The following is a 71,327-nucleotide window of genomic DNA, read 5'->3' as shown; positions in this document are numbered from 1 at the left end:
AACAATGTCTATGTTGTAATCACGCTGCAAAGTGTAGTTAGTATATGCATGGTGTTGCTTTGGAGGTGCCAAGCATCAGATAATCCCAGGAGATACCAGTATCGTCAGTGTATCAATTGTATCTACACACCAAACAAAAGCAGGCACAGCCGCTAGCATAATGTTAGGTATTTTGGTACAAAATTAAATAAAAATCTTGCCTTCTGTCCTCAGATTTCTTGTCAAACATTCATTGCTTCACATGCTGAAGCAGTTAGTAATACAAAGCATATTTCTATCCTACTTTATTTTCTTCTTTGAACAGAACTCTACATAAAAAAGTGAAGAATCATGATTGAATCTTAATACAAAAAAAAAAGGGCTTAAGTTACATTCTCCTGGGATCATCTGTAGCAAAGCGTAATAAGTTTCTCAATATCTGACCTAATTATATCTGTCCTTCTAAGTTTTGTTTCCCATAAGAGCTAAATGTCTATGGTTAAAAATAACATTTGAAACTCCTCCAAGTTCCAACAGAACTTTTTGAGCCTCTCTCAAATTTAATACCTATTTTCAATTTGTTTTAATTTTTCGCCCAACTTCAAAAGTTACAATTTTGAGGCTGGCATTCTGCACTGTTATCCAGATCCTAGAAATATTTGGGTTAGATAAACTCAAGAGCTGGAGGAAAAAAATTATACTGTGTGTGTTTATTTCATATTGGAAAAATATCACCGCTATTGAAACAAGTAACACAGAGGCATGGGGAAGGAGGGATGCCTCTGTGGTGGAAAAGGAATTGGGTCTGTTAGAAATGCATCTTCTGGGTCATGTCAAGGTCTCTGACAGACAACACTGTGCAGTTCTGCAATTGCTGTTTGTATCGTTTTTCCCCACCTGAGCACCCAGCTGTGCCAGCAATCACTGCCCCAGAGCAACGGTGATGGAAGGTGATAAGGCTCAAACCCTGAGACCCATCAGTCCTGTTTAGAGCTCCTCATCCCCGTGGAAAAGTTGGCAAATTCTGCTAATGGTGGTGGAATGGTGGAATCCTTCACACTCATCTTTTCCTGATGGCCCTGTTATTAGAGGTCTGGCACAGACCTGAGGCTGGGAATGCCTTGCATCTGGATCCACTTCACATGACAGATAGAGATCCCAGTGGCCATTTAAAACCTTTGTGCCTCAGTTTCCCACCTATAACCCACAGATAACAGCGCTTACCTTCCTGATCAGACACTGCGAGGCTGAAGTCCTAACGTTTGCCAAGGGCTACGAAATCAGGTACAAGGTGTTTAAGAAATATAAGAGATTATTATAACCGGTCACACTCCATTCCCAGGGAGGTTTATAATAAATAATGTTTATACAGTGCCCTCCTTTGTGAAGAGGGCAAGAAGAAAGGGAGTCTGCAAGCAGAGATCCAAGCTGGATTTTTGGATGAGAAATTCAGCTCACCCCTTCTCTGTTGAGAGGCTTTTCAGGCTTTGTGGCAGGAAGACTCTGGAGATCAGGTTGACTATTTCAATATCAAGCCTTGTCCACCCGCAGGAGTTCTGCATCCATCACTGTGGACAGGCCGTAAAGCCTCATCCCGGAGCTTTATAAATGGTGCTGCCTGGTCACAAGTGCAGAACCGGCATGAGCTCCGTTTTCACGGTTCAGTTCACGGGAGGGGGGCGCAAGCTGAACAACAAACGTGATTTATAATTGCCCAGCCGTTCTGCTTCAAGGGTCTGAGAGACTTAAATGTCATGGTATACAAATGGGAATTGTTGGGAGAAATAGAGCAATGCAAGGCTCAAAGTGATTTCAAAGGCATCTGAGTCTAGTGCTTTCTCTGCTTCAGAGCAGAGCTTCAAGGCTGGAGCATATTGCCCATATTCCCTCAGAAAGAGGCAGCGAAGGGCCGTGAGGATGAAGCGGCAGCTCCTCAGTGGGTCCTGCAGTGAAGAGGTCTGGTTTTGTCAGATGGGCAGCAGCGCAGGTTGGTGGTTATGAGATTCCCGAAGGATGTGTGCATTCAGATCCCTGCAGGCTGAGATGGCGAGCTCTCCAGTTTCACTGGAGCCTTAATTGTCAGGGTACTCTGCTGGTGCAAAAACTGATTGCAAGGTCTGAATCCTAACTTAGGTGAAGCATCTGATTTTTCCCTAAGAACTCACATGAGGGACACGTTTGTACCTTTCCTGTAGACTGCCTTAGAACCACAGGCTGCTGTGAGTCTCCAGCTTCAAACGTAGCCCTCTGCTATGGGGAATTCAAGCAGAGCCAGCCAAAGGCTCCTCAGAAGAGCCAGTGGGACTGAACATCGCCATCCTGAGGACAAGGGGCCAGGGCTGGGTTGCTCCTGCCACAGGAAAGGGGAAGGAAGGGCAGCATTGTGACGGAAAACCAGGCTTGTTACTGCTGCCTCTGCTGCAGAGATAGGAAGGGTGAAGACAGAAGTGCTGTTGCAGGATGGGGCCCCCCCTTTACCCCTAACAGTAAGTGCTGCCCTGGCTATCTGCGCTCCTCTGCCGGCTGTTGCAGCTGCGAGCCTGGTTTCCCAGGGCTGATGCATCGTGTTGCTGTGACAGCCTGCGGTCCTGCACCCCTGCGGCCCATGCCCAGCCCTCGCCCTGCATGGCGTACATTCCCCTGCTGCATCTGCAGCATGGCTTTTCTCTGTGGCAAAGCATCATCCTATCCCTGCAGAAGGCTTGGCTAATTTCTAATAGATTATCATTGTAGGTCCCTTCCAACTGAACTATTCTATTCTATTCTATTCTATTCTATTCTATTCTATTCTATTCTATTCTATTCTATTCTATTCTATTCTATTCTATATCACTGAGCCATCTTACTTTTCCCAGTGGTGGGATCCCATACAGCATTTTGCAAGATGTCTGGAGTTAAGGCCTCTCCTCCAGAAAGATAAACCCTCCCGGGGTGGCTGGGGTTGGCAGTAAGGAGAGCATCCTGTATTCGTCCCCAGAACAACCGAATCACTGGCAAAGGAGGAAAGAAGACAAGACAGCAGAGATGGGCTTTATTTACATGGGATTCCAGCTGCTTTAGTTGAGGACTGGAATATATACAGGAGTGGTATCCTGGCTCGCTTGTAATGCAAAGGGAGAATTTTACATCTGAATTAAATGCACTGTGCTACTGTTCTCCATTTTCTAGCTATTCTCCCCTAGATAAGGTGTTGAACTGAGTTTTTTTCTTTTACCCATTTTTTTTTTTAAGAGTAAGGTAGAAATTACAGACTCTAGACACTTCTGAAAGTTTAAATAGCCCCAATTTTGGGAAATGGTTCACTAAGATGTTTTCTAATACAAAGATGGTTTGCAAGCACTGAGCACGTGACACTCTGATGATATATCACAGCTCTACCACAACCACTTTGGAAAGCAGTAGATGGGAAAACTGCTGTTACAGAAAAGCCAGTGTAGATCTATCTTAAAATAAAAGGTCTACAATTTTACCAACAATAGACATCCTATTTTGATAAGAAACTGAAGAGAAGACTTGTTTTTCCAGAAAATATTGACATTTCCAAAAACAAGATATTCATAGGTGATGAGACTGATTTACAGAAATAGGTGCACACAAACATCCACTTGCTCTAGACTGTGAGCAGGAATGTCAGAGACTAATTTCTAAATTGGGCACTTGCACCTGCACATGTAATATTCCAAACATAGTAGGTGCTTTTGATTGTTTCCCTATGTCTGATTTTGAAAATTCTGTTCCTTGCTAGATTGAACTCCTTACTTCCCAAGTATCTTCTTAAAAATTAGTTTGGATGAGATATTCATCCTGGAGTTCTCTGCAGGATCAGTTCCGATGTTATGTTTTCAGATGTTGTTTGTTTTCATTGTTCCGTAACATTTTTCTATCCTCCTTTTCATTTCTATCTGATCTTCCAGTAAACCTTTATAATCCTGAGATGCTGTTTTCATAGTTTCTCCAATAATCTCTTTGAAGAGACTGGATGAGCTAGACCATCCCTGAACTGATGTAAAACATTTCCCTAATGTGGACATTACCTGTGCCAAGAAATTCCTGACTTAGTTTGAGTGTTTCCATACTGCATTCATGTATGTCAGCAGCAGTCATGGGAGCCATCTGTCCTTGCTGGAGACTGCTCGTTCCCAGAGAGGCTATTTTGCACCTCTAGGTCACTCCATCTGCCTCTGCCTGTTCCAAGAAAGGGCTCCCCATCCCTCGCCGGGAAATATCCACCCCCCAGCTACCACCTGCCAAAAGCCCATCATGACAGATTCTTTTCAACATCCTGCGTAACAATTCAGATAGCCAGTGTTGGTTTATTTTTATGACTAAATACTGTCCAGATGCCTCTTTTTAAAGAACGGCCTTTTTTTTTCCCTTCTCTTCTGGTGTCTAGAGCAAGTTCAGATCACCCAAGCAAGGCCAAAGCAACGACACTTTACGCAGAGAGACACAAAAATAGGATCCTCTCCCATGGCAATTTTGCATTTCCAGCAGAGCTGCTGCTCCTCTGCTCCCCCCTCGTAGGGAAATTTCAACCAACCGAGCTCAGCACCCTTAAACGTGAAGGCTGTGCGCAGACCGACGGGCTGGCGCAATGCACAGCCAAGGTGCAAAGGCAGAGGCAGAGGCCTTGCAGCCCCGTTGCGCGGCTCGCTGGGAGGTCAGAGCCTGCCGCAGTACCCCTTTGCAGTCTGCTGACCCCTGCACAGAAGAACAGGGGTCCTCTTGTTCCTGGCTGCTGCAGGCTTGCTGAAGGGGATGAGGGTTTGTTCTTCCATCTCTACTTGTGAGAGCATTCAAATACCACAGTTAAATCCAGGCTTAGCCTCTCTTTTCTTTACATAAAAGCTCCCACTCAAAGGAGACGTTCTCAAATCTTTTCTCCTCTATATTGTTCATAGCGGTTCTAATTTTTCCCACGTTGCTCAAAGCTCTATCCTCAGGTGACTGTTCTCTGAGCTTTCGCAGCTCAGCTTTACCTTTCAAATAAGAAGATTTCTCCATTAAAAAACAATTCTGCTGCTTTTTGCAGCTATCATTTTGTCGCATATGGATTTATTCAATAAATGCTTTTAATAGCAACATTTCTAGGCTTTGTTTGTCAAGAGCTGCCAGGCTTTCACAAGCCAGGGTTGGCACAGACGCTGAATTGCCTCTCTGTACCCAGGGGAGAGCTCCCCGCTGGTCATGACAGAGGTCCTGCACACACAACTAAATGAAAGGAAATTAAAAATATTAGGATCTACATAATTCACAGCCAGTAAATGGTGGAGAATAGCAGGCTTCCAGCAACTTCTGGACCTCAGCAATGCTTCCAATAAAAGCAGGGATATGTGATTTTGATCTGCAATTCCGAGATCTACCCAAAGACCAAAAAGCCCAGCTTTAACACAAGGAGCGGGCCAGGGAACGGTAAAACAGCCATCAGCAAGAGCAAATTCAGCCAGCCCAAGGGCACTGGGAAGTAACAGCTGACAAGCCAGAAGAGAGAGGTCAAGATCAGTATGCCAAAAATCTTTCATTCCTGGGTCAGCCTGAAATTAAGCAGCATTGCTGTTGTCTGTCTGCTGCCAGCTGTGGAGCAATGGGTGTCTAGCATTTGCATCTCGGTGTGTGTGGCATCCACCCATGCAGGAGGTGGTCGTTGAAAAAAAGAGTGAGTGTTTCCTTTTGTTCTGTTTCCCCAGTCCCTTGCTTTTTCTGAGATCTTCAGATGTCTATTGCTAAATCCTTGGCCCAAATTCTCCTCCTTGAAAGTGGAGCAGCACTAAGTTTGTCAAAAGCAAAATTGAAAGAGAAAAGAGAATACATTGCCTAATATTCTTTTTTAGGTTTTCCAAGAACTATAAACTCCTTTTGGTGGCTCTTTTGCTTTCTTTCAATGAAATATTTAATACATTCACACATTAGGAGGATTTATTTTTGCTCATTTTCCTCCAGTCTTTCCATAGTCACTCACAATCCCACAAGGATTTATTAATTAAATTCCCTCAGTACAGCATTATCTCTCTCTGACTATCTCTATTTTCTGTACTGCAGCTTGTGTACATTGTTGAGAGGAATCAGAGAAAGCAAAGAACCAAATAAAAAGATCCCTCCAGGAATACAGTGTTCGATTATACAAAGAAAACCCGCAGTTTAGATTGCTCATCCTTATTTCCCAGAGGAGGCCTCAAATATCTTTGTTCTTTGGCTTTTTAAAAATAATTTCCTTTTCTGGCACAATCATTTTACCTGTGAACTACGGGCCAGGCTTTTGGTCACATTTACCTGCTTTTCCATTATCAGCTGTTATGTATTGTTCTTCTCCGCGCCCTGCCTCCGACAAACAGCTTCGGGGTGTTTTGCAGCGCTCTCTCCCCATGGCTTTGTGCCCATGCTCCAGGACCTTCCACCAGCTTCCTGGGGGAGGCCTGGCTTCACGCAAACAACACAGCGGGTTCTTCTCACAAATTATGAAGTGTCATAAACACATTACTGTTGATAACAGTGATGATGAGATCCCTGGAGAGGCCAGGAAAGGAATGAGCATGGGGCCCATGGCCCGCTCTCATCTCCTAAAGTGCTGTACCTGTCTTATGGACAAAGAACAACTTCTGCTCCTGGAGCTGTCAGTCAAAGCCAGCTTCCTCAGTGATAAAGTTACTATAAATAACAGAACAACTCTTAAAAACATAAATGGGAAGTGCAGTGGTATATATAACTCACCAAGCATTTCAAGCTGTGAACTCCCTGCCTCCTTGAAGTCTACAAATTTGTGTGACTCATAGGCATCACACCTATGTTACATGTGCACGCATATACATGGTTTGATATGTTCAGTATTCTGCTCTTGTCTAAAAATAAAGCTGTAAAATGGAAGGGGAAAATCCATCTACCCCCTTACACTTTATGCTGGGAACCTGATATTACCTCCAGTTTGCCATCTTCCCAGCTGGCTAGTTACTGTACCGTTTATGTTGGACCTCCTCCAAGATTAAGGGCATCATCTGTACAGTTTTAACAGTCTAATCTTGCTAAATCTCTTTGTTTTGAAATTTGATTGTGCCTGATCTTCATTATTTTAATTGTTTAATGTATTATAATTAAGGCTCAATTAGATCTAGCAGATCCCAATTCAGCCCAACACATCCACATCCGCCTGCGAGCTGCAGGAAGCACAAGGAAAACCAGGCTGATTCCATGATGGTTTTTCAGTCCAGAGACCAGGTACTATTTTTGCCACTGACTTATGTTTTGTCTGCAGGCAAGTCATCTATCTTTCTGGTTCTCCAAGGGATTCCAGCTTGCTGTGTTTATAACCTAATTGGGTCGCAGCACAGGTTGACATCTTCACATGCAAGAGTTACGGAAATAACAGTAACAACCCACAGCCCATCCCGTACACAGCTGCCTTCTAACAGGGAGTGACTGCTGTTTAGTTGGAACACGGGAAGAAAGACCACGAACATGGAGGCTTGTAAATACACATGTCATTGCAGCATAAAACATGGAAACCTCCCTTTCCTCCCCACCCACCTCATATCAAGTTCTGGCAAGATTTTAGTACTTCCCAGAGGACAGGCCGTCTGCCCATGCAGAGAGATACCTTCCACTTGCTGTGCACGACACACTCCCATTGGAGCAGTGATAGTCATCTCCTGAAAATGCTGTTGCTGCAGCGTGCATGGGCCTGGCCTCCAGATCCCCTGCATCATCTCTCCAACGGTGCATCTTCATCAAGGCCAGGTTGGACGGGGCTCTGAGCAACCTGATCTGGTTGGAGATGTCCCTGCTTCTTGCAGGGGGTTGGACTAAATGGCCTTTAAGCGTCCCTTCCAACCCAAACCATTCTGTGATTCTATGATTCATTCTGCCTGCATCCAGGTTGCAGGGAAGGATCTCAGAGCCAGTTGCTTCTTCTGAAGATGGAGCTGGGAGAAGAGCAAGCAGGTATCATGTTTTCCTTTCAAACAGCAAATGAAGTTGCCAACCTTCTCTTCCCCATCACCTTAACCCAGCCCTTCAGTGGGGAGAGCATTCACCCAGGACACAGGGGACCCAGATTCAATTCCCTCCTCCATCTCAGAGGAGACAAACCCATTTCTTCATAGCACACTCTTGCTATCAGGTCCACAAGGGGATCTTTAGCTCCTGCTAAAAATTCGTCATATTTGTCAAAAAATTAATGACAGAACATTGATCCTGAGAGCAATCACAGCCTGACGGTCTGCTGGCCAGAGCTCGCAGCCAAGGGCGAGGAGATTTGGTTCTGCTCCGTGCCCTAAGGACTACTTCTGCGTCTTATCTGTTGATTATTACTGTGGAAAATAAATAAACTCTGATTACCTTTCTGAGGAGTATCAGGGTTCCCTAGCACCTTCCTTGCAGCAGTAAGCAGTATGGCAAAAGGCTGAAACCACCCTCTAAATAACAAATCAGACCTTGACTTACTTCGTCATAAAAAACAAGATGGGAAGAAACAAACATGCAGAACCCTGCCATTTTCATCTCCACAAGGAAACCACATGTTAATGCCCCCCAACCTGATAAAAGGCATTCCCTTCGGTATTGCAGGCAGCCAACTGCACGGGGTCGTTAACTTGACAGTAACGAACATATGCTCTGAGGAAGACGCGACAGGTGGGACACGAAAAGAGGACGTGCACTTGGTCTACCAAAGGTGCCCCCCACTAGGTTACAGAACAAGCCCTCACAAGCTTTGCACTATCAATGCACAATCATTCAGCCTTCTCTGAAAGTGTTTCATTCGGATTAATTAAGACCGCTCTCCCCAAAAAAATAAAAAACCAAACAAGAAAAACAGTGTCTTACTTAGGAAGCTCAGTATAAAAGAAGCAGAGAAGACTTCTAGCAAACATGAAGATAGAATTCATATTTTAAAGCCCTAGGAACAACAACAACAACAACAAAAAAGTGCCTCCTTTATTTTAAAATCTCTTTGAACATTTTCAGATCTGTGAAAATATTCAGTTAGAAAAACTGTAATCAAAATAATATACTGTGTATTTTTGTAATCTAGTTTGGGGGTTCTTTTCCACTCCCAAAACATAACACAGGCTTGTTTTTAGGTAGAGAAACATTTTTACTTTTGCACTTTATTTTTCTCTGAAGAAAATGTGCTTTTAAATTCCATGCAGGATGGATTCATAAATTTGAAGCCGTTTGCAGGCTGTTAGAGCTGAAAAAAATAATTTGAGAGTTTGCAGTGTTCGGGCCAGGTATTCTCACACCCAGCCCTTTCCACTGAGACAGTCTGGACGGAAGGCTGGGTACAATTCAGCTGATGACTTGCTCTTTGTCAGCAGAGCTGCCGAGCATTTCTGACTCAGGTGGGCAGAACACTTCACACCCCAGTAGCCATGACCACAGACTGGGAGGAACCCAGCAGGAGCTATTGTTGCCAAGGGAGAATTTGTCAGAGCAAGAAGTTCGCTGGGGAGTGCTGGGGAAGGGAGGAGCAGGCCAAAATCACCAGCAAGGCTGGTGAGTGGGAGGAAGATCATGGCGGGGGGGCGGATTTTTGGTTGGTGGCAAAGCACCAAGGTGTAGAAAAAGGGCGCTTCAGTGCCGTGTATATCCAAATGAGTGTATTGATGAGCCCTCTGAACATCCTGCGAGCTGCTATGCCTTATTTTACTAGGAGAGGTGATATGCTGGAGACACAAACTGGTCTGTGGATGTCGGAGTGGTGCCAGGGACTGTGTGAGCCGGGGGCAGGACGTGCCTACCAAACTCCCAAATCGTCCTGGGAGTGGCACACTGCACAGGTGCCAGGAGAGGCTTGGTTTACAGCGGAGGTACAGGTATGTCAGCTTAGCTTGTTATCCAAGAACCTGCAGGAAAGGTCTTCCCCAAGTTTGCATCCAGCTGTTTGAGAGGTAGGTTTGGTATTGCAGATCAAGTGGCTGTGCACCAAGAGCTTAAAAGTGTCATCAGAAGGAGAACTCTTAACCCTGTTTGCCTCATCATGAGCTATCTGTAGGAGATGGAGAAAACAAATAGTTTGGAGAGCTGCTTTTTCAGTGCTGTAGCATATATGGCACTGCCTCGTGGATTTAACCATGCTCTGTGGAGTTCAGGACATTTCAAGAACTTCCTGCCTGAACATCGACTGTAGCTCTAGCTGGACACTTCCGAGTCTCCACCTTGTCTTCTAATATGCTTATTAACAACCCCCCAGCCCCACGTGCTTTCTGATAATTGCATGATACAGTATGGATCTTTCCACCCTTTAAGACAATCTATGGATTTCATCTGTAGTACTGATTTTTACAGCTTCTTTTTCTTCAGCCAAATTCTGAAACTAGATACGCCTCAGACTTCTTTTATTATCCTCCTTCCTTTTTGTTTCTACAGCAAGTGGAATGTTTTCTACATTATTTTTGGAGAGTTTAGGGTTTTTTTCCCTAAATCTTGTCCCTCCACCTGTCATTGCACATTGGCAAAAATGTCCAGATTCTCTGTAGGACAGCACCCAATCTCTGCTTTTGAGTTCTGATGTTTCATTGTGCAAAGCATCTTCCCTGAAAATTGGCACTGGTAAGCATCTTAATCCAGGGCCTATCAAGTCTTCTTGTGCACTGTTGTTTCCATACAACTTTTTGCATTTGCAGGCGAGAGCTGTAACCAGCTATGGTGACAGTTTTTCTGTTAAAGAAGAAGAAAATTACATTGTAAAATCTGGAGCTGATCAACAAATCTGTTGGTGAAGCTCAGAAGAACTCACAGATTCTGAAGTTAGTCTGTTGCTATTACTGCTGCTCACATGCTGCTTGTCGTATCATAGAGATCATTTGGTTACAGCCTAGTTGCACTCTTAATTAGCCTAGCCAGAAGCCTGTCAAGTTTGAAAAAATAAATGTTTAACTGAGAAGTGAGACATTAACTATTTGAGAGACAATCACATCCATAATTTTGTTAGTCTCCTTCAGCAGTTTAAGTTTCTTCTCATCGAAACTCATTTTCAAGTTAAGTAATAAGAAATAGAGAAAACAGAATTTGGGGGGGAAAAAAAAGAATACCTGCCCTGTGAGGCCTTAGGCCTGGAGTTTCTGCTTCAGAAATCCTTCCTCAAGACTTAGGTTTCAAAGTCTGCCCTAGATAAATGATGAGAAAGATTGGCTTGGTAACTCTGGCCCTGGCTTGCAAGCGACAGGGTGGGATCTCAGCCCCTTCTTCAGCCTCACGTTCTTCATGTGGCCACACACAAATCATGCGGCGGTTTGCCTGAGAGCTTTGTCCCTACACAGCCTTGTCCCGCAGGACTGGGTGTAGATGTCGAGTTGTTCCTGACCTTTAAACGACTGTAAAACTGTAACTCGGCCACACTGCAAGCACTGCCACTAAGTGTGTACTTCCTGGGGCTTATCTATTATGCAAAACCAGACAGGTTTCACAAGCTGGGAAGTTGTGCAGAAGAGCAGCTTTTATCACAGCCCAGTACTATTTATGTGTCTATTCTTTGTTTTGACATCAGCTCAATTGTGTCCTGTTTAGATAATTGACCAGAGAAGAGCTACAAAAACTTTCCATGCTAGATAAGGTATCCATCTTGAGGAAGAACCTGACAGAAAAGACAAAAAGGAGACAAGGCATTTTTCTTTGTTTCTCCAGCTAAGCTAATTTGTAAAATATACAACTCTTACACCTTTTTTTTTGAGCAGTACAGACCCTGTGGGACAGCTGTAAGCCTCTATACCTTATCAGAATATTCAAAAAACATTGTGATGTTGGGTTGGATATACTATTTGAAATGTGTGTATAGATTTAAAAAAAAATAATAATTTGCTTAATTCTAGTTAGCTTTTTTTTTAAACTAGATTCACTAGTCCCACCACACAACAGCTCGGTCTTTAAAATGTCAGGTAGCTGGTGGGGGGGAACAATAACAATCCAGAAATGTTTGATGAGCATAAAAGCAGCAGATTCTCCAGTCAGGATGGAAAGGGGTCAGTACCAATTAGTTTTGTTACAGCTATTGACATGAGCACATCCTAACAGCCTGGGTGAACTTTTTGGATGAAGAAACAGCCATTAACTGGGTCCCACCAGGGTATATCTGAGACCTCATTACTAAATCAGACAGAATTCTTAGGCCGGTTAAGTTACAGAAATTGATGCTGAGCCAGAAGAGCAAGGGGAATACAAAGATAGTAACAGACTCTGGAGATTCTGGGAGCAAAAAAGGTGTTCAGGGTGGGAAGGAGGAAGATGAGGCAGGGCAAGAATCGAGTTGCTCTGCAAAAAAAAAGTAAAACAAAGAAGGCGAGGTTTATTGATTGTTTTCATGAACTTAAGTTCCTCGCCCTCTAAAATCTCCTCTACCGTAAAAACCTCAGGTTCCTTTCCTAAACCCACTCTCCATACAGGGCACATGCTATGCTCAATCAAAAATCTTTGAGCATGCTCTGGCAGGCTGACGGCTCTCAACCGCTATATAAAGGCTGGCTTCCACCTGCCTTTGCCACAGTGCAGGCATTTAATTACGCGCTTTGTCCTCTGTACAGCTGGAGTTTTTCACAGACCTTATTTATCTTGAGATTTCAGCTCATCTTTCAAATTTGGTTGAAATTGAGTCCCAAAGTTTTTAAGGGGAATTGCTGAATGTACAGAGAGATAAACAACACAATCTCATAAACCTAATTTCAAAGGCAACCAGGCTAAAAAAATGCCAGTTTTTAATTTCTGATCCTGTTCATGCCAAATGTTGCCTAACATTTCAGCAGCAATCTGTGGCCCTGAGAGCTTCTTTCAATATCCTATCAAGAATATAAAATAAATTGTGATAAATGTAGTCAGTATAAAATAAAATGAGTTGAAATTGGTTGCTGGGATGCAAAAGTGAATTTGACAGGCAGTTGAGAGGAAACTTGCAAGAAAATGCTTATTTTATGTATTTCTTTGGGGCTTAGCAGCCTGGAGCTGTCAAAATGGTTTTGCACATGCTCAGCAGCAAAAACAAGGGAATTGAGCAATTTTACCAGTGGAAAATATAAGTTCCTACTGCATTAAGAAAATCTTCAAGGTTAGAAATGCTATTAATGCCTGTAACTTGAATGAAGTTACTTAAATACCTATTTACGGGCCTAATTTTCCCTTGTAAAACTACATCTTGTATTTCTTTAGTAGCCTGTTGTGATAATTCTAACAAGGGCTTGTGAAAATCTAATAGAATAGGTTAGTAAGTTCCCCTTCATCCACACTCCTATTGAACTATTCAGATACCAGTAAGAGACTGATGAGATTTTTCTACTCTAGAAATTGCCGTTGCTTAGACCATCTCATAAAATTACCTTTGAGGTTCTGCATCATTCCATTTTTAAGTAGAACTTAAAACAATCATCTAACACACAATTCACTCTATTAATAATTACTTGTATTACCTTTTAAAAACACAGGTTCAATATATTACCCATTGATCCTCTTAATGGCAAGCGGTTATAGGTGAGAGTTTGCATGTATCCTACAGCAGCTACGCTATTTCAGTTTTGAGGTCCTCCGGAAAGTCTCAGGGTGTACCCTATCAAACTGGTAACTTGCACCTTGGCATTTTTTCTGATGCCTTCAACTCCAACACCTCTGGTATATTTCTAAAGAATGTCAAGAAAGTAAATAATTTATTATTTAAAAAATAAGAGACAAACTCAGGATAAATGCATACAAGAAGCTCTGAAATGAAGTGGCAGAACCCATTTGAAACAAGACATTATGGAGCCTTTTTCCTGACAATCAACATTAAAACAACATCAGCTAGTAAGCACAAATAAATAAAAAATAAGTCAAAAAACACATCAAAGTAGGTATAATAGAATTATGTTAGTCTCAAGTTTGCTTCAAGACATCCTGTCTCTTCTGGTAACACTTTTTAAGTATTGCTCACTCAAGAGCAGTTATACATAACAGAAATGAATACAAGCTAAAAAGAGTTCCAAGTTCCCAAATCCCAATGGCTATTTTTTTTGCAAAAAGTGAAGAACTGTTTTCATCTATAAACCAACAGAATCACTCAGAATTTAATAATTCAGGGTGTAATTCAGCCCTGCGTGGAGGACCGGGATAAGACGGATGCACAGTTAGTTTATTAACACAGTATTAAATTCACTCGAACTCCTACTCCCAAGGCCAGAGGACCCACATTCCGTCAGTGCTCCCAGCAGAGGCGGAGGCTGACCACCTTCACGCATCCCAGGGCAAAGCATGCCCATTTCGGCACTATGCATCTTGCTTCCTGTAGGGAGAAATGGAGAAGAAAACATATGTGATAAGCTCTTTCAATATAGCTTTGGAAGACACAGAAATACCTCAGCATTGGGCAATTGGTTAGGAATGAGAATATAATAAAATAATAATAATATATAAACCATATATATTCTACTTGCAGGCCTCTCTCTAGCCAAGTGTTTTCAAACACTTGCGTTAAATCTCCTTTTTGTTGCTGACGGTTGGGGATATTTCCTTTTATTTCATCCTGGTTCTGATAACTGCAGCAGCATCCCTGAAATGCTCCTTAGCTGCATCTCAAAATAGTCTGATTAATCAACCTTATTCAAGAGCAGTGAACTTTGCTCTTCCACGCAGCTTATGAGTTTGCATCTAATATTGTAAAATCAACTCAGGTACAGCACAGAAACAAACTGAATTTTCCATGGGAAAGCAGATACGCCCAAAGCAATGCCAAGTTGCTTGTTTTCAAAATGAGCTCTCAGCAATTCAAGAATTTGCACACTTTTACATTCAGTATGTAGGTACTCAGATGTCACGGACGCACTCAAACCCTACCGTGAAAGGAACCAAATGAGATCCGTATACGGACCTACATTTTATACATAACACCCCTGCCACCCAGACCTTTCAAACCCTCCTTCCAGCTGCCTGCTTACTGAAAGTTATTGCAGCCCTTCAAGTGCAGCCAGATCCTGACGTCCTCCCCCATCTCATATTCTGATTAAATGTCAGAAATAAAAATTCTTTAGATTAAATTCAGCTTTTTAGTGACACCTGTGCAAACTTACAGTCTTTCATACCTTTCAGGAGCTTTTCCTAAACAAGGAAAAAGAGCATTTTGCTTCCTTTCTCAGAAAAGTCAGTGGGAAATAAAGAGCAGTGCTGATTTATCTTCATCATTTGGTGACAAGTTCTGTGAAGGAAGTTGCCATTTTACATCACTTTTTCAGAATCAGGGAATGTGATAACTCACAATTTATCACTCCTATGCCATTTATTTGTTGGGTATCTTGACATCCTTCTTTCATACTTGTCACTTTGGTGACAAGATGCTTGCAAACATTTTAAATTTTTTTTTTTTTGTGAAAATGACCTTTGCATTTTACTGATGGCTGAATATGAGGAATCATCCTTGGGGACACTTCCAATCATGCACTAACTCTCAAATATATCTGTAAACCAGTCCACATCCAAAATTAATTCACTATTTTAATCCAAGACACAGGATTACTTAAGCAGGACTCATTGGTTCAGCTAAATGTGTCATTTTTAAAATAAAACTAGACTATGGATGGACAGGTGAAGAGGTTAGAGAAGGTTCTCAGGAGATCTTCGGTGAGGCAGAGGGAAAAGCCATGTGAGATCCAGCAGCTCTAACTACTTCCCAGTCAGTGATGGAAAACAGCAGCCTTATCCACAATTTATATGTTTTATCACTGGCACCTGGCACAGAGTCAGAATCTGACTCATTTTAGGTGGGGAGGAACAAAAAGAAAAGTCTGAAATGCATCCATCCTTCACTGAAGTTTCTCAGTGGGGTCAACCTACAAGTCTCCTGAGGACAAAGGCTGTCAGTTGATCCAAAAGCACAATCAGACTGCAAAGGAGAGAAATTAAAGATCTTGTGCTGAGCTTGAAGTTTGGCTTGTAAATCACAGGCTGTGGCTAAGGAGAGAAATAAAGACAGCTAGGACATATTCCTCAAAATATTGATAAATGTTTTATTCCAGAAAGGTGGTAATACTCCAACGATCTTGCTTTTGCTAAGTGGGAGGCAAGCAGCTCAAAGCCCTACAAAGGCTGCCGAAGAATACTCCTATACACAGTATAATTGTGTGGCCCGAGAATTGGCACAGAAAGGTATGCATGTAACAAAGTCAAAACAGGCAGGATTTGGAGCAAGCAGCTTTCAGAAAAGTAGCTCCTGACAGCAGCAGAGCACACAACAGACCTGACAGCTCTTCTTTCCTCCCAACACAGGCCATAGATTTGCAGAATCATCTCCTGGTCTCTGGAGAAATGCCCTTTGCTAGGCTGTCTTTCCTCATTTTCCTGTTCCCAGGGAAAAAAAAAAAATAAATCAGTCAATCAGAACATCTCCATTTTCTAGCAGCAGCCTGGTTAGCACCGAAAGCAACCACCGCTACGCCTTCCAGTCCTGACAGCTTTTGTCGACTTTTAAGAGCTATTCCTACAGGCTTCCTGGACTGCCTTCCCTGGCCCGTGTGAGGGTAACCAACCCGCCCAAAAACCCTACCGTCCTCTTCTTGTGCGTGGATAACCATGCCTTGCTACCCATCCACTTTTAATTAAAGATGGTTAAGGACAGGGAAGAATAACTAAGCACTTACGGCAGAAAGGATGAGAGGGAAGAAGAAAGAACTAAATGCTGTGTTAGAGGGAGAATAAAAGAGATCTGGGGTCATTTTCTCCCCCTCCCATCCCTCAATTTCTTCTTCTCATATAAAAAAGTGAAGTATCACTGTAAATAAACATAAAAGTATGTACTTTTATATGCAAATGTGTCTAACTCTACAAATGAATTTTTGCTCCTAGCTGCCGACAAGAACGCCTGGCAGCCTGAGATAGTGAAAGTGCAAGTCATCGAACAAAAAGCTGTGCGGAGAGCACCAGGAAAAATGCATTTGAAGAAAAGGGAAACTGCTTAGAGCTATCTTTTTAAGAGACCAAGTTGCCTGGTCAAAACTGCAATAAGCAAGACAAAATAAAACATTCCACACTTGGGGAAAAGTGCAGGAAATACAAGAATAGAAGACAGCAGGAGAGTATCTGCTCAGGAGATGGCATATGCAAAGGTGAGTAATGTCTAATTCCTTGGATCGGTTTCAAATGGCAGCGTTCATGAAATCCAGAGGAGTGGAAATGGTGTTTGGCAAAAATAGCCCACTTAAAGGGGAACGAGTGCAGCATCTATTGACATATGGGGCTGTGAGCAAACAAAAACTATGGTTAGTGGCAATTTGAGTTGTTGCAGGAGACGTTCCATTCACTCCCAAACCAGAAATAGTGGCAAGGAGTGAATGGAAAGGCTGATGTTTTCCTTCCACAAAACTATTAACACTGCCTACAGTATTGCAGCCTACCTTACAAGAGCTTCTATATTGCCTGGAGATAGCAAAGAGCAATACATACCTGTGCGGCATCTAACATACGCTCTGGTCTGGATTCTTTATGCATTTTTAGGGATTATTATTTTTCCTGTATCAGTTAATTTTTCAACATGTTACCACAAAATATTCAAGTACCTCTGAAAATGTATAGTCTATATTTGGGTGGCTGCCATTTCGATGAGATTTTCTACAAAATAAAGGTTTAAAGCTTATGTTAAAAATGAACTCTGTAACATAACTTGAAGCAAGTTGCAGCAAATGCTGTGCCATCATACCATCTGTGTTCAAGTACAGCTCTCAAGCTCTCCTCCTATTGCTTCCCAAAGTGGAAAATAATGGTAAAAAATAAAAACAGATAAGATGAAGAAGCATTGTGTATTGGAATACATTATGAACCTGAGGCTTATGATGCTTGTTTCAAAAATGAACTCCTCCATATCTGTATACTCCAACAAAGCATCATTGGGGAAGTAAAAAGGAAGGTTATGCTCTTCTTCACATTTAAATTAAGCAACAGTGATATTCTCACCTGACACAGCTAGTAAATTTTGGTGAGCTTTGTTCTGCCCGATATTGCCCACTTTGCTTTTTTTTTAGCTCTCTTCACAAGTGTTCCAGCAATATTCCACAGGAATGTGAGTGAAATTCACTAAATCTTGGAGTAAATGGAAGGCACTAGAACTCATGAGAAATTAAAAAAAAATACCCACTGTTAAATCAATGTCTAAGATAACAGAAGTTGCTGGACAAAACTTATATGGAGAAAAAAAAGTATGTTATGGCAAACCCCAAAATACATTTTAGGCCATGAGAAAGGGCAGGAAGAGACCCATAAACCAACACTATGGGTAAAATGCCACCACAGAAAACGTAACCGTTCTTTCTATGATACAATTAAAGGGTAAGTGAAAAAAAAGCCCTATTCTTAAAAAGCCAACTTTGTCATACAGAGCTTAAAATAGTGCCTTTCTGATATTTACTCACAACACAGGATCGTTGTTTTGAAGATTTAGAAATAAACTCCCCATTCTGGTCACTTTATCACATTCTCAGGTCTACAGTCACTTCGTCAATGCAGGATGGAGGGAAGACAAGGAACATGCAGAGAAGCCACCCCAGAAGCGCCTGGAAAAGACAGAAGGGCACGCAGGCAAGACCAGGAGGCACGATAGCGCATCTGCAGGAGAACCTGTTGACCCTGTTTTCTCTGGTACCCTCCCAAACTGGTCCCAGCCAGTCAGTTGTCAAGAACACAAATACATTCGTAACTTCCTCTTGCTTTCTGAGAAGCAAGCACCTCACTCTTCCTATGCTATTCCCACAAACTGCCCTACCAACAGATTTTTATGACTCTGTCTGCATAAACACATGTCCATCCTGCGCTGTGGCTATTTCTGCGTGAGTTGTTTTCAGTCGTTCAAGCCTCCTTTGTGATCCAAGCAGGAGTCGCTCAGAAAGCTGCTGTCACTTGATTTCCAGTTACGGCTCCACAGCTGGGATATGGTAACCAGCCACGTGACCAGAGTCTGAGGTTTTATATGAGACCTGGCATTGAAAAGGGATAGGGCGGAGCGCTCACGGGGGTCTCCCTTTGGCACCACAGCGGGGAGGAAGCCTGGGGGGGGGGGGGGGCGCGGGGGGGGGGGGAATCTCCCTCTCCTGCTGGAGATGCTCCTGTTCCGTAGTGTTGCCAGATACAACACAAGTCTGGAAGAGAAAATCTCCCTACCTCCTCTACCATGCCCGACCCTTTTCAAAAAATGCATCGAGGTGCTTTCTCCGTCTTATTTCTAATTTTGTGAGATAGTGCTGATCACAGAGCCCAGGAAAAAGCACATGAGAGGTCAGGACACCACATACTTGAGACAGGGAATTGAGCTGGGGCATGCTGTTCAAAAAGGGGACAAGTGACTGCAGGCTTTGAACACCTTTGGGAAACACTCTTTTTTTCCAAAAAGCGTTTCCAACAACTGCAATGCTTATTATTTTAATACTCTTCCTACTCCTGTCACCACGTTCTCATCAATGTTTGCATGGTGCTGGCCAAAAGTCCCGTTCGCCTTTCCAAGGGAGAGGCTTGCAAGAGGACTGTTCTGCATCCGCAGAGCCCGGCTCCATTTCCACCCCACCGGTCCCAGGCAGGGTCTCTCAGGGCCCTGCCCAGCCTCCATGTGCCGTCCTCTTCTGGATCTTTCCAACCCACCACCTCCTTCCCACTCCTGGCCCAGGATTTGGATCCCGGCGGGCGGTTCAATGCCCTGCTCGGCACATGCAGGCCCCTACGCACCGGGTCAGCCCCCGTCCCTTCGGTAGCCCGGAGCTCGCCCACCCACCCGGCCCCGTTACGGGCGCCCCACGCTGCGGGCCCTGCAAGAGAAACGGTGCCGGAGGCTCTGCTGGGCCCCGCGGGGGCTTGGCAAGGGGGGGTTCGTTGGAAAAACTCGGCCCTTGTGGAAAAAAACAAAGCCGAGAGAGCTCGCTTGGGGTGTGTGGTACACGGCGGGGGGAACGCGGGGGGCGAGGGGAACACCCGTGCACGACCCACGGCCACATCAGGCCGTACCGTGCCCCCGCTCTTGGTTTGCATAGGGCAGCGGGACCGCTCCGCCACCGCCGATCTCCTCAGCCGAGCGGTGGCGAAGGGGTGGAGGTGGGGGGCAGGTCCCCGCCGGGCCAGGCAGTTGGCGGAGTGTCCGAGGCCAGGGCTGAGGGCGGGACGCGGCCTCGCCCCGGCCCAGCCCTGCGGCAGCCCCGCAGCGCGGACGCGCCTCCCCCCACCCCGCTCGGCTCCGCAGTCGGGGGCGGGGGGGGGGGGGGGGCGCGGGGGCGGCGGGAGAAGCGCGCGCCCGCCGGTTCTGGGCGTGTCCGTGTCCCGCCGGCGCCCGCGGCGGTTGGCGAGGCCTCCACCCTGTGGCGCGCCGGGGGAGGCGCGGGCCCGTGCTCGCGCCCTCGCCGTTGCCATGGCGCCGCTTGACGTCACGGGCGGTGCGCTGCCCGTGCGTTTGCGGCGCGGTGATTGGCGGAGACGCCGTGTGTGGCGCTGGGAGAGAGGCTGCAGCGCAGCGAGCCGCGAGACAGGCACAGTCCGCGCCGGCCGCCCGCCCGCCCCGAGACACCCGTCGCTGCCGCGCTCCCGCCGCGCACAGGTAACGGGGCCCGCCGCGCACAGGTAACGGGGCCCGCCGCGCCGCCCCGCCGCTCTGGCACCTGGCACCCTGCCCCCCGCCCCCGGCGTGCGGGGGGGGGGGGGGGCCGAGCGAGGCGGCCGGCGGGCAGCACCCGAGCCCTCCCTGCCCGCCTCCCCCGCCCCCCACGCTCCGTTGCGGCTTCGGCGGTAAGGCGGCTTCGCGGGGAGGGAGCGGGGCGGCAGGGGCTGCGCAGGTGAGGCCGCGGCTGCCCCTCCCCGCCGGCGAGGAGAGGAGGGGAGGGGGGGAGGGGAAGAGCCGCCGGGGCGGCGGAGGGGGCGGCAGGTGAGCGCCCCGCCCGTGGCGCGGTGGCGGGGGCGATCCCGCGCCCGTGTAGAGGCGGCGGAGGTGGGAGGGGGGCGGGCCGCCTCCGCCGGGCGGAGGCGGGAGAGGGGGGCCGGGGCGCGGGCGGCCGCCGCTGGGTGTGGTCTCCCGCCGGGAGCGCTGCCCGGGCGCGGAAGAGCCGCAGCGGCCGCCCCTCGGTCGGGCTCGGTTCCCTCCTCTCCGCCCAGCCCCCCTCCTCCCTCGCCTCCGCCCATCCTCTTTCCCCCCTCCCCTGCCCGAGGGGTCCGGGCGGTAGGGGCGGCTCCCCCGGGACTGGAGAGGGGGGGGTTCCTCTGCCGCCCTCCGCTCTTCCCCGTTCCCCTGGGGCTGGGCCCGCGGGCTTCCCCTCGTCCGGCTGGGGCGGGGACGCGGCATCCTCCTCCGCAGCCGCCGGCGCTGGGCGGAGGTGAGCGGGATGAACGCGCGCTGGAGTGGGCTGGGCTCCGGCGCCGATCCGCCATGACAAAGGCGGCCGGCGAGGCGCTGGGTGTCCCCGCGGCGAGCGGCTGCGGCGGCCGCAGCAGCGCGGGGAGGGGCGGCCCGCGCCGTGCCTCCCGGCCCCGGGGGGGCCGCGCAGCGCCGCCCGCTCCTCCCCCGGGCCGCTCCATTTTCTGCTGTCACCTCGCCTGCGGGGCAATCCGGGGCAGCGCCCAGCCCTCGGCCGCCGGGAGCGACGGGTGGCGTGGCCTCCTGGAAAGGATGTTGCCCTAGCAGCCCGCGGGCAGACTGGTGGCCTGGTAGAAGGGCGTTGTGACCGGCGTTTTAACCACGCTCTTCCTGATCACGTCGGGTGGTAGATAACTGTAACCAAGACCTTGCCTTAAAATGGCTCCTTAACCCCGCTGTTCGCGGCGCGGTCAAGTTTTCAGCGCACGTTAGCAAACGCTACGGAACAGCCGCTGAGTTTGTGCCCCGCTGCTGGGGGTAGGAGCTACTAAAACTTTCCCTTTCTGGTGACTGGAATGTTAAAACGTGTTCAGTTTATTCCTAAATGGAAGATAGTGCTGCTATTGTTTGTGGAAACTTTATGTAAAATGACAGAAATGTTAACGTTTGAAGGTTAAGATGCTACGTATGGAACATACAGAAACAAACCATACAGTCCACAATTGATTCTTGCTTTAATAGTGTAGTCAAACTTTAAAGGGTGATGTATCCCAAAGCACCTTGCCAGGGCCTCAAAATGATCAAGTCAGGATGCATAAAAGGATGGGGGAATGAGGGAGGAGTAATCTTGCCTGACACGCCAAAGGGGGGGAAAAAAGAAAAAACCCTGATATCTCTGTTCAGTAGAGCTTGACTTTTTTTTTTTCTTTAAAGTGCTGATAAGATGCAGGTTATGAAGCCTCTCGGCAAGGTTGCGCTATCTGAGATACAAATATTGATGTTGAAGTAATATTTTTAAGTAAAAGAAAATTCTTTTGTCTCTGAAAGCATAGTCTCTCAGGCTGAGAAGCAGTACCTGGCTCAGAATGTCTACTGTATCCCATTCTGGGAAAAGAAATTAACATTTTTGAAGGGTGTACACCTTGAAATTTAGATATTTGGTGCATTATAACTTTATAATATCCAGTGTGGGATTTCATTTGCAGATCCTTATGCAAAGTCTTTCTGCATGTGAGATTCTCTTAAGGTGCAGAGAGTTGCTTGGTACTGTTTATCTAGCCTCTATTTGGTCTGTTCGTGTGAAAAACTTACTATTGAATTTCTTCGTTGTCAATTTTGTTATATTGATAATGAGATGCAGCTGATGCAGCTTGAATGTAGTCTTACAAGAAAACATTGGCAAAGAACTAGGATCGTTTATATGCATAAGATAAGAATTACTTGCTTTCAGTTCACCTTTGGGTGCTTTTGTTTGAATTTATTAAAATAATGATGTACTTAAAGTTAACAATTTTTCAGGAGGAAGCAGTGGCTTTAAGTCTTCAATCCATGTATCTGTGTGTTTGAGCATTGAGTGCTTGTATGTCTTGGGTTCTGGATTTCAGTTGTACCTCTTAACAGCTCCAAACTACTTAGAGAATGGTTTGCTCTGCATATGAAGGTAAAACACCTTTGTCCTTGATCAGTGTCTGAATAATGCCTCACTATTTTTCCTCTTTAGAAATATCAGCATGGATAAAAATGAGCTGGTGCAGAAGGCCAAACTGGCTGAGCAGGCTGAAAGATATGATGACATGGCAAGTTGCATGAAGTCTGTGACTGAGCAAGGAGCTGAGTTGTCCAACGAAGAGAGGAATCTTCTCTCTGTTGCCTATAAAAATGTTGTAGGAGCCCGTAGGTCATCTTGGAGAGTCGTCTCAAGTATTGAACAAAAGACGGAAGGCGCTGAGAAAAAACAGCAGATGGCTCGAGAATACAGAGAGAAAATTGAGACTGAGCTAAGAGACATCTGCAATGATGTGCTGGTGAGAAATAATGAAACTGTTGATCCATTTTTACTTAGAGTTGCAAGCTAAATGGTGCTGGGCCCTCTGGGACTACTTCTAGTCTGTCAGTAAAGCTGTGGTCTCCTATGCTGTTTAAAAAATGTCTGACTTTTCTTTCCCCCTAATGTATTGATTATTTATATACAAATCGTCTTAGCTATGAATGCTAATTAATTTGGTGACATATTGAAATATTATTATGTGTAAAATAATAGTTACGGAAAATGAACATTTCTTTGAGACTAAACTAGATACAGGTTTAGTTTAGGGTTTTCTCCTCTGCCCTTCCCCTCAATGCAGTATTTGTATCCTAGATCACTTTGATTTCTGCAACTTTAATATGCTGCTCTGGTTGTAAGAGGTAGTTCTTACTCTACGGAAATTGTGCCCCTCCCTGGGTAAGATGATGTAATGTTAGTTATGACTCAGCCATGCAGAAAATTGTCTGCAGGAAGAGGCAGTAGAAATGTTGTGATACCCTCTTAAACTTAAAAAGGGTACTCAAGTTGTTAGGCATTTTCTGTGGCTTGTAGTTATGTTAAAACATGCACGTTCCCAGCAAACAATGCTATATTTTCATTAGGAGACTGGTTTATGAAATCCAAACCTTTTCCAAATGCTTATTCCAGATTGTCAGATTTTTTTCAACTGCATATGCCTGTGGTGCTTCAGCGAGCACATGAGTAATGGGTGTCCAGTCCTGCAACCAATTGTGAGGTAGATGTTACTGTCAGCAGTAGAATTGTCCGCTGGAGTGTGGACCCTGCTGGTATGTCCTCCTGTATGTGACAAGGGATCACATACCTGGAGGTGACAGAATGACATGTGATATGAGGGAGGTGTTAAATAGCTAAGTATGTGCTTGAAGATCTGATGTCAGACAAAAATTAAGATCAATGAGTAGCATAAATTTTGTTTGCTGTGTAAGATAACTAAGTGACATCGGCTTCTGGAAGACTGGTTCTCCAAGGGTGTGTAAAAGTCGGCATGGATAACGCTTGAGTCGTGGCTTCCAGTTTACGCTGGCTTCCATGGTTATGGTAACACACCCAGCTCCGTATGTTTTGTTATCTTGTGTAAGGATAACTCTTGAACTTCCACTATGAAAATGGAAATGCCAAACTTACACTTTGGAGAGAACTGATTTACTTGTTCTTGTGTTGTTAAGTGGTGGCTGATCTATTTAAGCCAGGGAAATAAGGATCTAAATCTGGCATTGTAATTCCTTGTTATTTCTTTTTAAAATTAATTATTTTATTAATAGGAAAGTCCTTGGGGGGTGGATGCTTTCAGTTCAGAGTGATCTGAAATTCTTTTGTAAACTATGTTTGGGTTTAAGAAGTCATTTTAATTAAGTCATTTTAATTAAGTCATTTGGCTTAGAAAACCCCCTTTTAGAAGAACTTAGTATTTGCAATTAGATTTTTTTTTATGATAATGGAAACCAGATTAAGATGAAACTAGCTTTTATTTTGCATGCTGAATACAAAAACTAAACCCCTCAGTTTTCAAGTTTACTGCAGCAGTTAAAGTATCTGTTGGAGGCACATGGGTGGGGAATTTTGCTGAATCTTCTGAATCTCAAAATGAACTTGAATTTCTCATTGTGTTTAATGAGTGATATACATTATTCAAAGAAATTATTATTCTTTGACATCTTACTACTTTTAGGAAGCTAATGTCTTACTAATCTTCAGTGTTGCCGGTCCAGTTTTTCTTATTAGATTCAGGAAAAATTACTGTCCAGAAAAAAAAACAGTGCCTTGGGCAGTGATTAGCGTTAATAAAAGTAATTTTTTTAGACTGAGATTTAAAAAGAAAAAAAAATAGAAACTGTATTTTAATTCAAGGGATAGGATTTTAAAATGTTTCAAACAGCATCCACTACCTTTGACATTGCTGATTGCATTGAAGAATTAGATTTATATTTATTTATTGTTTATATTTAGATTTTATATTCTTGTTCTCTTTGTTGGAATAAGCCTGTTTACATGCATTCTTAGTCACCTAGAAACATAACTGATCATATTGCTTTATTTCACAGAGAAAAAAGAATTGTGGTAACATACTTAGTTGGGGTTTTATGAGCAGGAGTCTGTACAATGCTATATACAAATGTAGAACTACGTTTTTTTTTCAGAAGCTCCTCTAATTTTTTTTTATCCTCTGTACAGCATGATCTAGTCTATAACTGTTCACAGAAGTAAAAAACAAGGTTTACCAAATGTTCAAATTTGTGTGAAGTATGCCATTAATAAGACCTGAAGTGTTAACACCACACTTCCAAAGCTTATAGTCACGAGCCTTATCAATTACAGTACAAAAGAAGCTTGGAAACTTTTGTATCTTTTATTAAGACTGTGAATCTGTTTGAGCCTGCTAGGCTCTTAAGTAATATTCAGTACCCTAGGGTGTTACATCACAGCTGAGTGTGGAAGTGACTTGTGTCCTGACTTCAGTGTCGAAGAGAGGAAACCAATTAAGAGAATGTGTTTGTGACTAGCAGAATGTAGCCAAAGCTGGCTCTTCTGACGCTTCTCCCTCTTGTTTGTTGGAATCAAATTACTAGTGGATTGGAAGAAATAGCTCCTCTAATCTAGTAGACACAGAGTATACTAAACTGTGCCTGGGTTCTGTTCCCAGCTCTTCCACTGACTTACAAGTGACTAAAGCAGTTAATGCTGGGCTTCTTTTTTTCTTCATAACTGTTAGACTCGGTGATAAAAATTTTAGCAGTTATGTGGGTCAGGTACAACCATTTATTTTTCTCCTTTACACTGACCTTGCAGCAGGAAAAGCCAACATCTACATCCTTGCCACTTCTTAAGTCTTCCCTCACTTGAACCTGCCATGGAGTACCTCTACAGCTCCACAGACAGCTGAACTCATCCTCTTCTTTGCTGCAGCCTCAGAGTGCTGTGGTACAAAGAAGAGACACCTAAAATCTCTTGATGCAGCACCGATTCTGTCAGATATACACTGGAGTATATTCAGATGTGGTATAACCGACTCTTAATTTGGAGTTGGTCTGGTAGAGCTGATAAACTGCAAATAATTGTGACACATTGTGCATAGTACAAGTTCCTTGCACTGTAACAATAAAGACTGGATTTCCACATTCTTCAAGAATAATATAGCGTGTGGGGGAAAGGAAGTACATTGCCATACTCAAGCATCTTAAATGTACTTGAGTATTATAGAAAATTTCCAGCCTCAGAAATTTCTTATTGATATGGGAAACTGAGCTTTTCATTAAGTACTTTTCCTCGTGTTAGCTAAGTGTGTGCTTTAACATCCTGTTTCACTTTCTATAGTAGAAGAGAGGGTCTGTCTAAAATACCAGTATAATGATTTTTCATTTGTCATTTCCATAATAAAAATTGTTATTAGTCTAACAGGTGTGGATTTTCTTCAAAATGCTTTTTGTAGTTAAAGGGATGCAGAGCTGTAACTGAAGTGGTCCAAATTAAATCTGTAGTAACATTAATTTTTCGGCTAATGGGGATTCTGAAGTACAGAGAAGAATGTATGGAGAGACCTTTGAAAAACTAACATCTGATACTGCATATTAGAAGTTATCAGGAGCTCTAAACTGGTAGTAGCTTTCAGGCAGTCTCTGGCATGAGCTAAATGTAAACTAATAATTTAAAACACAACTGGTTATCTTCACTTCAGTACCAATGTAATTCTAGACAGTTACACTCTCTTCCCTAGGCTGGCACATTCATCAGTAGCCCCCTGCATGCCCTCCAAAGTGTACTGTATGTGACTGTTCTATGTTCTTCTCCCATGCCCGGTATTTTGAGTGAGGTCTCTTCCTCCTCCAAGTTTCCCCCCAGTCATACCTTATAAATCTCTTTGCTTGCAGTGCAGAAGTGCTCTGTTTCACTGTTTCTTTTCCCTTTTGGTTGTTCCCCCTAGGGTCTTGAGAGCTTCTTGAAATCTGGGCTGTCTTGCAGCGTTGCTGTTGCACATAGATGCTATGCAGCACTTTTTTCTCCCCTCCCTCTCTGCTGGAGAAGCTGAAGGTTAATGGTGCTGTTCAGGATCATCTCAATAAGATTTGCTGTTTTCGCCAGGTTGTTATTTCTTCCCAACTTCATGCTCAGACATGTAAAATGGTACTCGTTGTGTGCTTATACTGTTTAGATTTCTTTGCACTTGTTATGGATGGTTCGCTTTTTAGAAGTGGTAGTTGCTGTGAGAAGAGAAGGTGCAGTTAAAGTCGGTGGCTAGGTTTGTGATTCTTTCATATGTGTAGTTCTGTGGGGGTAGTAGGGGCAGGTTTAATAACTTGTCATGGGGCTGCAGTTCACTGGGGTGAAGGGAGCATAATTCCATTCAGAATGCATCTAAATGGCTTTTTAAAGAGCATACCACAGAATTAATGCCTATTGCAGTCATACTCCAATTACTGTGGGACTGTTTTCTAGTTGTCTGCAAACATCTAATGGGTTACTGTGTTAGCATCTATAAAACCTGTTTGTGCACTAATTCTTAATGACAGGATCAAGAAACTTCATCCTTTCTCCTATAGGAAGCCATATGCATGCTTTTTGGCATGCATATGTGTGAGGTTGTGGGGGTTTTTTTTGTTTTGTTTTTTAAAAAAAAAACAAGCCATTGTATGCTCACTGTGTCCTCTTGATGGTCAAAGAGCACAGCTAACCTGTGGAGTGGTGCTGACAAGCAGATGCTTATGAGCTTGAGTAACTGACTATACCATACAACCTTCTGTGCTGTGAAGATATCTGATACTAACAAAAAATTCAATGTTCTGACTGAAAATTGCTACCTTTGTTTGTGTGACTCCTTCGGGCTTTCCTAATTTTTTATTTTTGACTGCATTTTGTTTCTGCCTTTGAAATCTGTGTCCTTTATTTGATGTTTTCAGAAAAGAAGGGGAGACTGTTGTAGAAGCTTCTGTTTGCAGAATGTCAGTCACAGAAGGGAAGTGGTAATTTGTTGAAACTTAGGAGTTGGGTGCCCAAAATCTTTGTTTTGAAAAACTTCATCATTATTTTAAGCTGTTTTGATTTAATAATTTAGATTGGAAAGGAGATCGTTTAGTTCAACTGTGCTCAGAACAGATCCAGTTAGATGATGCTGCTCAAGGCCTTGTCAGTCAAATTCTGAATATCTTCAAGGATGGAGATTCCACAACCCCTCTGGACAGCCCATCGTAATATTTAGTTGTATTTATGGTTAAAAGAAAAGAAAAAAATCCTTGTGTGTAATTAGAACTTCTCATGTTCCAGCTTGTCTGCTGCCTTTCATCATTTCACTGTAGACCTCCAGGAAGAGTCTGGCTCCATCTTCTTTAGGCAGCTGTACACAGCAGTAAGATCTGCTGGTCTTCTCTTCTCCAGGCTGGAGAAACTCAGCTCTCTCAGCTTTGCCTTGTAAATCATGTACTCCAGCCCCATAATTATGCTGCTGGCCTAGACTGGACTTGCTTCAGTGTGTCCGTGTCTCTTGTACTGTTGAGCCCGAACCTGGATGTGGAACTCAAGATGTCATCTCAAGTTGGTAAAATTTGTGTTGAAATATGTTAATAGGTAATGTGCTAGTGTTCTGTGTGAAAATATGCGAGTACCTCTGGTTCACAAATGTTTCTCTGAATGAACTTTTATATATTGCAGAGCAAAATTTAGCCAGGGTTTACTAACTTCACAGGATGGTTATAGTTTAAGCTTTTGATTAACTCTCCAAGACTAGCTTTTCCAGTGAGGGTTTGGCTGGTATAATTGCTCACATCAACTGAAGGTAGGAGGCTGAGGCAATTTGCATCAACCTCATGATTTCACCTTGTTAATCCTTTAATAACTTCCCTGGTTGTAGCTATACCCCTTCAGGGTGGGTTTTTTTTTTTTGCTGTTGGGTTTTTTGTTTGGGTTTGTTATTTTTTTTTTTTTTTCCCTGCTATGAAAGCACTGCTGAGACTAGAGCAATTTCCTTTATTTTTTTTAAAGCAAATGGTCTTTTTTTTTTTTTTTTAAGCAAATTAAACTGTTGAAAAACTGTTGAATCTTGGAGAATTAAAACATCGTTCATGGATCAGTTAAAACGTGAAATCACTTGTGTTGGTTTCTATTTATTCTACATTGTTCATATAATTGTAAATACATGAAACTTCAGCTCGTGTCTGAAAGGATTTTAGATTTGACCATATATAAGTAATTGACTGATGGTTAGGCTGCATGAACATAGATGAGCTAGTACTTACTAATCTTCACAAGAAGGGCATCTGTAATGTTGATACATGTCTTTAATGCATTCATCTGTTGTAAAATCAGCTAAGGTGCTCTGCATAAATGCAAAAAAAATATTTAAGCACGCAGTCTACCTCTGATACTTACGTTAGCTATGAACACGTGTGGATATACATGTATGCATGTATCTATATCCTCTTGCATTGATTGGAAGTAGAACAGGTGTTTACTATAACCAGTAGTTTGCTGTGTTAATTTAACTTGGCATTAATATTTAGTAGTTAGCTTTGATTGGAAAAAAACAAGTTAATAGTGCTTCTACTGTTCAAAAGCATCCAATTAACAACTTGCTTTATTTGACAGAAACCTTCAGTGTTCAAGTACTTTATGCACTTACTGCTGATAGGCAGTTATAAGCAGCAAAATAAAGTAAGTTGATCAGTTTAGTCACAGTATGTGACAGATACTGTCCTCCTTCTTCCATGTGTTGAAGCAAGAACTTCATTGCATGTACTTGTAATTTTGTGCAGCTGCTAAGTGTTTTTGTTTCACTGGTTGGTTACTTAGAGGGCTAAGAGTAGAAACACTGCATTGTTAAGATACCAGCTTTTACCGTGCCTGTGAAAGCCGTAACTGGTAGAAATAAAGAATTTAGAATATGAGCAAAGTTAGTACATTATTTTTGTACATCTGTATAAACAGATGCCACACTATCTCTGGTTTTATCTGGAAACTTCTATGTTGAAGACAGACTTGATAGAAGTATGTGTTTCTGAAACAGGTTCTCAAATGCTTTACTTGTTCTTTGCTGTAGGCAGACACAGCAGCTCCTGGCTGTGAACCTGGAATTGGTTGTCCATTCAGGCAGTAGTTGACTACCATTCTGAAATACTTTGAGAAAGCTTGTGCTGTTAAAGTTGATTGAAGAGCATTAAGTTAATGATTATTTCTTAAACTTGTTTTTTACTGAATGTGAACTCTTGTGTAGTTGCTTATTTTTCTTCAAATCTGACAGAAGATTGTCAATGCCTCTTCTAATGAGAAGTAGTAAGTCATGCTGCTGCTGAGATGAACGGTAAATTCTTATTTTTTTTAGATCAGATTTAATGCAGCTCAAATGAGGTAGGGAGCAGTTGTGGATTGGTTGGTTTTAAATTTTTTTCTGGATGTTGTTATGCTTTGTGATTATGCAGGTAGCAAAATATTTAACCACAGGAAACTGATCAGATTATCCTAGTGCAGTGTAGGCTTACATAGCTAAAATGGCATTTTTGCTAATAAAGTGTTTTTATTAACATTGTATGCTATAATGAACTCCTAATAGATACATAGCCTACTTCAGGAGGTTTCAAATCTGCTCAGAATGCAAACTGATAAAGATAAATGGTTCCTACTTCTATTTTTTACCTAGGATAAAAGTGTTACATCATGTTTATGGGAGTTTTTGGTAGTATTTCTTCAGAAATACTACTAAAACTGTAGAGTCTTAAGACAGATAGAATGTGTTCTGGTTCAGAGTACAGCCACAATAGCTGTTGCTTAGACCTACCTGTGTAGCAGAAATTCTCATGCAGCTCAATTGATTTCAATTATCTCAAGTTTCTCAGATGATGTTATGCTTCTTCAAAGAATAATGATTGTGTTTGGCACCATTCTATTTTGTTAAAAGGCCCCAATATTCAAGAAATCATAAGATAATGCAAAAAAAAAAGGTAAAAATTGTGTATTGACTTTGTTCCTCGGCAGAGACTGTTTTGTGTATTGAGGTCTGTAGCAATGCCTCAACAAATTAAATACTTTAATCCTAATATTTTTTCTATTAAATGTCTTATTGGCTGCTGCCTTTCCTATGAGTTTTTTCAGAGTTGGTTACTAAACTGGAGAGGTATTTTTGCCTATGCATCAGAATTTGATTCCTTCACTGTCATGTATTGTTAAGCATACTTCGGTAAAAACCCGTAATGATTGGCATGAATGACTTTAAAAGTCTTTTGAGGGGTGACCTCAAAATTGCAGTCGACAACTTCCTCACGGTAGGGGGAGGGGCAGTAGAGGAGGGGGTGCTGATCTCCTCTCTCTGGTGAACCAGTGCTGAGACACAAGGAAATGGAATGAAGCTGTGTCAGAGGAAGTTCAGACTGGACATTAGGAAAAGGTTCTTCACTGGGTGGTTGGTCGGTCACTGGGGCAGGCTCCCCAGGGAAGTGGTCAAAGCCTGTCAGAGTTCGAGGAGCATCTGGACAACAGTTTTAGTCATATGGTTTAGTTTTAGGTAGTCCTGCAAGGAGCAGGAAGTTGGACTCAATGGTCCTTATGGGTCCCTTCCAGCTCAGGAGGTTCTATGATTCTGTGAATAATCTCAAAGATTATATCCTGATACTAAGGGATATAAGCACATTTGCTTCCCTCACCATAAATACTAATTGGAAAGCAAAGTGGTAGAAGGAACAAGGTAGTGAAGGGCACGATAGTTGGGGAGGGTGGACCTGCAAGGAGAGCTGCAAAGGTGTGGAACAAGAGATGCTGCTGCCCATTGCCTTACTTCCCATTCTTCCCTTTTTATTCAGACCGATGGTGTGTCCCTCTGTACATCTTCCCTCTAAGCACCTTGTAGGCGTTTTAGTGCATACACCTACTTCTTACTGACTTACTTCTATCCCCCAGCATTCATGTCAGCATGAAGATTATTTTTCTGAGTGTCCTACTTCTTTCTGCCATATTTTCCTCCCTCTGCCCATATGTGATACTGCTTTTGTTCTCTTTTCTGAAGAAACACATTTGGATTGCTCTAGTAGTACTTTTTTAAAGCAGCTAAATCTCCTTGCCATTCTTTTCTGTTGCACGGGATTCCCTTTTCTGCATTAGTCCTTTAGTTCTTTAGTTATCTTCTTATTACTCAGGCCCCTTTTTATCCATTTTTTTTTCCCTTTCTAGATCTTCACCAGATTTGGTTAGCAGCTTTGCTGTAGTCAGTGTGCCTTTTTCCTGGTCTTATCAATCCCAGGTGTCCCTATTCATGTCACATCTCCCACTGTTGCATGAGCTCTACAGCTGAATTCCTCCTTGCGGCTTGAAGGTCCTTTGTCCCGAATTCTGAATTTCACCCATGCTCAGGCTTGTCATTCTCACCTCATCTCTTACAGCCAGGCTTTTCTTCTCACCTTTTTCAAACTTCTGCTACTGTCTGTTTGCCAATTTGATGGGAAGAGAGAATAACTGGTACTAAGAACAGGCAGCAGGCTTGTTTCCTCCTTCAGCAGGTGTTTTACCAGTCAGATCTTCAGTGCCACAGCAGCTCCTAATATTTGACAGATTTTCTTATATTCCTGTTCTAGTGAGCAAATGGGTACGTAGAAATCTGTAGCTAACTTGAAACAGGAGGCTTTGCTTTTGACTAGAGTAGAAGGCTGACAGCAGAACAGTCATTTTTTTTCCACCAAGAGGGTTAGAGGTCACCCATGAGGCAGCAGTTGCAGAGTCCTGATCCCAGGCTCCAGGTAGAACTGTAATCAGAAGCAGCATAATGAGCCCGTCTCAAAACAGCCTGGGTTTAGGAAGAGATTGTCTAAAATATTCCCCTTAAAAATACAAATATGTGCCATTTTCCTCCAATAATTCAGATAGACATTTGTAAATAAAATTCCTACCGGCCACAAATGGCTTGGTTAAACCCTTTGTAGTGTGTGCCAATCTGTGCAGCGCAGCTAATTCCACGTGTTGTTTTATAGCCTGAGTAACTTTCCTAACTGGTGCTGAGGCAGAAAGCACATGCATGAAAAATGGCATGCTAGCTTTTTATGGGAATGATAGGTGTCTTGAACTTGTCCAGTGCAGATGGCCTACTTCAATAACTTTGTCATCAAAACAGAAGTCTGTAAAACTATGGCTTAACAAAGGTGTGCTACAGTTACTGTGCTGGTTGCTTAGTGAGTTCCACTTCATGAAACCAAGTACATTTAGCTCTCCCCTCAAAGTGTGTACCCAGAAGCACTAATTTGAATCAATATTTCTGAATGCCTACCTACATACACCTGATACTTCATATGTGTAATTCTTCAAAATACTCGTGCTCAGCTGTGCGGGTAGTCAGAAAACAGCAAGTCAACACTGTAACGGTGGTCTGGATGGCTTTTTGTCTCCTGCCACAAAGGCAGGGTGGTTCCCCTAGAAGCACTGGGACACGAGAGGAGCTTGGTACTTACTGCGTTTCAGTTAGTAAATGTATCTTGATGCATTTGGAAAGCTGAATCTTAAGATTCAATGGACTGTAATTTTGATTACTTGTCTTAACACAATGCTTCAGCTGGATGTCTCTTTTCTTAATATCCATATATGTCTTATTTTTCTTTCCTTCCTCACCTTCTTCCTTTGTAGAGAATAAAGTAAATAGCTACCTGGATGGTGTGAATGTGCAGCGAGGGCTTTTGATTCCTTTTTGGAAATGGTACTGAAACTCTTCAAATAATCCAAAGTTATCTGGTAGTCTTCTAAAAGATATGAAGACTTGAGTACCAGTCCTTTTATAAGCTAAACTTTTTTTTTTTAATAAAACTGGGAAGTAGATTTAAGACAAAAGTAATACTTTCTCACATGCAGGTAGTCAACTATTTCTAGCTTCTTCTCTATAGTGTATTGTGGGTATTAAGATCATGTTGATGTAAGGAAAGTTTGGACAATGTGTGAAATGTGGATCAGAAGCCTGTTGAAGGTTATTACATTCAGAGAAACCATATCTGGCTCCGAAGTCCCTAGACATTGGTGAGGCTAACGGAAGCACGACATTTTCTTGCTTGCTTTATGTATTTTGCTAATGACATCCTCTGTTGGGCAGTATTGCAGGTAAGTTAGTAGAAAGAAGAGTCCTGTCAGCCAGTACAATCCCTCCTGTATTCTTGTAATGTCTTGGAGAAAGACAGTGGCATGCTGCTTACGTCGTGTTAGGCCATTGTCAGTTATTGTGAAATAGATTTCAGGCTGAGCTTGAAAGAAACATCATATCTTTTTTTTACATCTTCCGTGAATTTAAAAAGAAAAAGGTTGTTTTTTTTTTCCATGTCCTCTTCATCCCTGTGCCATATACCACAGAGGGATGACAAATGGATTAAAGTTCAGCTAATACTCCTTCGTAATTTATCTGCAAAACTAGAAATAATGTCATGTCAGGTGGCTTTTGATAACTACATGAAAACAAAGGCCTGCCTGGCTAGCTCTGAGTGAAACTGATAGGGTTTAAATTACCTAGTGTTTATCAGTGTATTATTTTGGATTTTTGCCATTCTGCAGCTTGGTTCTTTTGTGCAAGAGCAACATCTTTTTGTTTCTCCAGTAGTTCTAGAGGGTTTTTTTTAACTCACAGTGTATCTTAATTATTAATTTTTTTTGTATTTAAAAACAAAATTTCTTGCTCTCAGTATTTTATATATTACCTGCTCATTTACGACTATATTTTTTCTATAATCTGGTGATTTTATTCTTATTATTCTGTTTGTCAGGAGGGAGATACCTTAAATAGAAAACTGAACTGTTGATACAATCCTCAAGTACATTAAAACTAAAGTTCCTAGGCAATAACATGTTCTGAGACTGAGCCTTTAATAAAGAGAAGTACGCACAGAACTACAAGCAGCAAGGCAAAATAGAGGCATTGATTGTAATGCTCTTATGATGAATTTGGAAGTAGTCTTCTGGCCCACACAAGTAATTTGCCAAAGATGTAAGTAAATGCTTTTAAAAGAAGGGTAGTTTTTAGGCTTCAAGTGTCAGGAAAGGACTATTCAAGTCTTTATGGGTTAGCTTCCTGTCTTCAACTGAAATTCTCACCACAACTTGACAAACTGAAGCATGTCTACTTGCAGTAGGAAGCAGGCAGACTTTTTGTAGAGGGTTGGTTGTTGGTGGGATTTTTTTGTTACACAGAATTACTACTTGTTATGCTTCCTTCATACTGCTAACTGAGTCTGATAACTCTTCCCTTTCGGACTTTATCTTGTAAAACCACAGGAATAAGTCCTTAGAGCCTTTCATCAAAATAGACTCAAAACACGTTGTGCTTAATGTTATCATCTGTTGACTGTGTCCTGCTCTGACGAAAGAATGTGCGTAAGAATGAAGAAAGTGAATCTCTTTCCAGTTTAGTGTTAAAAATAAGCCAGGATTAGAGTATGCCAGTAGAATAATAAAGCTGTATGCATGCAGCCTATGTTATGTCTCTGGAGACAAAGACTTTTCTCTAGTGCATACTTGCCTGGGGGTGGGGGAACGTACCAAATTTATGAGATTTCTTATCCAGGGTATGTGTGAGCATAGCTGACATCTTTTGAGTTCCAATGTGCTGTCTGTCCCAGTCCAGAGTGCCAGAAAGCTGTTAACTTAGTCGTGATCAGAGTTGCAGATGTGAAGTGTTAAAGCCTGATCTTTTAATGGCCAGCATATTAGTAAGAGTTGATATTCAAATTTAGTACATGCATGTTTGGGTATTTGTGGGTTTTTTGGTGGTTTTGTTTTTTTTTTTTTTTTTTAAAGGTAATAATTTTCCATTAAGTCTTTCTGGAAAGACTCTGTATGACTTTACTATAAAAAGTATTCAAAGCACTTGTACAAGCTGTTACAGGTTTTGGCTGAAAGTGCTTTAAGATGTTGCTGCATCTGCCTAATTGACTACAATGCTATGGTTTGTTTCACAGCAGCTAGATTCTTGCTGTCAAATTAAAAGCTCTGACAATTACAGCTGAATAGGTGTCGGGTTTGGGGGGCAGGGAGTGGTGTTTTGGTTTTGTTCAAAAAGCTGTTTCTACCAGATTCTGATTGAGGCACTGTAATTAACTGCCCATGGAGTTGTAGTTCGTGCATATTAGTATATATCGAAAATGGATGGGAATTTGGCGTGATAGCAGGAATGTCGTGAATGATCATGAGGGCTTAACTACGTGCCATGTAGCTGTAATATTTGCTGTATGGACTTCAGTTGTCAGGGTGTTCTGTGCATTGCAGCAATGCGGATCACCTAACACAGGCTGATTGGTCCCGTCTTGGGCTGGCTGTTAGCACTTCAGTGGCCCATATCATGATTAGCTCTATACTGGTAAACATTGTCATATCAACTGGTAGAGGAGAGAGGAGGTAGGCATATATTGGTGGTACTATCAAAACAGTTCTTGTTTCTGTTTCTTCTGCTTTGAATAAAGAGAACCCATCAATACGACTTAAATATCAAGATTTTTTTTTTTTTTTTTTTTCACAATGAGGATGGTGGAACACTGGCACAGGTTGCCCAGAGAGGTGGTAGAGGCTCCATTCCTGGAAACATTCAAGGCCACGTTGGATGGGGCTCTGAGCAACCTGATCTGGTTGGAAATGTCCCTGCTCCTTGCAGGGTGGTTGGGCTAGATGATCTTTGAAGGTCCCTTCCAACCTAGACCATTCTATGATTCTATATTCCTCCTTGTGGAAAAATTTGTATCCTCTAGAGGAGCCTTGCAGTTAAAGCTATTTAATAAAAAAGATAAATAGTATTCCCCATAAGCAGATATGTTAGCAGATAACAAAGTGTTAGATTGGTTATGCCTTTCGTTATGCCTAACATTTTATGTTATCTTCTGTAATTAAACTCAAAAAGGTCAGTAGTTCTTTTGGTCTCATTTGTATGGCTTTCTGTAGCCACACCACCTCCATGCAGATTTTGACTTTCACAGGCACTCTCTAGGATAAATCACTGTACTCTGAATCTTCAGGCTAACTTTAAAGAAGTGCTTTGTGTTTAATTATGCCAGTAAAAGAAAATATATCCTGAAATAAAAAGACTGGTACAAACAGGAGAACTGAATATATAGTACTAAATAAATATTAGGGGAGAGATCTCCTTTCAGTAATTTTCACATGCTAACTTTTAAATGTTAATCTGCTTTCAAACTTTGTTGCTGTTCATAAAGTATTTGGCATAAATAAAATTCTCCCGAAGATATGTGGGATACATGGCCTACCAGTTCTACGTGTTGTTTGTCTAGAATAGTCTTTCATCCAGATATGAGGAAGCTACCAGTGCAGTCTCCGAGTCAGGTCCTCTTGGCATAGGCTGTACTCGATGAAGAGCTGTTAGAAGGGATTTTCTTAGTTCGTCAGTCTTCTAACTTTGACATGGGTTTAAAATTTTTTTTCAAAACAAGGTTTACGTGCTGTCTGAGCTGCTGTTTCTCGTCAGTCTTCTAACTTTGACATGGGTTTAAAATTTTTTTTCAAAACAAGGTTTACGTGCTGTCTGAGCTGCTGTTTCTCTGCTAGTATCTGTCTGATTAGGAAGACTTTCTCAATGGGTAGTCTTTCCCTTTCTCTGTCTGCTGGTGCAGTTCACCCATTCAGTTAGGTCTTTGCAAACAACTTTACCTCATTTGTGACCTAAGTGACGTTTTAAGTCTGATAGTTTGGTTGCTGCTATGGGAGTGAGCAGAGCTGTACTTTTTAACTGAACAACCTTCTATACAGATGATGAATAATTTCTCTTTCTAGAATCACTGACAATATTTTAGTCTGGCCAATTAATGGAGGGTACAGAAGGAGGGCAACTCCCCATGGTGCCGGAAGGGTAGGTGCGGACTGACACACCTGACTTAATTGCAGTCCTATAGAGAGAAACTAATAAGGAGCCTTATTCTCAGTGGCTGGGAACCTTCATTTGTCATTGAAGTCAGAGTTTCTTGGCACTGATGAGAAATGTCATAGCTGTGAATCTTGAAGTTCTCTAATGGTGAGAACAGAGCGCGTAAGTAGTTTGCTGAAGCGCGTGAGCCGTATACCTTATGGCCTTCTGCTTCGTTCCAGCTGCACTGGGGCAGAGGTGGCTCTGAGCACTTCTCCTTGCATAGTGGTATGCCCTCCAAAAGGGTGCCCTTGGCATGAGGCAGCTTGGCAGCCCGTTTGTCTCCATAAAAATACTTCTGTTGCCAACTTGCTTGTGTTGCATTTCCTTTATTGCCAAAGGATTGTCTCTGCCGTCATTCAGACGGGAAGCAAGGACACACAGTATTTGTCAGTTTCTCCCTGTGTAGTTATAAAATGAAACTATTTACCGACCTCCACAATATCTGTTAAGTGACTGAATTAATACCTGCTGTTATGTTGAAACCAATAAAGAAAGTCCACTAGCAGTATTTTATCTCGTTGGAGCGTAGACATAGCTGAACCTTGTCTGATTTTGGTTTCTGTCAGCTGGACTTCTTCATTACCCTGTGTACTGAGATAGAAATGAGAAAGCACTGGCATAATAGGTCACTTCATTTTGAAGGGTTTTGCACAAGGTTGAGGCTACCAAGGTAAATATTAATGATTTATATAAACAAATTAACAGCACTTCAGTTAAAACAAAACAAAAACCAGTCAACTAAACTTGTTCACTATTCTTGCTCTTTCTGTTTAAACAGTTTTCTGTAGCTTTATGTCGGTTGGCCTGTTAAGCAGAGCAGGTACCATGAATGCCTGTGTGACAGTACAGCAGTGGCAGCCCACGATATTCAGGGCATGCCTATCCTAGGAGTATGTAATGTTACGTATTTGCTTAATCTGCAGGGTGCTATCTAGAGGAAAGTGCTGTAAAGCAGCCATTGTTCTGTGGGTTGGAACTGAATTAGATAGTCCATTTCTGTGGTGTTATTGGAAATACGAACTAAAACAGTAAGGCAAAACTGAAACATCAGTCGTCTAATTTACACGGCGGGGGGAAGACACCCAAAAATTCTTACTAAGAGTTACTTCAAAAAATTGTTTGCTACATAGCCTTAGCAAAGTATAAGTAACAGCTTCTGATCTGAGTATTCAGGAACACTTTGGCACTTTTTCTGGCTTTTAAATAACTGGCTTTTTTTTTTTTTTTTTTCCAAAGTCTAGCTTTAAGCACTCAGTATCAAGAAGTTTGACAGGCTTGTACCTTAATTTGACTAAATGTTGGAGCTGGTGATATTTTTTTTTTTCCTTTTTTTCTTTTCATCATAATAGAACTCTTGCTAAATTACATGACTGCCTCAGCTGGGAACTTGCTATGTTAATTTAATAAGCAGTTAGAATAATCTAGAAAAACCTGGTCTTAACTGGTAGCCCACAGGGAGGATTTGGTGGAGTGACTCCAGAGAGCTACCTTTACTTTGGAAGATAGAGGACACGCCTGTTAGGGCAGCACATAAAGTTAAATGGATGATCCTTTTCAGTGCTGTGCAGCTGACTGTCAGGTTGTCAGCTGTCTGGAAATGCAGGAATCCAGGTTCACCTTCCAGGTTTTTTTTTCTGGCAATGCCAATAACAGCATTCCAGTTAATGGGAACTAGATTAATGAGGCTTAGTTATTTCCTGTGTATGTAAGATATTTGGGTCTTTGATTTGGCAGCTGATACTTCAGATCTTTTTATTATCTTCCATGGATGCAGACTGTCTTCCGTTGTGTGAATGTGTGTCTATTTTTAGATTACCTTATTTTTGTTAGGGTATTGTGTAATGGTTTACACAAATGCTTCCTTCGGTCATACAAGACTCATCTGCTAATTAGCACAGCCTCCTTTCCCCATAGGGGCACAGTGTGCAGCATTCCTTTTTGTACCTTGCTGAATATGCTATGTAGGATGTGAAGAAGATAGTCAAAAAGTAAAGCTGTCTTGACTTTGAAATAGATTGTAGTATAATCAAATTGTTGGTTCAACGCACTGTAAAAGTATGCATCTTCAAAACACTGTATTCTTTGTTTCTCTTTTAGTCTCTGTTGGAAAAGTTCTTGATCCCTAATGCTTCGCAAGCAGAAAGTAAAGTTTTCTATTTGAAAATGAAAGGAGACTACTACCGTTACTTGGCTGAGGTTGCTGCTGGAGATGACAAGAAAGGTATTGCATGTCAGCTTGTGGCTAAATATTGTCAAATTATATTGCTATTAGTGGGGTGGTGACACGACTAATTTTAGAATAATTCTGATTTGGATGTAATTTTTTTTTTGTAATAGGCTTCCTGTTTTCTGAAGAAAAATCATAGATCGTTGGCTTTCAAATGAGTTATGAAAGTTTCTATGTTCCTCTGCTGTTTGAAGCAGGGAACAGATGTTCAGTCATGAAGTCTTGAAATCAACTTCAACTTAAGCATGCATCTGGTTTATCACTGAAGTACAAGTTTATGTGTCTTCTCTCTGGTTGAGTATTGGTTTTTTTACCACTTTGTAGGGGGATAAAGTAGCTTTTTGAAGTTTTATTCATCTTATTTCTCCTGCATTTCTGTAGAATACAAAAAGTCCGCATAGGTTCAGTGAGCAAAGAGACTAGAAACCACCTGGAGAAGAAAAGGATTAATAAAACTGATCTTACTGTTAGGAAAACTTCTTCTTTAGCCATGGTAGTTTAATGTCCAAGTAGTTTTTATTTCCTCAGGTTTCTTGTATCTTAATCTAAGCAGTTTGTCATAATTGCAGGTAAATTGCCTTCACCTAATTTCAGTTAGAAAGGTTAATATAAGGTACTTAATATATTTAGGTGGCTTAAGTGCCACAAGTCCTTAAGTTGAAGAGACACCTTAACAACATGCTGACTCCCTGCAGAGTCGCCTTCAATTCAGAATGATGATTATGTTTAGGTACAGCTCATTGCAAATGGTGCTAAGCTGTTTCCTGGAGCTGGTTTAGGACTGGTGGCAGCGTGCCCTGAGGAGCAGTGCATTTTAGCACAGAGCTTGATCTGGTAACTTCTGCTAGCCCTGAGCTGTTCTCTTGCAGCTCAGGCTGCAGAAGTATGGGATGCTTGAGAGCGTGCAGGCAATCTGAATGCGTGGACTCAGGACCCTTGGGGATTGTTGAAGAGCCGTTCAGCTGTGTGGCTGATGCTCAGTAGTACTCTGCCCTTTTGTAGGACTTACTGGATTCTTTGCAGTGCTGTTGAGCCTGTGGTGCCCCTGTGGCCTTGTACTGCTCTCAAGCTAATAAGCTCTCCCAGTATGATATAGAAAGGTGTCTGTGGGATTTCACAGAAACGGGATTGAGTTTGGTATGGAGGTGAAACAGACTTGGAATAATTTCAAGGGGATATATGTGTCTGCTTCAGCTTTGTGGCCTATGTGTTATATCCACGCTACATAGGGTAGCCAGTTTCCCTGGTATGCTGGATAGTAGAGAGTTGCATAAAGATACTCAGTCTTAGGCTAATAGGGCTTGACTTCACTTCTCATGCTTTACTGCGTGCAAACTGACCCAGTCTTGGTGACTGCAGAGTTGCGTGTGTAACCATTACTTTATATTTGTTATTGTACAGAGAGTAATTATATTTTCTTTGCAGTAATCCCTATTCACATGCATAGAAGGTACAATATTATGAATCCCAAAGATTCTTTCTTCTGTTGAAGATTAAGTTGCAGCTCTAAAATTAGACTGTGAAAATCTTTGTTTAACATAGTTTGGAAGTTCTTTTTTATTTAACCGAGTCTCCTGGATGAGCAGTTTTTAATGGGTTTCCAGATAAATAAATCTTTTTGAAAGCCCATCTAACTCATAGTTACTATTGACGTGCGGAAAGCAGACTCCACAATCTGTAAGATTGTAAAGTAGGTATGTTTATTCGGCGCCGGGCAGCACGGGGGGTAGTCCCGCCAAAATCGTGCGCGCCTGGCATGGCAATTCACTTTGAATTTTATACAACCAAGTGTTACATATGCATGAAGTTAAAAAAACACGCCTATACATATGCATGAGCTATCCCCGCTCCGTATTAAAATTAGTTCCAAGAGGTCATTTAGGTATTACAATTAGTTCCAAGAAGTCATTTGTCCAGTTTTAGCTGGCTCCTGAAGGAGGCCCCTTGGTTCTTATCAGGACTGTCCTTGTGCGGGAGGTGCAGGACTTCTCACTTCAGATAAAGAGTTCAAAGCACAAAGCAAGACCCCTCGGTTGGGGAATACAAGACTTCCCCCCCTCGGGTAGTTTTTACAATAGCTAGTTAGCAAAGCATCAAACGCTATTTGTATTAGCATGCACAGCAATAATCAATAAATGCCATATCTATTAAAGTTTCCTTAGCCCCTCTTCTCACTATGGCTCCTAAACTTAAGATGGGGTTTTTTTCCTACCCAAAGTGTTTCATCTCACAGGCTTTTACTGCATACTGTCTGTGACCTTGAAGAAGAGCAGTTGATAACTACAGTTTAGAAAATAACGGCCATTTAGTTGGACAGTATTCTTTCAGCCTTTTGCAGTAAATAAAGCAACAGTATAAAGCTCCCAACTATAAGAACTGTTTTTTTTTTTACCTTGGTAAGCGAGATTGATTGTTTATTTTATCAACCAGAGTTTTCTTACAGCAAGCTAGCAGACAGGAATATCAAGCGGGTACCTCACCCTACTATTTTAGCATTGAACTTTGGAACTGTTCAACATTTTCTAAAGAATTTGAGGTTAAAAATCATATTACTTTTTTAATACTGGGTGACTGATTTAAAAATTAACAGAATACATCAAATTTTACATTAAGTTCCCCAAATCACTACTCAGAAGGCAACTGTATTTTCTCAAATAAGGAGGAAAAAATATGCTTTTTTGGAAAGTTATTAATGATAAATAAAGATTATTTTAAAATATAATGCTCAGCTTCATTCCTTGAGGTTACTTGTTTTTTATGATGCTTGTTTTGCCTTTCATAAATAGCATTTTCTAAGGCTTTTCCAGTATGAGAAGAGTAAAAGACTTCTCAATATTTCTAAATTTAATTAATGGTAAATCCAGTTCTTCTTAACTGTAACGTACCAACTTCTGATCACTTTCCCAGGTATTGTGGCAGTTGTCTGATTTTTCTGAAGCACTCAATTAGTAGTGCTTCTCTCTACAAAGAAGTGTTGAATAGTTGTGCAGCGAGTGTCCTCCCTCTTCCATGTTGAAGAGGACAATATGATGCTTTATTTTTTGTGAATACATGGTGATAAACCAATAGAGATTGCATAGACATCTTCGATATTGATATTCAGTTATCCTCAGACTTAAGTATTTCTGACTTAAATACTGATGTATTTTTTTTAGTCCTTAGCCTAACATTCCTTCCTGTATTTTTTCGTACATGTGACTGGCACTCTTGCAGAGATCATGCTGGATGGATTTCTGGTTTGACCCAGAACTCTTAGGATTGGAATCCTTTTGCATCTGAATTGAATAACTTCCTGCCCACCTTTTTCTCAGATGCTGTTAACAGTCTTGGAGAGTTCGAGAACAATGGTCCCTTTGTGCTCCTCTAGCGGGTCTCTTGGCTCCTGCAGTCATTGGGCAGAGTGCAGCTTGTGGGCTGTGTTGGGCCATGATCTCTGACTTGTGCAGGCATAAGCTGCTTGTAACTTCAAGTGTGCACAGTGAAAATGGAAACTGTTGAGTTCTTCAATCTTAGTATACACAACGTAGTTGAGTTTTTTTTCCACCAAGCATTTGTAACTTGTACAATTGGAAAAATGAAGAGAACGACAAAAGATTAATCTTTTAAAAAAGAGTCCAATTGTCAATTTTCCTCCCTTACTTCAAGATTTATAGGTACTAAATTTTTAAGTTAGGTAAAAATATTTTCTGCATTGAAAATGGAATTACATTGGAAGCTTTTAAAAATATTTAATTTAGTTTGAGATATACCACACTATCTTTGCCAAGCAATGTGAATGGAAATTCATAATTACTGTTACTGAAAGGGTTCAGTGTGGTAGGGAAAGGTCATCTCTGTTTTCTGTGGCTAAAATGTGCATCTGTAATACTTTGCAGCATTTAAAGACACTGGAATTGTGGTACTATATCAAACCTGTGTGTCGTTAAAACTTCAGATTTTGTACCTTTTCACATAGGTGGTGGGTTTTATATTCCTTAAGTGCTACAAACATTTGTAAATCCATGTAGTCAAAGACTGGCAGGGAGAGACTCAAACCTGTGATTTGGTCAATGACAACTTCCTTTTTTTAATAATTTAAAAATGTAATTTAGTAAAATCTTCATAAAATAGCAACTTGTTAGTTAATGTGCTCATTCACAGGCGTTCACTTTTAACATACTTTGTTCATGCAAGCGTGAACACAGTCCTGATTGTATGTCTGAATACAGTATGTGAATTAATTACTTGTTGTGGTTTTTGTGTGTGGTTTTTTCCCCCAAAGGGATAGTGGAGCAGTCACAACAAGCATATCAAGAAGCCTTTGAAATCAGTAAAAAGGAGATGCAACCAACACATCCTATCAGATTAGGTCTGGCTCTAAACTTCTCCGTGTTTTACTATGAGATTCTCAACTCCCCGGAGAAAGCCTGTTCCCTTGCAAAAACGGTAAGTCTAAGGGGGGGGAATTCCAGTTAAATTATTTGCATAACCTTTTGTCATATGACCAACGGAGTTATTTGTTTTTTATAACACTAGGCTTTTGATGAAGCAATTGCTGAACTTGATACATTAAGTGAAGAGTCATACAAAGACAGCACGCTAATAATGCAGTTACTGAGAGACAACTTGACAGTGAGTATCATTAATGGGATTGGTCTTGGTGGCACTCAGAGTTGTCCTGTTCATTCTTAGCTGTGAAGCTGTGCCTGTCATTTGCTTACAGATGAGTTTACAGTACATCATGTTCTGAGCTACATCTTTTTCTCCTGCATAGTCTTTTTTGTCTTTGTGCTAATTAACATCGTTTCCTGACAGATGACAAATTAACCAAGTTTTTCAGGTTTTGTTATCCAAGGAATTTAGCATGTTTAAGTGACGTCATTTAGACTGTGACTAGCAAAGCTATTATCTTTTGTCAGACAGCGTTTGAGAATACAGTCGCATTTGCCTCTTCAAAACGTACGTCAAGTTTCGTGTAGCTTATTCTATGTGATTGTGTGTGCAAGGAATAGATCGTACGTGAAAACTGCAAACAAAACTAGCAAGTCCATTTAAGGACCTGTTGTTTAAGGGTTTTCTGTTTGGTTTTGATTTTAGTAAAGCTGAAACTGGAATCAGTGCTAGCCAGGCTGTTTCCACGGCAGTCGTAAAACAACAGTCTTAATTCTTTTTTTTTTTTTTTTTTCTTTCTTTTTTTTTTCCCTTGGACTCATAGCTATCTGTGGTGTAAGTTATGACTTAAGATTGTGTTGTTCTGTCAGAGTAATCAAAATCTTTATCTGGTGTGTGGAGTTTTTTTAACCCACTTTGAACTTTAAAACTGGCAAAGATAAACATCTAAAGCAAATGAAATAGTAAATGTAAGCAAACTTGCAATAGTGTGATTAATGGTCTAGTTCACTCCCTGGTCCTCCTAGGGGGAAGGGAGAGCTGCTAGCAAGAAATGGAAAAATAAGAAGCACGTCTTGTTGCCAGATGTAGCCCCTTGTTCGCATTCTGTGCATCTGATATCAGAGACCTTTACAAAATAGCTGGACTGCTTTTAACATAACAAAAAGTAATGTACAGTTGCCGTATTTTCTGCTTTTATTTCTAGCATCTTATATCCTGTTCTTGGAACCTTCTCCATTAGAATGGCAACTTAACACTACTGAAAAAACTACTTGTGATTGTTCCAGCTGTTGCTTACAAAACAATGGAGGAGATTTCTCAATCTCTGTAATGGAGACAGATACAGGGTTGACATCGCTCTCAATGTCTGTGTGTACTGTCCCCTTGAGTGAGATTGCTCAAGAGCTGTGTTCTGAATGAGTGGTATTGACATAGAAAATAGAAGCTGACTTGAATTGCTAGGTTCCCATTTAAAATAATGTAAAGCTTGTCGTAGCAGTTGGAAAGGAAGTTGTTTCATACAGGAGTAAAAGTTGGACTGAGCTGCCACAGTGTGAGCTATGGCAGTAGGCCTGATAATTGCTGTGAGCTTTCCATTATAAGGGAGAAAGCTGTAGACAGCTGCAGGATTCCATGTTCTTGAATGGATAATATGTCTTGCCTTAAATGCTTGCCATGACCTGTATGAGTGCATTGGTTCCACGTTTTTCCACAACTCTTGAGGTAGGAAATAAATTTTTATGTATGTGTGACTGACAAAGACTGTATTAAATTTCATAAATGTAAAGGCCTGTTTTGCTAGTTATGCAGGTCTTTTACAGTCTGTGAGATAGGCTTTTGACAGTGATCCAGCATGTTGATCGGTTGTGTGCAGGAGGAATTTCCTCAGTTTAAGGTTCTTTTTATGTTGAGTCTTCGATGGCTGAAGAGGAGTCTGTTCGTTCTCAGCAAGAACTGAAGGCAGAAGTATTCAGAGGGCTATTTAATATATCAAGTCAAAATCTGTTTTACTACGATTGCTAGATAATTCCTTCTTTGCTCTGTTATGAAATTGTTTTGTTTTCTTTAAAAAACAAAACAAAAGCAAAAGGCATCCCTTCTCCCTAGGGTTTTTTTTATTCCCCAGCAGCTTTGTTAAACTGCGCTCTCAATTGATAATCTTCCTTTCATACCAGTCAGACCCTTTTTATTTAGTGAATAAACGTATGTATATGTATATATCTGAAGATACTCTAGAGGTGATAAAATTCTAATAAAAACTGTTCTTACTAATTATTCTGTATTAAAATAGCACTGAAATTGAGAATAATGTAGTATTTTAATAATGCGGTATAGAATCTAGCACAGGGGCTAGAAACAGGCAAGTTTGCTGTTGTCTCCAGTAAACTGACTTGTTAATGCCTTCAGCAAGGAACATTTAGTGCAGGTATCAGGTATTGTGTTCAGGCAAGATCAAGGCTACTGGTCTTGTGCAAGTTTCTCTATTGTTTTGTATTCCTGGAAAGGATAACATGTTTCTGATTATGGATGATTTATTTTTTTTTTTTTTAAGCATCTTGTGAGACCTTAGTGGTATAGGACTGTAGGTAGAGAGAATTAGTTGTTCTTAGGTTTTACCAGCTTATGCTATAGAGTGTGGAGGATTTGGTTAATGCTGCTATAACTTTATAAAGCGAGAGATTACAAATCATGCTAGGCTGGTAATAGCTTAAAAGCAGACAGCACGGCGAAATACTTGGCTCACAAAAATTCTTTGCACTAGATGTTGCTCTGGAACTGGTGCTTAGTTTCCTTAGTTGGTACCTAATCTTGATGTATGGCTCCTTAATATGATTCTTTTTTTTTTTTTTTTTTTTTAATGGAGCTGAAAGTAGGATTTTGTGCATACTGCATGTTTAGCCACATTTTCTTCCCTCCTTGCCCTGCCCTCCCAAGTTTGGAAGCTCTGTGTTCCAAAAGTTGCTGAAGGGGAACACAGTTGACTGAGTAGGGCTAAGGGATAGAGATTTCAGTGAAATGTTTTTGGTTTTTAAAAACAAACCAAAAAACTTTAGATGCCTGTTCTGAAGAAAAGGTAGCATTCACTTGGATGTAGAGAGACCTTTACTGAAGCTCTTCCTTCAGAAAGAGGTATAAAGCTCACTTGAGAAGAAGGTACAAATCCAGAGGAAACCAGGTATTCTTAGTTCCTGATTCTCATGTATCTGTTCTGTATGTCTGATTCTTGCCTGCTTGTAATCATATTTTAATGAGCCTTGTGGCTATGAGACTTTGGTTTTGACTGTTCATGAACTTCCTCGTTAAACGCAGTGTAGGGTTGGGTCTTCTAACGCTAGATTTCCAGTTTTGTCATGTGTAGAAGTAATAGCAGTTTACTTTTTCTGCTTTCCTGCAGAAAGAACGATATTAATGGTAATGTGTGCTTTTTTCCCGTGGTGCTTTGTAGGACCTATTGCAAAATTATTTAAGAAGTGGACTTTCTGTCTAATAATTCCTTATTAATTATTAGTCATAAATGCTAATAGCTTACATATTCTACTCGTTTTTTCTTTCCCAAACAGTTGTGGACATCGGATACCCAAGGAGATGAAGCCGAAGCAGGAGAAGGAGGGGAGAATTAACCAGCCTTCCAACTTTCGTCTGCCTCATTCTGAAATTTACACAGTAGACCATTTGTCATCCATGCTGTCCCACAAATAGTTTTTGTTTACGATTTGACAGGTTTATGTTACTTCTGTTTGGATTTCTATATTTCCCATGTGGTTTTGTTTAATATTAGGGGAATAGAGCCAGTTAACATTTGGGGAACTTACCTGTTTTCATCTGAGGTGGCCAATATAGGGTTGTGAATTTTTTATACAAGTTTTACATGTTTGGCATAGTACTTTTGGTACATTGTGGCTTCCCACAAGGCCAGTGTTAAAACAGCTTTCTATGTCAGGCAAAGACGACTGCTTGCATATTGGTCTGTCATGATGGAAAAAAGGGATAATCAGTTGCAGCCACAGGTGTAGTTAGCATGAGTATTCAAGCTGGGGCACACGGCTGTGAATTAACTGGTGTCCCATAGATGTTGCATGTCAAGTCAACATGTGAAATCTATGGACTATACCAATCAAGTGTACATCTTTGATTGCAGCTGAAGTGTTCCTTAAGACAGTTTGATAACCCAGTCAACTTTCTCTAGAGAAGGACAGAGAAACGGTTCACATTCCATTATTTGTAAAGTTACCTGCTGTTGCTTTCATTATTTTTGCTACACATTTTATTTGTATTTAAATGGTTTAAGCAACCTAAGAACAAATGTACAAGTAAAGATGCAGTAAAAAATGAATTGCTTGATATCCATAATGACACTGTATATCGAGCACAGCAGTAAAACAAAAATCCATGTATTTAACTTTTTTAGGTTTTTTGCTTTTGTGATTTTTTTTTTTTGATACTTGCCTAACATGCATGTGCTGTAAAAATAGTTAACAGGGAAATAACTTGAGATGATGGCTAGCTTTGTTTAATGTCTTATGAAATTTTCATGAACAATCCAAGCATAACTGTTCAGAACACGTGTATTAAGTTGATGTAAGTGGAATAAAAGTTTTATGAATGGACTTTTCAACTACCTTTGGTGTAGATTTCATGTGATCTGTTTTCCCACACTTTTTAGAGTAATGACAGTATTACACACAAATTCAGAATGGAAGTATTTTTATTATGGAAAAGTCTTAATGCTCATTTAGACAGTTAATGAATTTCAGGGAGGTCAGGATTGAATACTTCGTATCTGATTTTAAGGTTGCTCTAATTAATTAATTGGCAACTTCTGGATGCCTACAGGTTTCTGGCTGGTACTCTGGAGATAACTTAACAAACATATGGTCCCCAGACTTGCAGCAAAAGGCATACAAAGTTCTTTAAGAGCTGACCTTTGGAATACGTGTAGTTATTTGGAAACTCGTAGCTTGCTGCTGTTAGCTCTTTAAAGGAGAGATGAGCAGGAGCCTCCATAGAGTTCAGAGGGTTCAGACACTACAGCTCAGTTTGTGGAAAGGCTCCCCAGAGTGACAATGCTCTTCCATTCCTTGTCCCTGGTGACGTCTACACTGATGGCATTCACAGAATAACTATGGCATTTGTAGATATTTGGTTTGAAACTGAAATAATTCTGGGGAAATTGAGACTAATTTTCAGACAGTAGCACATCTCTGTCAAGAACTGAGACTCTTGGAAAATAATTGAATTGTATTAAAATATTGTTGTTGTATTTATGTAGTCAACATAAGGGAAGCTTGAGTGGCCTTTTTCTTGATTGAGCTGCACCTGTAAGCACAGGGTAAGTATTTTCTAGTTTTAGATAACTTTTACTTGGGTGAAAAGTTATCTTGGTGTCACCAGGTTAATCTGATACATGGAAAAGCAGATGAACCAAGTTACTGAACATGAACTGCATTGCTTTACCCTTTTCCACGTGCAGTAGACATAAGTAAGTTACGGGTCTGACTCTTCAGAAGTTCAGTATAGGATTTTTTTTTTTTAAAGTTAAAAGATATACGATCATTGCGTTTGGAATGTGATGCTCCATTTCTAGAAGCAGCCGAGCCCTTTGTCCAAGATTTGTAGAAAAGGTGGGTAGGATAATCTTAATCACCTAATAATAATTGTTATAATAGGTAATAAAAATTAGAATCTGATTAAGAACAGGAAGAAGGGAAGAATATGCAGGGCAAGGGTTAATAAGGCCTTCTAAGGGAGAACTTGGTATATCCCTCAATTACCACTGAAAAAAGTAACAATTACTTCTTTAGTACAGAAAGCACTTGTCAAAAGGAAAAAGCAGTAATCAAATACATTTACAAAACAAAGGGCCACATTCCAGTCTGGAAGCAGATACAAGTTGGCAGACCATGACTAAAAAATTCCTTTGGGGATACTGGATCCACTTTTAGAAAGGAAAGACCATAGCTCACTCTATGGCCAATGTGAGTTCTGTCTCTGGGAAAGGCTTTAATGAAGACGTTGAGTGCTTCCCTTATTGAAGGGATTTTGCTTTCAATTTGCATGGTAAATTGCTTTACTCTAAACATTTAAATAATGAAATGAAATGATGTGACCTGAAAATGCCTTTTTTTATTATTTTTTATTTTTTAATCTTTATCCAACTGTTTAAGAAAGTTTTAAGGTAACAGGATTCTATGAAGTTACTTCATGTGCCTGGAGAAATCAAGGTATTACTGACAATTAAAAAGCGCGTAATCAAATGAAGACCGGTGGAATGTAGCAGAAGAAATATTTTACTCCTCTGCCTCTAAACACAAAATATGAAGGTATCTTTACAGAGGAGGCCAGAAGGTTCACCCCAAGTCTATTTCCTCCATTCCTCCGCTAGAGCGATGTACAGTATTTGGTTATGAAAAATATTTCCTGTATTGAATGATCAGCCTCCTCTTGTTACAAACGTATTTTCATGTAGTTTTAGTCTTTGTTCTGACATTGAAGATGCTGCTGAAATGCGGCAGCGTTGCTTCACACAGAGCGTATCCCATTCTGCAATGTAGTCTCCTGTGTTGTTGAGCAGAAAAGGCTCACAGGAGCCTTGAACTCTTTGAGCCTTTCGCGCAGTAGTAGCACTGCACACATTTGCATTACAGAATTGCTATTTCCACCGGAACTGTATAGTGCTTGCAGACAAGACAGCACAGGTTGAACGGGCAGAACGGTGAGAGAGGTTGGAGATGTTTTAACTGAACTGCCTGTTCCACTGAGGGCAGCCAAGTATCCACCTTGTCCTCCAGAAGGGGAGGACCTCCAGAGTGACCGCATGGGTGTGCAGAAATTTGAAAGGTGCAAGTTCAAGATGCTGAACTCTGAGTCCTTTTGGAAGGCAGGTAGCTAAATTAGCTACACCTTGTGTTGGTAAGCCATCTGTGCAGCTGGCAGTTTGTGACTGGGTATGCTTCCTTATTTCCAGTAACTTGCATCTCAGCGAGATCCTGGCAGGCTGATACTTCCAGATTCTGAATGGAGAAGGGAAGGAAGGACAGCCCTGTGGATAAGAAAATGTACTGGAAGTCAAGATTTAGCCTCTATTCCCAACTCTCTTGGGATTTTTTTTTTATGGTAAGTAGCTTTATTTTCTTCCAAGATGCAGTTAAAAGTTGTTGGAACATGGAGAATCCCAGCCTTTCTGGAAACAGTTACTTGCAGCACCCTTCCAAAGAAGGGAAACTGCTTGCCACCGATGTGGCATTAAGGTGCCTCAAAACTTAAATAAGAAACCTGTCGAAAGTGAGGTGTACTCTAGACAATCGCTGTAGCCTTTGAGCTGTATTCAAAGGCCTTGCATTAATCTTCTGGATATAACTGAAAATAAGTTTTTGCCTACTCCACCCTTAAAAAACTTAGTATTACCTATTAGCTGTAGTAGTAGGAGTTGCTGGTTGTGAGAGGTAAGACCCAAGCGTGCTTTTCCACTCCAGAGGTTAGGAATTATACAGTAAAGGTTGCTGGATTCATTTATTCTTCTGTTTTAATGCAACAAAATCATTTGCTTTAAGGATTCTTGTTTTTTTTTTTCCTATCCTCTTGTAGTCTAGTCTGAAATAAAAATAATTTTAAACCTGTGAAGTGCTAATTGCCGTAACAACTACCTGCTTTTTAAAAAAATCAGGTTCATGACAAGAGAACTCCAGTACAAATGTAGAAAATTAAGCTCAATTCTGCTTTTTACATTGTATCTTGCTGTCCCCAAGCTCTGCTTTTGACAGATGAGTGACAGGAAAGTGCTCCAAAGATTTTCTATCTGATGTAATTCAGTTCCCAGCTGAAAGCAGAAAAGCTGAGGCTGCTGTCCTGGTGTGGTCTCAGAGTGAGAGATCCACCTTGGGTTGCTGTGATTTTACTGGAGTCAGCACTTTGCATTATTATTAATTGTTTGAGTTGTGGCTCAAGTTATCTTCTACCCTCTCCTCAGCAAGGCTGAAGTGGAGGTTCAGTGAATGCAAAGCACAGCAGTCTTTAAATGGGTGCTTGAAGCAGAATGAACTATTTTAGAGGTGTAGATTTGCTTTGGGGATGAGAGGGGACATTAGCAGTATTAGTCATGCCTGGCTAGTGGTGGAGGACTCCTGGATCACGAGGTGAGGCTGTAGCTACGCATCCCTTACCTCTGCCACTTGGATGAAGGACACATCTGCTGGCTTTCTAGTGGGCTAACAGTTATTAGCAGTGAAATACGTACAGGGTATTTCAGTATTTCAATTAGCAGTGAAATATGTAGCCGAGTCAATCATGCTACGTACCAAATAGCTTTTTAAAAACTAGAGAGAAAATGGTAATTTCAGATTCTGTTCCTAGGCAAAATACAGCAACAATTATGGCTTGGAAGCAGGAGTTTCTAAGGGCTTCAGAGGTTCACTGTGCAAGCCGTACAGTTTTGCTTGGCCTCTCAGGAACCCAATTTTTGGAACATCTGAGGTTCCTGCAATGAGCAGGGCAGTTCTAGATGCATTTGGAGAAATGTCTGGTAGAGCTGTTCTGCAAAAATGTAATTTTTTTTAAGGAAACTTTTTCTAATGCAGCTGCTTAGATGGATGCTTAGCCCTACTCTAGATGTTACCATATTGTAGTGTCTGAAAGTAGCCTTGAAGGAAGCTGAAACATATGGAGTCTCCAAACTCAACTATTAGATGCAGATCTGCAATGCTGTAATTTGTTGCAGACCCATTACTTTGTGACTTCTGACTGGGAGGAAGACAGCAAAAAGAAAAGGTTCCAAGGACAGAACTTCAAATATGTCATGCCCTGGATTACATGTCTGGGGCTTGTCTTTAAAAGGGCTTGGAAAACAGTAGAAGAAAGTAAGTATTTTTTACTATGGAGTACCTTTTTTTGTTTGGTTGGGGTTTTTTCTTTCTTAGAATGGGTATTTTTATGTTTTCTTTCTTACTAGAGATGTGCTTCCCTGAAGCAACTTAGCAAAGTGCTTGTTGACCACCCATTTCTTGCCTGACAAGAAACATTGCTTTTGCTGGGGGGAATTTCTCCCTTACTGCCTCTGCTTGCTCCACGTTCTTTTTCCTTGCTTTTAATCCTGCTCCATTTTATAAGCTGTGCTACAGCACTTTAAAGCCGGAGCATTTCATCAGGAATCTACATATTTGTGGAGAGTAAAGTGATATCTGCATACTGGAAGCATTCGTTTACAGTGCCACTATTGCCATAGATTAAGTGCTGTCTACATAAAATCTAAATATCACACACTTGAGCTGCCATCACAGCAGACCATCCCAGGCAGACCGGCAAGCAGGCGTGGATCCCAGGTCACTTGTAGGGCAGACATAACACCTTGTCAACATGTGTGAATTTGCAAAGGCAAGTCCCAGGATGCTGAATTTTTAAAGATTTTAAAGATCCTTAAAGAGGAAATAATTATTTAAATATAAATCCTTACCGTGGAAAAATATCCTTATGCATAGATGAATGTCAAATTTAATTCCATCGGGTTACTTCTTTACATCTAAATTTGATCATTTTAGAATGATCAATTTCAGAACAGTTTGGGTTGGAAGGGACCTTTAAAGGCCATCTAGTCCAGCCCCCCTGCAAGGAGCAGGGACATCTCCAACCAGACTGGGTTCCTCAGAGCCTCATCATGTCAAAAGTAACACTTAGAAATGTTCTGGCCTGGACTGATTCTTTCTGCTGGCTCTATAGCCACACACAGAGTGGAGAGGAAGACTGATCCCCAACCTTGTGCCACAAAGCCTAGCGCTTGTCCATTGCATGGAGTGTTTTTTAAGAGGCTCATTATAGTTTAACCTTCTGGGACAGAGAAGTTAAGCTGTTTTGCTGATAATGCTAAGCCATTTAGCATCAGCATATCTAATTCCAACTCCTACCGCCAAAAGGAAGTGGAGAACCCTTCTAGGTCAGTGAGGTTGTCTCTGGATTGCCAGCAAATGGCATTTCATGAACGAGAATTTTTCTAACCAAAGATAAGGATGTACCTACCTCTGCCTCAGTTGCTTAATGTGTCCTGGGACAATCAGAGGTCACGGGCTGTAGGCTTCGTAAAGAAAACACTAAGTGTCAGCAAAACATCTGTATGTATGTTTTGATACGTGACAGCATTTCTGTACTCAGTTTCACAGTTTGCTCAAAGTAGAGAAAGCTTAACTCCTTAATGCTTATAGCTGAGAGTTCACCCAGGCTAGATGATGCAAGGCATTTCACTGTAAATCCAGACCACTCACCTGCCACATTCTCCTCCTGCCACATGTCCATGAGCAATGGCCATGAAAGGGTGACAGGCTCTTACGCTAGAGTGAAAAATTACTCAGTTCTGAAGCAAAGTGCTTACCTATTAGTAGCAGGAAAACAGAAGTTAAGTCTATTTCCTAAAGCAGTGAACACCAGCAATGAGTGACTTCCTCCAAGACGAAGCAGGTTGATGGTCAGTCTGCACAAAACCAGCACGCTAGCATAGCTTGAACTTTAGTCCTGACCTGCCAGCGCATAAGGACGGGTTTTACTTCCTGCTGCCCACCAGTAGTATTAACAAGTCTAACTTTTGCATAGCAACTATCCATCTTTTCGCAGTCTTATTTTGTCAGGCTTGAAATTCATAGTGTGCTAAACCCCCAACAAAACAGAAGGTTGCACAGCTGGGGCTATAGAAACAGCTTACTCTTAAACACTAGGGAAGATAAGTCTGTGGTGTTGTGTATTCTGGAAAACAAACAATTCTTTTACAAAGAATGCAAACATATTTTGGTGAGGTGAGTGTACAACAAAAGGAAGTAGGAAGACGTGCTGAGAGAGATAGGGAAGCGAGGCAGCAAGAATCTAACCTCAAAGCGCACAGGACATTGCGTAACGCAGCTTCCGAGCCAGCCCTCTGAGCATTTCAGTGAGCACACTCACTGGGACTCTGCCATTTTGTAAGACTGAGAAGTGTTTTAAAAGGATGAACCTGATAAATGAGAATTTTTAGACAGAATGTGACCTATATGTGACCTACAGAAATAGTCTGGGCTTTTGCAAAATGGGGTCATGTTCATTAAATGTAACCTTCAGAGAGAAGCATAGTTAAACTTTTATCTTCTTTCTCCCCTCCCCCTGCCCCCTTCTAAATTAAGAATTTATATGTTAAGCATATGTCAGGCCTATGCTACTTACCAAACTCTGATGAGATTTTGATTAAAATTTGCTTTTGGTTTTACTGCTATCCCTAGTAGAAATTCAGGTCACAATTAAGGTCATAGGGGAACCTGTAAAATAACATCATCAGAGTGAAGATACCAAATGCTGCACGGATAAGGATTTTAAAGGAAGTGCCTAATCGATTTTGATTTTTCTTAACTGAAAAACCTGCCAGTGCCTGATGAGCACTGGGGCATGTTGTCACAGACTCAACAGTCTCTCTTTTTCAATTACTGCAGGAGCTCAGAGTTATTATCCTGAGAGGTTCATCAGCAAAGAGAATTTTTGCTTCAGTGACTGTTACAGTGATACAATGTACACCAGAAATAATTCCCTGCTCGTGAATCTGCCATATATTCCATGCCTAATGTTTTGAATATGCTTGAAAAGTAAAATCAAGATCAGCCTTGACATTCCCAACCACAGTGTGTACAAGCCAAGGACAATCTCCAGCCATTGCACAGGAGCTACCTGCCTGCCACCCACCCAAGTGCTCCTCAGGAGCAACCACCAGGATAGACAAACTGCTGCCTAAGGAAGCCGTGGGGCTTCCCCGGGGTGTTAAGCAGATTGGGAGAGAGGTGTGGAATTGTCAAGCAGAAAGTGAAATGATTGATGGATTTTCAAGGAGGGAAAGCAAATAGCTCTGATGGTTGGGATGCAGTGGAGAGTCTTTTTATGGTGAGATAAGCATAGTAATAATGGGGAAAAAAATCTCCAGAGAAGTCCCTTGTTAAATATTTTGGTAGTACATCATGTTCCAAACTCATGGAAATGTAAAGGATGAATCCAAGACGCCTTCCAGTCAAAATGGGCTTAATTAGGTGCACTACCTGAAAGTCAAGTGAAAGGCTACAATCGATGCCTAGATGAACATTTGGTGGTGGCAGAAAATGTATGTGTGGAGGGGGAGGGTGGCTTTCAGTGAGAACAGCCAGGAAGTTTGTGATGAGGTTGCAGCCTCACCAGATTGTGCCTCATACTTCTAAAGAGCTGCAGTGATTCATAAGTCACCTTCTACTTTATCCTGCTAATACCTTGGGATTGATAAGAACAGGAAGTGAAAAAGAAGTTGCTGTGCTAGTTTCAGTGAAGAAGTTTTCTTAAGAAGAAACTTTATTCAGACTACAAAAATCGGGATTTTTCTGTCTCTGAATTTCAAGATTTTTCTTATTTTCCTTTTCCCTATGAGTGGATGAAACAAGACAGCCAATTACTAAACTGCCTGCTCATTTTCTTTTGCAATACTGTATATATGGTATTTTGTTACAAAATGAAAAGGAATCTCCTTCCCCAAAGGACTTCCAAGAACTTGGTGTCTCTGTCCTATGCCACATCTGACTTCCAAGCTGTACTGCTTTCCTGTCCCTGTGAGCATCCTGGCTGGGTAATACGCATGTTTAGCAACTGTTGCTGAACATAGGAGCGCTTTAAGATGCTGCATCCTCATCTGCAACTTGCTTCTCTGAAACACGGAACAAATTCATTTCAGAGACAAAGCCATGAACGTCTCCCCGCAGGCTGATACAATGGACACCTAAGTAATTTCTGCAGATTAGTCAACACATGATGGTCATTAAAGCTTTGGAACATGAAAATCTTATCTGAGGCTGACAGTATGAATGACAAGTCAACCAGCGAAATAGAGAGCCAGTTCTGAGCCATCGGGACAGCATGTCTTTATGGCCATCATCATCATCACTGATGCAATATTCCAAAACGATTCTGCTGGTAAGATGATGTGACCAACCTCCTTCACCTGCTCCTCCACTTGAGAAAGCCGGAGGAGTGATAAACTTCCAAGGAGCCGGGTGGATTCCCCACAGGCGTCCTGCGCAGGCTGGTGATGACAAAGTTCATGAGCCAAAAGCCGACCACACAGGCTGGCTCCTTCTCTGCTGCAATCACACCATCTGTCACTGCTGCTCTCTAGGTTCTGTGGTATGATCATAGGAATTCACATTTTCTTGGAAGGATAACGAGGGAGCCTAAACTCTTCTCTGTCTCTAGAAGCTGTCCCTAAAGTTGAGACAGATGGACAGAGAAATTGGAGGTGGCTGCCTACCCTGCCCCTGCTCCTATTCCCTGGCTAAAGGAAGGACTTAAGTCTGCAGGGCCGCCAGGTTTGACTTAAATTTGTATAATTGAAATGTTTGATTAAAACATCTGTTACTCAAACAAGAAACTTCAAGATGGAATTTAAACCTTATAGAAAATTACAGATATTGTTGAGGAAATGAGAGCTGAATTTGGAGAAGACTTCATGTCACATACTGAGCAAAAGCTACATCATGCTCTCCCTAACAAGGTTCCTGGGACAAATTAAAGAATCAATTAAGTATCTTTCACGAGGAAATAAAAACGTCCAAGAGGAATGAGCCAGATGACCTTTTCTTGAGTCAAGAAATGACTGTTACACTCTGGTGATACATTTTTCTTTCAGTTGTTAGCCCTACAGAATGGACTGTAATATACTTTTTGTGATATTAGTTCCTCTATAATTATCCCTTTTCTCTCATGTAGCATGATTCAACATTTCCAGTTGTGTCATAGGCTTACGCTCCTTATGCTAAGACCATATGCAGCTGAAGATAAAATTCACTTAAAAAAAATACAGATCGAGAAGCTATCAGATATTCTAATGCCATTTCAGTGGCATATTACAGCAAGAAGAAAAATCTATCTTTCAAAAAAAGAAAATGTTGCTTATGTTGTTGAGGAAAAACCAAGTATTTTTGTAGTGACTTAAGAGCGACTGCTGAAAGTATCTCACACTCACCTGCGTCTCTCAAGGAGAGCCCAAGCATGCTGTGTAGAAGTCTATTCTGTAGCTGAGGAAGGAGCACCAAGAGAAGGGTTTATTGCTTCTCAGAATTGCCAGAAGGTGCAGAATTATCTGAGAGAAGAGGGAAATCTCTTAGGAGATGTTTGCACTCTTGATAATGGCAGCCAGTGCTGTGCTGGTCTCTATACAGGCATACGACACGTGTGCCCTGGAGGGGGTTACGCTCTCAGCTGCTGTTCAGTGCATCTGCAGCGCTCCCCCGGAGGCTGGACGCAATGCTGGAGTTCACGTCTCTGTCCGTGACTGCCTGGACAGAGACGTGCTGTGTAACCTCGCTAGAGAATTGTCGAGAGACCTAAGTACTAAAGCCTTGGCGCCTGCAAGTAAGTGCTGTTGGCAGTCCACACTGAAACTCCGTTTTCTGTAGTAAATAATGAACTCAGTCTCTCTTAGTAGAGCAGCAACCTGTGTGTTTTCTGTCCAGAGATACCCATAATCTTTATTTTTGCCTAGTTCATACGACAGCATCATTATCTGTTTCTTGACAGCAAGCATCTGGTGGGCCGAGTCACATAGGAGAAGAAAGATGTCAGGCTCCTGAAATTCAACACCGCATCCATCCTCATGGAGCATTTTCGAGCATGAAAGCCCCTGGACAGTATCACTCAGCATCAAACCATAAAAAGAGGGCAGGGTGCTGAACTGCAAAGCATCTAGCCTTTGGACTCCTTTCTGTAAATGGGGGAGGTAGGGTGGGAGTGCCCCCTCCCTCTGCTTCCAGGAGCAGGCTTCAACGTGCAGAATGGTGGTAGTAATCCCTGTGGCCTCCTTTAGAGCCAGCAGAAAAGAAAGGGTCCATTTACACGGGCACTGCCCCTCCCTGAAACAGACACAGAGTAAGCTGGATCTCCTGGAGATGCCTCTCTCTCATTTGATGGGCGAGCGAGCCCCAGTTTTTGATGGCTGAAATCACGGCGCTGCCCCTCCGTGTCCTGGCTCGTGCCCGCTCTGTTTCGTGTGTGCAGCCTTGTCCACTACGCTTTTCGCCCTGTGTCAATGACGGGCTGCAGGTGTTTAAAAGCCCATGTCTCTGGCAGTGCTCCTGAGCAGCTCTCAGAAAGGGCACCTTCTGTGTGGCTGCAGACAACGATTTGAGGAGCAGGGAGATTCCTAACCCTATTGCTTTTATAATTGGTTCCCTCACTGCCAAGCAGCAGGCAGCTCCTGCAAAATCCTCTGGGTTTCTCTCGCTTCTGTGCTTACGTGGCCAGGGTGAGAGGGCAGCAGGGCAGGACAGGGCTGGGGCCTCTCTGTGGGCCCTGCCTGCACTGACCGCCTCTGCCTGCACGCACTTCAGGGTCTCAAAAAGCTATTTCTTGCCAAAATCATAATCTCTGAATAAACAGGAGCTGTGTGGATAATAAACCCTTGATGCTTCAACCTGTCATACACATGAAGCAGAGCCCTAAAGTGAAATGATGTGCAAAGCTGACGAGAGTAAGTATTCAAGCAGAAAAAGCATCCAGAAAACCTGCAAATGGGACCTGGGCGTGTTTTTCTTACCGTTAATTCCAAGCTGTCTGCAGCCCGTTGATGCTGTCTGCATGCAGCAGTACACGTCAGGACACTGACCTCATCTTCAGTGCAAAGCAAGGGAAAAGAGCCGCAGTCCTCGCACACAGCCGCCCGTCAGAACGGGTCTCTCTCTGGTTTCGGAGGCCAGTCCTTGCTGTTGTGCTGCGCCCCGTACCTTGTGGGAAACCGGCCATTTCTGAAATCAGTTGGGGTCTTGCTGTTGCCTTGCAGAGAAACTGGGTTGGGAGCTCAGCAAGGCAGGAAGCACATGTTGCAATTAAAAACCAAAAGCATCAGGGCAAAAGTTGTATTTTACGCTGGAGGGAGAGATTTACAGCTCCGCTGTGTTTCTTTCCCAGGAGGACTGGGCTGTCCTGCACGTCTCTCTGTGTGGCTTTGCAATCAGATAACTGATGTCGCTGAAAACAAATCTTTATTTTCTACTGGATAGGGTCTCTGACCTCAAGGGCACAAAGACAGAGGTGTCAACGCCAGGGGAGCGCGGGACCACCCTTTTCTGATCACAGCCCATTGGAAACTGCAGCCCACATGCAGAGCTCGAGCCTGCAAGCTTGCAAGAGCTGCATGCAGTACTCGGCTTTGCCATCCTGTGGAGCAAAGGTGTGGGGTTTTTGTGAGCATCTGTGACCTGAACCGGGCTGATTCATCCATGAGCCACTCCTGCGTGAAACAGAGGTCATGCAGTGCTGAATCCTGCCCTGCACACTCTCTGCTCCTGTGTAAGATATAAATAGTTATTAAAATTTAAAATGTTTACAATTTTTTCTACACCTGAAAAGAAATGAGGTTAGGTGGTAAAAAAGCACATTGCTTTGTCGGTTTTTTTTCCCTTAAGGAGGGAGGAAGGTGAACTTTCTGTTTATAGACAACACATGTAAAGGGTTTTCATCAGGGAGTTTCTCTCATCCTTGACAGTAAACAATGTGCTGGTGAGGTCCTTAACATTTGCCACAAGATTATGGTTTTAGGAGCATGCCGCTGTAACCGTGATGAGCTGGAGATAGCAGCCAAGCGAGGATTGTAGGGAGGTACTCATACGTTGTATTGGACCAAGTTTAGATCTTAAATGTTGAGCACAGCGTTTCTCAGTGCATTTTCACTTGAGAATCTCTCCATCACACATGGCCAAGATCCAGGGTGAATAAACTGCATTTTACAGTTTCTAGCATTTGCTGTGTCTTCCCAGCTCACTTGGAGAAGAGAGGATGGGAAAGGGAGAGTGAGGAATTAATCCAGTTTCCATTGCCCCATGTTGTGGTGTAGCCCCGATCAGGACCAGACTACGCAGTCTCTCTCTCGCTCCCCCGCACCCTCCGAGGGAATAGGGAGAGATAATATCATAAAAAGGCTCCAGGTTTGAGATGAAGACAGGGAGAAAATCCTTAAAGTTACCGTTACAGGCAAAACAGACTCGACTTGGGGAAAACAAGTTATTATTGAAAAACAAAGCAGGATAACGAGAAAGAGAACAAGATAACCTTCCCCCACCCCTCCTTCTTCCCAGGCTTAACATTGTCTCTACCTCCTTCCCCTGCCGAGCGGCACAGGGGGGAAGAGGGAATGGGGGTTACGGTCAGTTCATCACACATTGTTTTACGCCGCTGCTTCGTCGTCAGGGGAACTCCTCACATTCCTCCCCTGCACCTTCGTGGGGTCCCTCCCATGGGCCACAGTCCTTCATGAACTGCTCCGGCATGGGTCATCTCTTCCAGAACAGCTGCGCCAGTGGGCCCTTCATGGGCCACAGCCTCCTTCAGGCATCCGCCTGCCCCAGAGTGGGGTCTTCCACAGGCTGCAGGTGGATCTCTGCTCCTCCGTGGGCTGCAGGGGGACAACCTGCTCCACCACAGTCATCACCACAGGCTGCAGGGGAATCTTGGCCGGGAGCCGCATTACTCCTCCCCCTCCTTCTTCACTGATCTTGGCGTCTGCAGCCGTTCCCCTCACAAGAAATTCTTCACAATTGGCTCAGGCAGACGCCTCTCAGGTTCTCTTCACATCTCATTTCCTCTCCACTTCTTGCAGCCGGGCTGGGCTGAGTCGGGCCCAGTCGGCTGCCTGGCGGGAGCCCAGAGGGTGAGGCCTGCAAGGCCTACAAGGCTCGCGCCTCCCCCTCTCTGCCCCTGCTCCAGCTTCTTCCCTTCTTCCCTTCTTTTTTTTATTTTTCCCCTTCTTAAATCCGTTATCGCAGAGGCGGTATCATGGAACATTCTGTCACCAATTGGCTTGGCCCTGGCCAGCAGTGGGTCTACCCTAGGCCTGGCTGAGTCCACAGGACAAAGGGGAAACTTGTAGCAGCTTCTTGCAGAAGCTGCCACTGTAGCCCCCCCACCTCACTAAACAAAACCAACACACCCCGTGATGTTTTCCTTAAAACACTTCACCCACCACAGCCCCAGTGCGGTGCCCAGACTCCAGCACCTCTTCCAGAAACAACACGGGACCGTTCCCGCTCGCCCTCGCTGCTCCCCAGAGCTCCTGGCATTGCGAGCAGCTGCCTGCAAGTGGGGCATCGCTGTTTGTCAAGATCAACCATGGTAACTGGAGAGAAGGCAGGCGTCTCTGGGGGTTCTTAATATTCCAAAATTGCTGAAGTACATGTGCAGTAAGATAAAAAAAGCCTAATTCATTTTGCATTTGAATAAGTCCTTTGGTGAAGAACTTTGATTTCCAGACTCCAGAAGACTGGCAGCCACCGCTGAATCAATGTGAGTACAGCAAAATTTAGTGGCCCCTCTCACCCGAGATCAAAAGGCAGTCTGAGAAATCACCTTTAAAACCATGGTGCTGGAGGGAAAGGTACAATCCAGACATTGTTTTTCATTCCTTATAAACATGATCATGTAGCAGCTTCATCAGTTGATGTCCTGATTGCAGCTGCTTGGGAGATGCTGTGGCTTTGGGCAAGAACCGCTTTAAGGAAGCACTGTCGCAACCGGTACCTGCGGGAGGGGTGGAGGGGCCATGTCTCCTGGCCAGCCCTTTGCATGGCTGAGGCGAGTGGTCCGGCTCCTGCAGCCTCTCCTCTCCTGTCCCCAGCTGTCAGCCACCGGACCCTCTCCAGGACACCGGTGGGGAGGATGCTCTGCCTGCAGAAGCTGCTGGGACGTGCCAGTGCCGCAAGGCGCTCCTTCACCGGCAAGAGCAGCGGTTATCTTCCTACGCCGAGGTTTACTGAACTGGACACGTTCATATTGGCATTAAACCCAAAGTGCCTTTTCGGTGTTAGCAATAACTTACACCGCTGAAAAAGAATATGAGATCACCTGAAGTTGTCTTTTGTGCAGGCTTAAAACTACACCATTTGGAATATGATTAATAGTGCTCACAAAGATTCAGGCGACCACCTAGGAGTTAATATGATTAAGATCATTTATTCCTTCTGTAATTCTAAGGCAGCTTTCAGGTTCATCAAGCCAGCAGTCTCTGTTCATTTTATCCCAAAATGGGTACACCTAACTAGAGCTCACTGCATGTCACTTTGACAAAACACATTTTCTGAGCCTCATCTACATGAAAAAAAAATCCAGATTATTATAAACACTTCTATTCACATCAAAAGCATTTTTAATTTGCAAGCATTTCTTTGTTATTTGCTACTTAGACTTTGTTACTGAATCGCAGCTGCTGAGAGGGGAGCTGGCACTGCCGCTCAGCCTCCCCACCTACTGCTACTGAACCAGTGACATTTCCATTCCTGTACAGGGACGTCGGGTCTGCTGCCCGTGGCCCATGGACACTCACATGCCCAAAATAACCCCTGGACTGTCCAAACTCGGAGCTTCAGCCCCAGGAGAGCCGGGAAGCGCTGCAGGATCTGCTGTCTCGGCATTGCTCTGCCCAGGTTTGCCCACACGTGTGTGGAAGTGCCATCCCTCCGGCCCCACCGCAAGTGCCAACGACCGGAGGTGAGGGACAGCCACCGAGGTCTCGGCAGGGAGCCAGGAGGAGAGCGAGAGCCGGCAGGGCCCATCTCCTGCTGGAAGGCGAGATGGCCTGGCGACATGTGGCCTCCTGCATCTGCCGGGCATCCATACCCCTGAGCAGAGGCTGCAGGAGAGGCGCTGGTGGCAATGCCAGCGTGAACGGGCCCTGGGTGAGGACATTGGTGAGGACAATGTCCTGGTGAGGACATTGAACGGGCCCTTGGTGCTGAGCGCTGTGCTGCTGGGACAGGGCCCGACCTGACACCTTTAGAAACAGGGGAGACCAGAAGCCCCTTCTCCAGGAGGAAGCTTGCTCTGGCCCGGGGAAGGACGAGCTAAGGCTGCTGCTGGGCTGAGCTGTCTGCAGAGCTGAGCTGTGACAAAATGGGGCACAGCCGCGGCGCAGAGGTACGGGTGCCACTGTGAGACAGCGGAGTGGCATCTGGCCTGGCAATGTGATTCCCACGGTTAACCATGGGGTGGTTTTTTTGGCAGCTCTTGCTTAGTCACAGCATACTTTGCAGTTGCACTTCTGTGAAGACCCTGCAGTCGCACAAGGTGTTATATAAACCAGTTGCTAATGTCTTCAGCAACTGAAATACCAGGCAGCCTCCAGAATGGCTCAGCTAGAGCAGCAAACCTGCCGGGGGTGAGGGGGAGGACGGAGCTCTCCCCGCGCCTCGCAGAGTGTGGGGTGCAGGCAGTGATGGAGGCTGAGCCGAGAACAGGGTTTCCACCTGCCCAGAGCTTGTCAGCAGAAGGAAAATGAACCCATCCAGCACGTTTTAAGCACGGCTGTGAGCCCACAGAGCAGCAGGCAGATGGGTCAATGCCAAGCTGCTCCTGCACCGATGCACGGCTCTCCTCCCTTGTGCCCAGTGAAGGCACATTTGGCTCTCGCCGCAGTGCCCACATAAACTCTTCAGTTCTTCGGATCTGAGTGAGGCAGACAGGGCTGCGACTTGCCTGGGCAGAGCCAACGCTACCTCCTGCCCCTGGGGAGGAACAACCCCTGCGCACCAGCACAGGCTGGGACCAGATGGCCGAGAAGCACAGGGCTGCTCACAGCAGCCTCCTGCACTCCTCCATTTCTTAAATAATTTGTTTTTAAAACATACTAGTTCCTTGGCTGATGCCGCTTAACAGTTTGCACTTTGCTGTGTGCCGTGGTGCTCAGCAACACCTCATGGCACGAGGCTGCTCCCGGAGAGCGTGGGGCGTCAGCGCGGTTGGACACGGGATGGTGAGGCCTCGGCAGCCCGGAGAGGCTGAGCCAAAGGCTCCTGGATGGCTGCACCTCACTGCCGGGAGTCATCTGCTCGTGCTTGGAGCCTCGTGGTGTCCATCCCTGCAGAGTTTGTGCGTGGTCTGGGTAAGGGGACGGGACGATTTTGCCAAGGGTCCTGTCCAGCCCACGTAGTCCCGTGGCAGCCTGCCGAGGGCTCTCCTGGGTGTCTGCAGCATCAGAGACCGGCTAATAACTGAGTAATCGTGCGTGGTAATTACAGGGTTACTTTTGCCCTCTTAAATAAAGAAGTGCTTCCTTATAATTAAAGAGAATTACAGTCCTAATCATTAGGCTTTCATTAGGCTGACAGAGGCACACATGGCACTGTTCTCGTGACCTGCTCTCAGTCCCCACCCGCACCTTCCCACCACGCTCCCGGGGAAGCGCAGGGGAAACTCTCCCACTGAAAACAGAGGGCGAGACGTTCATCTCCATGCAGACCTCACCAAATGCCATGCAGATACGAGGAACAAGGGGAATCTGCCCTTGAGCATCCCTCAAACTTCAACACCTGCTGCAATCCAACCTGCAGACTGCTGCTGCCACTCAGTCCTCAGCCACCTCAGCAGCTCACACACTGCAATTTTAAGGTACGAATCATAAATTACACGTGTTTCATCTGTTCACATCCTCATGGAAGATAATCATAGCCTGGTATCTCTTCATGCTTAAAATACTGCAGCAAATACACCATGTTGTTCTTCCCAAATTTCCCCGAGCAGCCACGCCCCAGGCGTGCTGAGGAAGGAAGGGCCGCGCGGGGCCATCTCAGGCTGCCTCTGTCGATGCACCGGGTAAAGCCGGCTTCTGCTGGAGGTAGGAGGACTTAAAAGTCTGAGTTCAAGAGTGCCCTTAAGTCCTGCTCTCACTAATAATTACAGAATCATAGAATGGTTTGGGTTAGAAAGGACCTTTAAAGGCCACTTAGTCCAACCCCCCTGCAAGGAGCAGGGACATCTCCAACCAAATCAGGTTGCTCAGAGCCCCATCCAGCCTGGCCTTGAATGTTTCCAGGGATGGGGCTTCCACCACCTCTCTGGGCAACCTGTTCTAGTGTTTCGCCACCCTCATTGTAAAAAATTTTGTCGTTATATCAAGTCTGAATCTGATAAAATACTCTATTAAAAACTCCAGCCCTGGAATAACAAAGAAGGGGTGAAAATGGGCTCTCAAAGGCCTCTCAGTTTGAGCAGGCAGAAGATTTGCCCATTCCTTCATAAGCCTCTTTAGAGTACATCCAAGTCCCATTCACCCACGCAGCCGGCACTTCCCACCAGCAACAGCATCGATTTCACCCGGACAAAACACACCAGAACTCCCCGCTGAATAAAACCACATCCCCAGCCCTTGTCTATCACCAAGTGGATCTGCTGCCTCTCAACAGATGGGGCTGAACCTGCAGAGGCAACTCTGATGTCCCTGCTCCTTGCAGGGGGGTTGGACTAGATGACCTTTGAAGGTCCCTTCCAACCCTAACCATTCTATGATTCTATGATTCTATGATTTCTGAGATTTCTGATTTCTGGGCGGAGGACTTGCGGTTGGAGGAGCCCCTGTGAGTTTGCACTGAGCCTGGCACCTCTGCGGTCTGCTTGCAACGCTGCATTGAAAAGGACCGAGCAAACCTGGGGCTGCTGCCTTTGCTGCTGTGCCGGTGGGATTACTGAAAACCAGGAATTGAAGCGATGAAGTGCAAATGTCTGAGAACCAGGGAGCATGGAGAGAGGGTACGTCCCAAAGGCAGCCCTGCGAGCCATCTCCCCATGGTGTGACCATGCCTCACTGACTCTGTCCCAGTGCCTGACCCTGTCCTCCCACCCCTGCTCCCCTGGGGCACCCCCTGCCCACCCCTGATGCTCTCACAATTATTCCCTATGTAAAAGCAGCCAGGAACAGCTTTACCCTGCGCATCTGAGGCCATGATCGAGGAGCACCATCACCCGAAGCACTCTGCTCCGGTACTCAGAGCACAGGGTTATGTTACCTGAGCCAGCTTTCCTCTTCCTCCTGGTTAATCAGTGCTACTTGATTGATGGGGCTCACCCTCCCACTCAGAAGAAGAGAGGCAGCACCGCTCTGTCTCAATGGAGCACATCTGACGAATTTGCTTTCAGGAAGCTGCTAGCATCCTTTCGAAAGCAGCCAGGCACATTTCCCAGCATAACAAGAAATCATCATTTAAGCGAGACAGCTAGTGGTCGCGTGCCTACCGATTACTCTGACTCTTCTGCCCAGAGCGAGACCAACAGTGACAGTGCCCCAGTGCTGCTCAGGTGTGACGGCCACGTGCTGTCAGGAGCCTTGAAAGCCTCTTCCTCCACCTCATGCTGCCCTGTGGCCTCTCGGCACATTTAGCACCTACCACCCGGGACGGCTGTTTACATCGTCCCCCATGGAGTGCGAGGGATCGGGAGCACAAAAATGGTATGGGGACCTGGTAGGTCTCCCAGGGGTTGGAGGGGCACTGGGGAGGGCAGCAAGCGCCCGGCTGCCCCAAGGAACGGGGCAGGGAGGGGGCCAGAGGGGAGGGGGGAAGGAAGCGGTTGTTTTCATCAGCGGCAGGAGGGGAAATCCAGCAAGACGGCTGCTTCGTCAGTGCCTGAGCCTCCCAGGAGGCCACGTCATCTTACTGAAAAAGGAGCTCGTCTGCTGGGAAAGTTAAAAATTGACTTGGGGTTATTTAGTCACTGGCCACAAGCTGGTAGTGGGATTATGGACCCGGGGACGGGCTGCCTTTCGCACGCCTCATCCCCTCTCATCCCTGGCAGCACAGTACAGGGGACACACAGCTGGTGGCCCTCGAGCCAGACAGAAACCCTGCTGCCACGCTCCCCTCGCCTGCCACAGCAGCGGCAACGCCGGCCTCTCCTCCTGGACATGAATCAGGTGTTCACGGAGACATATGTGATTTTTGAGATCCCAGCTTCTGGTTCAAGCCCACCTGTAATTTATCATTCTGCTTTTCAAAAGAGAAGGCAGTGGTTTTGGGCAAAGCACCAGACTGGAACAGCTTCAGCCTCAGCAACAGGACTTGCATGAATGTAGGCACGTCTCCAGTGACCTCATTTTTCAGAAGGGCTGCCCTCTCTCCATGTCCTTGGTGGATGGTCCTCTCCTGAGTATCCATTTGCTCACTGTTTGCATCTCTATCCTTAAGATTTTGAATCTGAAGCACCAGTTAGGGCGTACACGACCTGCAAGAGCATATTGCTGTGGCAAAGCCCATGAAACTGCAGGGAGTGTTAATTAGCTAGAAAGCTCCTGCACCAGCCTTCTCTAAATGGTGTCACAGGGCTATAATTCTCCATTCAGCTCTCCAGGCAAGCTCCTGCAGATAGGATCTCACAGAATCATAGAATCATAGAATACTTTGGGTTGGAAGGGACCTTTAAACGTCATCTAGTCCCTGCAAGGAGCAGGGACATCTCCAACCAGATCAGGTTGCTCAGAGCCTCATCCAACCTGGCCTTGAATGTTTCCATGGATGGGGCATTGTTCTGGTTTTGTTAGTGAGGGGGGGCCTAAGGTGGTAGCTTCTGTAGGAAACTGCTAGAAGTCGCTCCCCTTTGTTCAGTGGACTCGGCCAGGCCTAGGGCGGACCTGCTGCTGGCCAAGGCCGAGCCAATTGGTAGCAGAATGTCCCGTGATAAAACCTCTGCGATAACGTATTTAAGTAGGGGAAAACAGGAAAAAGAGGAGGAGAAGATGTGAAGCAGCTGAGCGGGGGGCAGAGAGGGGGAGGCGCGAGCCTCATGGGCCTTGCAGGCCTCACCCTCTGGCCTCCCGCCAGGCAGCCAACTGGGCCCAACTCGGCCCGGCCCGGCTGCAAGAAGTGGAGAGGAGATGAGAAGTGAATGAGATGTAAAAAGGATCCTGAGAGACGTCTGCCAGCCTGTTGTGAGGAACGGCTGCAGACGCCAAGGTCAGTGAAGAAGGAGGGGGAGGAGTAATATGGCTCCTGGCCAAGATTCCTCTGCAACTCGTGGTGACGACCATGGTGGAGCGGGTTGTCCCCCTGCAGCCCATGGAGGTCCACGGAGGGGCAGAGATCCACCTCAGCCCGTGGAGGACCCCACGCCAGAGCAGGTGGAGGCCTGAAGGCGGCTGTGGCCCGTGGAGGGCCCGCTGGGGCAGCTGTTCTAGAGGGACTGCACCCCATGGAAGAGATGACCCACGCCGGAGCAGTTTCACGGAGGACTGTGGCCCGTGGGAGGGACCCCACGCTGGAGCAGAGGAGGAATGCGAGGAGTTCTTCCCCTGACGATGATACAGCGGCGTAAAACAACGCGTGATGAACTGACCGCGACCCCCATTCCCTTTTCCCCCCCCGTGCCGCTCAGGAGGGGAAGGTAGTATAGATAATGTTAAGCCCGGGAAGAGGGAGGGGTGGGGGGAGGTTATCTTGTTCCCTGTCTCATTCTCCTGCTAATTTTAGAAATAAATGAATAGTTTTCCCCAAGTCGAGTCTGTTTTGCCCGTGACGGTAACTTTAAGGATTTCTCCCCGTCCTTATCTCAAACCTTGAGCCGTTTTTCTTATATCATCTCCCCCTGTTCTCTCGGAGGGTGGGGGGAGCGAGAGAGAGACTGCGTAGTCTGGTCCCGATCGGGGCTGAACTACGACAGGCATCCACCACCTCTCTGGGCAACCTGTGCCAGTGTTCTACCACCCTCAGTGTAAAAAAATTATTCTTTATGTCCAGTCTGAATCTACCTCCTTCTAGTTTAAAGCCACTATCCCTTGTCCTATGAGGACAGGGCCAACAGGCCCTGCTACAGAGTCTCTCCCCATCTTTCCTGTAGGCTCTCTTTAGGTACTGGAAGGCCACTATAAGGTCTCCCAGGAGCCTCCTCTTCTCCAGGCTGAACAGCCCCAACTCTCTCAGCCTGTCCTCATAGGAGAGGTGCTCCAGCCCTCTGATCATCTTCATGGCCTCTCTCCAACTGGTCCACATCCTTCTTATGTTGGGGGCTCCAGAGCTGGATGCAGTACTCCAGGTGGAGTCTCAGGAGAGTGGAGTAGAGGGGCAGAATCACTTCCCTTGACCTGTTGGCCACGCTTCTTCTGATGCAGCCCAGGATGTGGTTCACTTTCTAAGCTGCAAGCACACGTTGCTGGATCATGTTGAGCTTCTCATCCACCAGCACTTCCGAGTCCTTTCCCTCAGGGCTGCGCTCAATAATAAGAGAATCTCATTCCCTTCTGGATTGTTCCTTGATTTTGGAGAAATGTTTTGATCCTTGTTGCTGCCAGAGAAACCAATGCCTAGACAGGTCTATCTGGCAGCGGGTATCTGGGCTCTGCTATACAGCATGCTGAGCCTCGGCTCCAGCATTGGTCCAGCAAAGTGGCAACGTGCCCCATAGAAAGCATGTGAAGATTCCCCCAGAAGTCAGCGTAAGCGGCCAGCACTCTCCGGATCAGGCCACCAGAAACCCATGAAGGAGGAGCCATCAAGTGACAAATACTGCCATCCCTGGATACGGTTCTTCAGTGTGATGAAGTGGCCCAAGCGGTCAGTTTCCCACACACTGCTAGTCTACAACACTGGTTTCCACTGCGAACATTTTAAGTTGCTCCAGTATGTGCCTCACCCTTCTTATTTATAGGAATTAGTGTGGCACTTCATGAAAAAAAAAAAAAGGGTTTCCTATTAAAGCAAGGAAATTATGACAAAACAAGAGATATAAATGGTTAAAAAAATACAGCTTGCCTAGCAAAACAGCTATCCTATTATCTCATCAATACGGCACAGAGAGGAGAAATTATAAATAGCAGCAGTGGTAATGCCTGGGAGTTGCATCTTGGCACCGC

General features: G+C 43.6%; 1 protein-coding gene and 1 long non-coding RNA gene across 3 annotated transcripts; both read left to right on the top strand.

The window, feature by feature from the left end:
• The first annotated feature begins 16,669 nt into the window (after positions 1–16,669).
• On the top strand, positions 16,670–18,716 carry LOC147601846 (uncharacterized). Its single transcript, XR_015257881.1, has 2 exons — positions 16,670–17,021; positions 18,390–18,716. It is a non-coding gene; the product is annotated as an uncharacterized LOC147601846 (long non-coding RNA).
• Positions 18,717–20,344: 1,628 nt separating this feature from the next.
• YWHAZ (tyrosine 3-monooxygenase/tryptophan 5-monooxygenase activation protein zeta) lies at positions 20,345–49,340 on the top strand. Of its 2 annotated transcripts, none has more exons than XM_086741095.1 (6): positions 20,345–20,482; positions 22,953–23,256; positions 40,222–40,345; positions 44,613–44,776; positions 44,867–44,962; positions 48,283–49,340. In XM_086741095.1, the coding sequence occupies exons 2-6, from the start codon at positions 22,963–22,965 to the stop codon at positions 48,340–48,342; spliced, it is 738 nt and encodes a 245-aa protein (XP_086597221.1). In that variant the 5' UTR covers positions 20,345–20,482; positions 22,953–22,962; the 3' UTR covers positions 48,343–49,340. The 2 variants fall into 2 exon arrangements, with proteins under 2 accessions (XP_086597221.1, XP_086597222.1); XM_086741096.1 differs by lacking the exon at positions 20,345–20,482 and adding an exon at positions 20,498–20,505.
• Positions 49,341–71,327: the final 21,987 nt, after the last annotated feature.

Source organism: Chlamydotis macqueenii, chromosome 2, assembly GCF_036417535.1.
Source record: "Chlamydotis macqueenii isolate bChlMac1 chromosome 2, bChlMac1.mat, whole genome shotgun sequence".
Classification (NCBI taxonomy): domain Eukaryota; kingdom Metazoa; phylum Chordata; class Aves; order Otidiformes; family Otididae; genus Chlamydotis; species Chlamydotis macqueenii.
Note: the sequence above shows the minus strand (reverse complement) of the source record. Positions and strands in the feature narration are given on the sequence as shown.

What these genes read in the sequence shown, in the direction of transcription:
- YWHAZ (XM_086741095.1), top strand. Translation starts at nt 22,963, where the DNA reads ATGGATAAAAATGAGCTGGTGCAGAAGGCCAAACTGGCTGAGCAGGCT. An exon ending in CCTGTTCCCTTGCAAAAACG is followed by an intron (nt 44,777 to 44,866) that starts GTAAGTCTAAGG and finishes TTATAACACTAG; the next exon opens with GCTTTTGATGAAGCAATTGC. An exon ending in TACTGAGAGACAACTTGACA is followed by an intron (nt 44,963 to 48,282) that starts GTGAGTATCATT and finishes TTTCCCAAACAG; the next exon opens with TTGTGGACATCGGATACCCA.